This window comes from Salmo salar, unplaced genomic scaffold (assembly GCF_965601325.2).
Source record: "Salmo salar unplaced genomic scaffold, fSalSal1 ptg000257l, whole genome shotgun sequence".
NCBI lineage: Eukaryota > Metazoa > Chordata > Actinopteri > Salmoniformes > Salmonidae > Salmo > Salmo salar.
In genome coordinates, this window is record NW_027675339.1 from 3,455,221 (window position 1) to 3,527,309 (window position 72,089).

General features: G+C 42.1%; 2 protein-coding genes and 1 pseudogene across 2 annotated transcripts; 1 reads left to right on the plus strand and 2 right to left on the minus strand.

The window, feature by feature from the left end:
- Positions 1 to 1,971: 1,971 nt before the first annotated feature.
- Positions 1,972 to 11,408, minus strand: LOC145867236 (uncharacterized). Its single transcript, XM_082971312.1, has 2 exons — positions 11,405 to 11,408; positions 1,972 to 2,913 (listed from the first exon to the last, which is right to left on the minus strand). The coding sequence occupies exons 1-2, from the start codon at positions 11,406 to 11,408 to the stop codon at positions 1,982 to 1,984; spliced, it is 936 nt and encodes a 311-aa protein (XP_082827438.1). The 3' UTR covers positions 1,972 to 1,981.
- A 375-nt stretch (positions 11,409 to 11,783) lies between these two features.
- LOC145867237 (uncharacterized) lies at positions 11,784 to 30,505 on the plus strand (annotated as a pseudogene).
- Positions 30,506 to 39,563: 9,058 nt separating this feature from the next.
- On the minus strand, positions 39,564 to 59,501 carry LOC145867238 (uncharacterized). The gene is made up of 4 exons (XM_082971313.1): positions 59,210 to 59,501; positions 43,805 to 44,054; positions 41,965 to 42,808; positions 39,564 to 41,900 (listed from the first exon to the last, which is right to left on the minus strand). Exons 1-4 carry the CDS (start codon positions 59,499 to 59,501, stop codon positions 41,661 to 41,663), a joined length of 1,626 nt encoding a protein of 541 aa, XP_082827439.1. The 3' UTR covers positions 39,564 to 41,660.
- Positions 59,502 to 72,089: the final 12,588 nt, after the last annotated feature.

The following is a 72,089-nucleotide window of genomic DNA, read 5'->3' on the forward strand; positions in this document are numbered from 1 at the left end:
CCTCTAGCTTGGAGTTGTATTACCTTTCCTTTTTTGTGATGACACAGCCACAGTGTTTCACTTTTTAATGTGTATAGTATTGCTTACTAGGTGTGTCCAATCAATTTTGTAACCACTCCCTCTCCAATTAGGGCTGATTGGAAAAGCTGTTAAAAAGAGGACATTGTATCATTTCTTTGTACTCCCTGACGAAGGCCATGCAGCCGAAACGCGTTGGATTTTTTTTAAAACATTGTTTCTATTGAACCTGCCATACTAATAAAGGCATTTTAATCAATTATATGAAGAGTGCCTTGGTCCTCCTTTCTATTTGATGACCTACTCACCCCTTTTACCAAAGAGCACCTTCTGTCTACCAACATTTACTATTGTGTACCTTAGTAGCGCTTCCCTTCCTCATTTTTCTACTAGTTGAAAATAACTTCTATTTCACATTATAATCAAGTACAATGCTTCACCTTCACCAATATAAACATGGTGTCTACTGGCTGTCAACAACTATAAACAAGAAAAAATATATATATTCTCCCCACTAGCTTCTAGAACTCTCATCTTCCTAAAACTCACTAGCTTCTAGAACTCTCGTCTTCCTAAAACTCACTAGCTTCTAGAACTCTCGTCCCCTTGGAACGAGCCCAAACAAAACACATCTCCAATACGGAAAACCGTGCAGTCAAAATAAATTGTGATCCATGGCAACACACTGGCTAAACACAAAACACTCAACTTTTTAACTGCCCACCCTTGAGACAATCAGCAACCAAGTTGTCCTCACCACTGACATGTCTGATTTCAAGAGGAAACTCCTGCAATATCCATAGTAACTTTCCACCTCACTGCAGAGCTTCTCTCTCTATTCAGGGTTCACTAGATAGGCATGTTGTTGGATCGGGGCCCAGTCCCCAATGTCATGCTCTAGTACATTTGGGTTGGCACATCTGAGAATTAACCCTGATATTATAAAAGCAGGGCAACAATGTCAATATAATTGTACCAAAAATTGTCAGTTGGTTACATAAATAATTATGATTACTAAATGTCACATGAAATGTAAATATTAAATATTTGGTTGCATAGTCTTATTTTCAAAGTCTTTTCAATGACATTTTGCTGGGTGGGATATCCCCGATGTCAAAACACAGTTTTAATGTGTCCAAATCAATAACCAATATGCAAAAACTGTTTGTGATAAATTGAAAACCTAAACATAACATGTGCCTATTTACACAAACATCTGCCACAATAATCATATTACTTGGATTTTTTTTTAAACAAGCACCTTTATAAAACTGCGCAAGCAGCAATAAATCACTGATATCGATTAGGGGTGAAATCAGGTTGTACGTGATGTTGAAACTAACACAACTAAAAAAACACATGGAAATGGAGATATATTTTACCTCACTGACTAGAGGACAACATGCAGAAGACAGTCAGCTACATTTTGGAGTGATGAATTTAAACTTAGGGGTCACTAAACAAAGGAACGCAACACTTATTTGTCATCACTCATCGATATCATGTTGAAATCAATTGTGCGAGAGGAGGGAGATGAGGTTGCAAGTCCTGTTAAAACTAACAGCTCAAAAACCACACGGAATCTGGGAATAATGTGTACATCCCTGGTTAGAGGACAATTTGTAGAAAACAGCCAGATACATGTTGAAGTGTTGCATTTTGATTCAAGTGGGTCACCAACATGGTAAGTGTAACAGCTCTTTTTGTGTTAGTCACTTTTTGTTAAATCACATAAATAGTACTCTTCCATTTCAGAGCCTGGATTTTCCCCCTGAGGCTAATATCCATATCATGTTGAAATCAATAGAACAGGGGACAAACGTTTAGGGTTCTACATTGTGACATCATTAAAATACTCCTTCTACAATGTTTAAACATTGTACATTGTGACATTAATTCATTGATATCATGAAACAACTCCTTCATGTATTTTCTGATGTTTGATCAGATGTCTTTAATCAGATTATCTCTGGTCACAGCTATAAGATTTCTCTCCTGTGTGTGTTCTCTTGTGTACTGTCAGACCGCTAGATGAAACAAAACTCTTCCCACATTGATTACAGCTATAAGGTTTCTCTCCTGTGTGTGTTCGTCGGTGTATAGTCAGATAGCTAGATTGACTAAAACTCTTCCCACATTGATCACAGCTATAAGGTTTCTCTCCTGTGTGCATTCTCTGGTGCATTGTCAGATAGCTAGATTGACTAAAACTCTTCCCACATTGACCACAGATATAAGATTTCTCTCCTGTGTGCGTTCTCTGGTGCTTTGTCAGATAGCTAGATTGACTAAAACTCTTCCCACATTGACCACAGATATAAGGTTTCACTCCTTTGTGCGTTCTCTGGTGCATTGTCAGATAGCTAGATTGACTAAAACTCTTCCCACATTGATCACAGATATAAGGTTTCTCTCCTGTGTGTATTCTCTGGTGTGAAGTCAGAGAGCCAGATGTAGTAAAACTCTTCCCACATTGATCACAGCTATATGGTTTCTCTCCTGTGTGTGTTCGTTGGTGTATAGTCAGATAGCAAGATGTAGTAAAACTCTTCCCACATTGATCACAGCTATAAGATTTCTCTCCTGTGTGTGTTCTCTGGTGTACTGTCAGCTCTCCAGATCGACCAAAACTCTTCCCACATTGATCACAGCTATAAGGTTTCTCTCCTGTGTGTATTCTCTTGTGTTGAGTCAGATGGCAAGATTGACCAAAACTCTTCCCACATTGACCACAGCTATAATATTTCTCTCCTGTGTGTATTCTCTGATGAATTTTAATCCCTGATGAGGAAGTAAATCTCTTCCCACAGTCAGAGCAGCAGTGAGTTCTCTTCCCTGTGGATCTCTGCAGGTGTTTCTTGAGGTGTTCTGATGTGGAGAGACTCTTCTCTGCCTCTTCAGCATCATGAGGTTGTTGAGGCTCCCCAGAGGATCCACGATAGTCCTGTCTCTCTCCTGTGTGAACAACAAAGTCAGACAGATGATTAAAGGCCCACAACAGCGGTAATCCACTGTAAAAGGTGATGCCAACAGCGGCGCGCCATGATGTTGGACAACAATTGACGTCTGTAATAAATGTTAAAATTATTTGACATTTGCCTTAAAATGAGCAAGAATAGTCATATTTTGTCTTGTTTTCACATTAGTAGTGACATAGATTATTGTAGGCTAGAAATAAGTTATTCATGTTGTTGAAACTCTAAGCAGTGTGCCAGACGACTTTTGGTCTCCAATATAGGCCCCTTTCTGTATTTGCTAAAATTGCGGCACGAGGGCAATTTGATTGCAGAAACTCCTCCCTGCTAATGAGGAAACCACTAGTTATGGATGTACTATATCTGCCTGGAGCAAAAATGGTGAGCAAAGATTTTAGTTTTTCACAATGTATTCTGAATGTGAATGGGGGAAACTCAGGGGAGTAACCTCCATTTCCAGGTTGCTTATGAGTACATTTCACACTACTTTGGATTAAAATTGTAAGGATATTTGAATGTCCTGTTTAATATAATGCTTGCTAAAGCATTAAGAATTATGTGTAATTATTGAAGAACCGCGTTAATGACAGTATCCATTTGGGTGTTGTCAATAAAGTTAAGATTTTATTTATTTATTTAACCAGGTAGGCCAGTTGAGAACAAGTTCTCATTTACAACTGTGACCTGGCCAAGATAAAGCAAAGCAGTGCGACAAAAAAACAACAGAGTTACACGTTGGATAAACAAACGTACAGTCAATAACACAATAGAAAAATCTACATACAATGTGTGCAAATGGAGTACGGAGGCAAGGCAATAAATAGACCATAGTAGTGAAGTAATTACAATTTAGCAATTTAACACTGGAGAGATAGATGTGCAGATGATGATGTGCAAGTAGAAATACTGGTGTGCAAAAGAGCAAAAAAGTAAATAAAAACATGGGGATGAGGTAGGCAGTTGGATGGACTATTTACAGATGGGCTGTGTACAGCTGCAGCGATCGGTAAGCTGCTCAGATAGCTGATGCTTAAAGTTAGTGAGGGAGATATATGTCTCCAACTTCAGACATTTTTGCAATTCGTTCCAGTCATTGGCAGCAGAGAACTGGAAGGAAATGCGGCCAAAGTAGGTGTTGGCTTTGGGGATGACCAGTGAGATATACCTCCTGGAGCGTGTGCTATGGGTGGGTGTTGCTATGGTGACCAGTGAGCTGAGTTAAGGCGGAGCTTTACATAGCAAAGACTTATAGATGACCTGGAGCCAGTGGGTTTGGCGACGAATATGTAGCGAGGGCCAGCCGACGAGAGCGTACAGGTCGCAGTGGTGGGTGGTATATGGGGCATTGGTGACAAAACGGATGGCACTGTGATAGACTGCATCCAGTTTGCTGAGTAGAGTGTTGGAGGCTATTTTGAAAATGACATCGCCGAAGTTAAGCTCTATGGGCTTTTTACATGCTAATGTAAAAAGCTGGTTTTTGATATAAATATGAACTTGATTGAACAAAACATGCATGTATTGTATAACATAATGTCCTAGGAGTGTCATCTGATGAAGATTATCAAAGGTTAGTACTGCATTTAGCTGTGGTTTTGGTTTTTGTGACATATCAAACGCTGTTTAAAATCTATTTTTATGCTACTTTTCTCGTAAAATAGCGATAATATTACAACCGGGCAACGTTGTATTCATTCGAAGGCTGAAAGAAAAAAAATTTGAATTCTCGTGAACGCGCATCTCAGTCTCACTGTCCCCAGGCTGACTGATCACAAACAGAGCTGCTGTACTTTGCCCAGAGACAGCAGACACCCCATTCCACTTTCTGGTGGCTTTAGAGAGCAAATGGAAGCCTTAGAAAGTGTCACGTTACAGCACAGATGCTGTAATGTCGATAGAGATGCAGAAGGACAACAAATTATCAGACAGGGCCTTCCTGTATGGAATCTTCTCAGGTTTTTGCCTGCCATATGAGTTCTGTTATACTCACAGACACCATTCAAACAGTTTTAGAAACTTTAGAGTGTTTTCTATCCAAATCTACTAATTATATGCATATTCTAGTTTCTGGGCAGGAGTAGTAACCAGATTAAATCGGGTACGTTTTTTATCCGGACGTGAAAATACTGCCCCCTATCCCAAACAGGGTAAACTATCATTATAACATCATGGATGAATTCTAGAATATACTATATAGCCTAGAAACCTGGTTAAACTATCATTATGACCTCATGGATGGCCAGTCCTTGTATTCATAGTGTAGTGAATTCAGGGGGAGGCCCTGAGCTGAACTCAAACCTGGGTCCAGTGACTGTCATGCCAACACCTTATAACTGTTATGCCAAGATGTCTGAACTTCTTGACGAGGTCCCTATGAATTTGAGAGTGGTTACATTTCTCCTTCCCCCATCCCTCAGCTGTTCACCAAACCAAGTCTCTGGGCAGCCATTTTGTTTCTGTTTTAAAACTAGGTTGCCCCTTTAAAAAAGCCACACAATCAATCAACCAATCTGCAGTTCATACAATAACAAAGCTGTCATTCCACCACTGTTTTGGTAATAAGATGATTATGGGTCTGGAGAAATGTAACTACTCTCAAATTCATAGACTGACCTATGGATGCAAGGACTGACCATCCATGATGTCAACATTATAGTTTTAACCATGTTGAGGCTATACAGTGTTGGTTTACATTGTTTCTAAACATTGGAGTAAAAAAAGTTTCTTTGGGGGTTCTGATGGGGTACAACAGTTGAACTAAGCTCATGAGGCATGTGTTATATTCTTCAAGAATCAATGGCTATAAATTAATAATTATAAAGTCACAATATGGATGTAGCAATTGCAGATTTCCCCTTTAACACCACACATCAGTTCAACAACTGCAGAGTTTGTGCCTCTGTATTTAAGACAGTACTTACTAGTGTTAATCAGGGCCCGTTCATTGTTAAAACCATTGGATGCCTTAACATGCCTTTGGGAAACCGGGCCCAGATATACAGTTTCCTCCTCTTCTTCCTTTTTCGATGTGACAGTCATCTCCCCCTCCTCTTCCACTCCATAAACTGCATCTTCCTCCTCTTCTTTTACAGTAACATCCTCCTCCTCTTTCACTCTGAACGCATCTTCCTCTTCTTTTACTGAAACGTCTTTCTCTTCTTCTTTCAGAGTAACGGCCTCACCCTCCACTTCTTGTTTTACTGTGATGTCCTCATCTTCTTTAGCAGGAGAGTAGCTCAGTGACCGCATGGTCGGAGATGTTAGCTAGCTAGGCTAATGCTAACTTAACCAGCCCGCTAGCTGAATAATAACAACAACACCGTAAATATGAAATTAAATCGGATAACTAACTAGACGACAGAAGTGGGTTTAAAACACAGTGGCTAATATACACGAAAGCATCTAAAGAGCTTTATTGGTTTGGCTATTTTGTCTAGCAAGCTACCGAGGTGGCTGACTAACTGTTGTTGCTGTTGAACGAAGCGTTCCGTCCACTAGATTTTACGTCACACCAACAACATTACCTTAAATTCCCAGACCGCCATCTGCTGACTGGAGTGGGTAACGCAGTTGAGTAAAATGTATATTATAATGTTCAGACAAAAAGTTAAACGGTAGGAACTTCCTGAATTGGAATTACCCCTCTACACATGTACTGCACTGGAATTATCCCATTGGCTGGCAGAAACGTGCAGTTTCGTTTTTATTGGGCCATCAAAGCTGTGTCAGGGATTTTTGTGATTGGTTCCATTTCAGTCACATGTGCATAAGGGAGAGGTGGTGTCTGATGTCTGCAGGTCAATGCAGCTGAGAAATATGATCCTTGTAACTATTCTCTGTGAATATCAGCAGTGGTAATGATTGTGAAATATGATCCTTGTAATTATTCTCTGTGAATATCAGCAGTGGGAATGATTGTGAAATATGATCCTTGTAACTATTCTCTGTGAATATCAGCAGTGGGAATGATTGTGAAATATGATCCTTGTAATTATTCTCTGTGAATATCAGCAGTGGGAATGATTGTGAAATATGATCCTTGTAATTATTCTCTGTGAATATCAGCAGTGGTAATGATTGTGAAATATTTAGTTCATTTCATCAGAGCAACATGATAATTAATGATTTCTGAACAACCATTTTTTATTTAATGTCTATTAAGAATATCTGATCAACTTTATTTCACTTGGTGATGTTTCATTATAGAGAACATGACAATACATGACATCTACAGTGGTGATGTTTCATTATAGAGAACATGACATAACAATACATGACATCTACAGTGGTGATGTTTCATTATAGAGAACATAACATAACAATACATGACATCTACAGTGGTTATGTTTCATTATAGAGAACATAACATGACAATACATGACATCTACAGTGGTGATGTTTCATTATAGAGAACATAACATAACAATACATGACATCTACAGTGGTGATGTTTCATTATAGAGAACATGACATGACAATACATGACATCTACAGTGGTGATGTTTCATTATAGAGAACATAACAATACATGACATCTACAGTGGTGATGTTTCATTATAGAGAACATAACATAACAATACATGACATCTACAGTGGTGATGTTTCATTATAGAGAACATAACAATACATGACATCTACAGTGGTGATGTTTCATTATAGAGAACATAACAATACATGACATCTACAGTGGTGATGTTTCATTATAGAGAACATGACATAACAATACATGACATCTACAGTGGTGATGTGTCATTATAGAGAACATAACATGACAATACATGACATCTACAGTGGTGATGTTTCATTATAGAGAACATAACATAACAATACATGACATCTACAGTGGTGATGTTTCATTATAGAGAACATGACAATACATGACATCTACAGTGGTGATGTTTCATTATAGAGAACATAACATAACAATACATGACATCTACAGTGGTGATGTTTCATTATAGAGAACATAACATAACAATACATGACATCTACAGTGGTGATGTTTCATTATAGAGAACATGACATAACAATACATGACATCTACAGTGGTGATGTTTCATTATAGAGAACATGACATGACAATACATGACATCTACAGTGGTGATGTTTCATTATAGAGAACATGACATAACAATACATGACATCTACAGTGGTGATGTTTCATTATAGAGAACATGACATGACAATACATGACATCTACAGTGGTGATGTTTCATTATAGAGAACATGACATGACAATACATGACATCTACAGTGGTGATGTTTCATTATAGAGAACATGACAATACATGACATCTACAGTGGTGATGTTTCATTATAGAGAACATGACAATACATGACATCTACAGTGGTGATGTTTCATTATAGAGAACATGACATAACAATACATGACATCTACAGTGGTGATGTTTCATTATAGAGAACATAACATAACAATACATGACATCTACAGTGGTGATGTTTCATTATAGAGAACATAACATGACAATACATGACATCTACAGTGGTGATGTTTCATTATAGAGAACATAACATGACAATACATGACATCTACAGTGGTGATGTTTCATTATAGAGAACATAACATAACAATACATGACATCTACAGTGGTGATGTTTCATTATAGAGAACATAACATGACAATACATGACATCTACAGTGGTGATGTTTCATTATAGAGAACATAACAATACATGACATCTACAGTGGTGATGTTTCATTATAGAGAACATGACAATACATGACATCTACAGTGGTGATGTTTCATTATAGAGAACATAACATAACAATACATGACATCTACAGTGGTGATGTTTCATTATAGAGAACATGACATGACAATACATGACATCTACAGTGGTGATGTTTCATTATAGAGAACATGACATAACAATACATGACATCTACAGTGGTGATGTTTCATTATAGAGAACATAACAATACATGACATCTACAGTGGTGATGTTTCATTATAGAGAACATAACATAACAATACATGACATCTACAGTGGTGATGTTTCATTATAGAGAACATGACAATACATGACATCTACAGTGGTGATGTTTCATTATAGAGAACATGACAATACATGACATCTACAGTGGTGATGTTTCATTATAGAGAACATGACAATACATGACATCTACAGTGGTGATGTTTCATTATAGAGAACATGACATGACAATACATGACATCTACAGTGGTGATGTTTCATTATAGAGAACATAACATAACAATACATGACATCTACAGTGGTGATGTTTCATTATAGAGAACATGACATGACAATACATGACATCTACAGTGGTGATGTTTCATTATAGAGAACATGACATAACAATACATGACATCTACAGTGGTGATGTTTCATTATAGAGAACATAACATGACAATACATGACATCTACAGTGGTGATGTTTCATTATAGAGAACATAACATGACAATACATGACATCTACAGTGGTGATGTTTCATTATAGAGAACATGACAATACATGACATCTACAGTGGTGATGTTTCATTATAGAGAACATAACATAACAATACATGACATCTACAGTGGTGATGTTTCATTATAGAGAACATGACAATACATGACATCTACAGTGGTGATGTTTCATTATAGAGAACATAACATGACAATACATGACATCTACAGTGGTGATGTTTCATTATAGAGAACATAACATGACAATACATGACATCTACAGTGGTGATGTTTCATTATAGAGAACATGACAATACATGACATCTACAGTGGTGATGTTTCATTATAGAGAACATAACAATACATGACATCTACAGTGGTGATGTTTCATTATAGAGAACATAACAATACATGACATCTACAGTGGTGATGTTTCATTATAGAGAACATGACATAACAATACATGACATCTACAGTGGTGATGTTTCATTATAGAGAACATGACAATACATGACATCTACAGTGGTGATGTTTCATTATAGAGAACATAACAATACATGACATCTACAGTGGTGATGTTTCATTATAGAGAACATGACATAACAATACATGACATCTACAGTGGTGATGTTTCATTATAGAGAACATAACATGACAATACATGACATCTACAGTGGTGATGTTTCATTATAGAGAACATGACAATACATGACATCTACAGTGGTGATGTTTCATTATAGAGAACATAACATAACAATACATGACATCTACAGTGGTGATGTTTCATTATAGAGAACATGACATAACAATACATGACATCTACAGTGGTGATGTTTCATTATAGAGAACATGACATAACAATACATGACATCTACAGTGGTGATGTTTCATTATAGAGAACATAACAATACATGACATCTACAGTGGTGATGTTTCATTATAGAGAACATGACAATACATGACATCTACAGTGGTGATGTTTCATTATAGAGAACATAACAATACATGACATCTACAGTGGTGATGTTTCATTATAGAGAACATGACATAACAATACATGACATCTACAGTGGTGATGTTTCATTATAGAGAACATGACAATACATGACATCTACAGTGGTGATGTTTCATTATAGAGAACATAACAATACATGACATCTACAGTGGTGATGTTTCATTATAGAGAACATGACAATACATGACATCTACAGTGGTGATGTTTCATTATAGAGAACATAACAATACATGACATCTACAGTGGTGATGTTTCATTATAGAGAACATAACATGACAATACATGACATCTACAGTGGTGATGTTTCATTATAGAGAACATAACATGACAATACATGACATCTACAGTGGTGATGTTTCATTATAGAGAACATAACATAACAATACATGACATCTACAGTGGTGATGTTTCATTATAGAGAACATAACAATACATGACATCTACAGTGGTGATGTTTCATTATAGAGAACATGACAATACATGACATCTACAGTGGTGATGTTTCATTATAGAGAACATGACATAACAATACATGACATCTACAGTGGTGATGTTTCATTATAGAGAACATGACAATACATGACATCTACAGTGGTGATGTTTCATTATAGAGAACATAACAATACATGACATCTACAGTGGTGATGTTTCATTATAGAGAACATAACATGACAATACATGACATCTACAGTGGTGATGTTTCATTATAGAGAACATGACAATACATGACATCTAAGTAGCTGAATATGATTATGGACTAACAGTCTAAAGGACACAACTCATGTTATTCTGGTTAAACAGTGAGAGACTAGTTGATTATAGACTAACAGTCTAAAGGACACAATTTATGTTATTCTGGTTAAACAGTGGGAGACTAGTTTATTATGGACTAACAGTCTGAAGGACACAACTCATGTTATTCTGGTTAAACAGTGGGAGACTAGTTGGACTAACATTTTGGACACACTCATTCCATTTTTTACATATTTTTTTAAACTATTTTCTACATTGTACAATAATAATGACAACAATAACACTATTGGCATTCTCTCAACCTGCTTCATGAGGAATTCATCAGGAATGCTTTTCCAACAGTCTTGAAGGAGTTCCAACATATGCTGAGCACTTGTTGGCTGCTTTTCCTTCTTTTCCTTCTCTGCGGTCCAACTCATCCCAAACCATCTCAATTGGGTTGAGGTCGGGTGATTGTGGAGGCCAGGTCATCTGATGCAGCACTCCATCACTCTCCTTCTTGGTCAAATAGCCCTTACACAGCCTGGAGGTGTGTTGGGTCATTGTCCTGTTGAAAAACAAATGATAGTCACACTAAGTGCAAACCAGATGTGATGGAGTATCACTGCAGAAAGATTACAGGTAACTTATTAGATATTTTGTAGTCATGTTGTGCGAGTTGGAACCAATGTTTTTCTGGATCAAACGCGCCAAATAAATGGACATTTTGGAGATATAACGATGGAATTAATCGAACAAAATGACCATTTGTTATGTTTATGTGACATATTGGAGTGCCAACAGAAGAAGATCTTCAAAGGTAAGGCATGAATTATATCGTTGTTTCTGAGTTTTGTGTCGCGCCGGGCGGTCTGAAATATGATTGTCTGTGTTTGTTTGATGGGGTGCTGTCCTCAGATAATCGCATGGTTTGCTTTCACCGTAAAGCCTTTTTTGAAATATGACACCGTGGCTGGATTAACAAGAAGTCAAGCTTAAATTTGACATATTGCATGTGTATTTTCAAGAATGTTAAATATACTGCTCAAAAAAATAAAGGGAACACTTAACAATGTAACTCCAAGTCAATCACACTTCTGTGAAATCAAACTGTCCACTTAGGAAGCAACACTGATTGACAATAAATTTCACATGCTGTTGTGCAAATGGAATAGACAACAGGTGGAAATTATAGGCAATTAGCAAGACACCCCCAATAAAGGAGTGGTTCTGCAGGTGGTAACCACAGACTACTTCTCAGTTCCTATGCTTCCTGGCTGATGTTTTGGTCACTTTTGAATGCTGGCGGTGCTTTCACTCTAGTGGTAGCATGAGACGGAGTCTACAACCCACACAAGTGGCTCAGGTAGTGCAGCTCATCCAGGATGGCACATCAATGCGAGCTGTGGCAAGAAGGTTTGCTGTGTCTGTCAGCGTAGTGTCCAGAGCATGGAGGCGCTACCAGGAGACAGGCCAGTACATCAGGAGACGTGGAGGAGGCCGTAGGAGGGCAACAACCCAGCAGCAGGACCGCTACCTCCACCTTTGTGCAAGGAGGAGCAGGAGGAGCACTGCCAGAGCCCTGCAAAATGACCTCCAGCAGGCCACAAATGTGCATGTGTCTGCTCAAACGGTCAGAAACAGACTCCATGAGGGTGGTATGAGGGCTCGATGTCCACAGGTGGGGGTTGTGCTTACAGCCCAACACCGTGCAGGACGTTTGGCATTTGCCAGAGAACACCAAGATTGGCAAATTCGCCACTGGCGCCCTGTGCTCTTCACAGATGAAAGCAGGTTCACACTGAGCACATGTGACAGACGTGACAGTCTGGAGACGCCGTGGAGAACGTTCTGCTGCCTGCAACATCCTCCAGCATGACCGGTTTGGCGGTGGGTCAGTCATGGTGTGGGGTGGCATTTCTTTGGGGGGCCGCACAGCCCTCCATGTGCTCGCCAGAGGTAGCCTGACTGCCATTAGGTACCGAGATGAGATCCTCAGACCCCTTGTGAGACCATATGCTGGTGCGGTTGTCCCTGGGTTCCTCCTAATGCAAGACAATGCTAGACCTCATGTGGCTGGAGTGTGTCAGCAGTTCCTGCAAGAGGAAGGCATTGATGCTATGGACTGGCCCGCCCGTTCCCCAGACCTGAATCCAATTGAGCACATCTGGGACATCATGTCTCGCTTCATCCACCAACGCCACGTTGCACCACAGACTGTCCAGGAGTTGGCGGATGCTTTAGTCCAGGTCTGGGAGGAGATCCCTCAGGAGACCATCCGCCACCTCATCAGGAGCATGCCCAGGCGTTGTAGGGAGGTCATACAGGCACGTGGAGGCCACACACACTACTGAGCCTCATTTTGACTTGTTTTAAGGACATTACATCAAAGTTGGATCAGCCTGTAGTGTGGTTTTCCACTTTAATTTTGAGTGTGACTCCAAATCCAGACCTCCATGGGTTGATAAATTGGATTTCCATTGATTATTTTTGTGTGATTTTGTTGTCAGCACATTCAACTATGTAAAGAAGAAAGTATTTAATAAGATTATTTATTTCATTCAGATCTAGGATGTGTTGTTTAAGTGTTCCCTTTATTTTTTTGAGCAGTGTATTTACAATTCTGTAGTTTGAATTTGGTGCCCTGCACTTCACTGGATGTTGGCCAGGTGGGAGGCTACCGTCCTACGTACCCTAGAGAGGTTTAAATAGCCATCAAGTCAGCAAAAGGGAATATGTTCCATCATCCATGTTTATTAACATTAGTTCAAATTGTCCACTGATATTGGTGTAATTTCTCACCCCTTTTGGCTGTATGAAAGTTAATTTCCCCTCAGACACACACATTTGTTCTTTGTTATTACCCGAGCCACTGCCTGTTCAGCCTGCTATCATCCAGAAGGCGAGGTCAGTACAGGTGCATCAAAGCAGGGACCGAGAGACAGAAGCTGTTTTTCAATCTCAAGGCCATCAGACTGTTAAATAGCATCACTAACACAGAGGCTGCTGCCTACAAACACAGACTTGAAATCATTAGTCACTTTAATAATGTTTACATATCTGGCATTACTCATCTCATATGTATATACTGTATTCTACACTATTCTACTGTATCTTAGTCTATGTATTACTCATCTCATATGTATATACTGTATTCTATACTATTCTACTGTATCTGTCTATGTATTACTCATCTCATATGTATATACTGTATTCTATTCTACTGTATCTGTCTATGCAGCTCTGACATTGCTCGTCCATATATTTATATATTCTTATTCCATTACTTAGATTTGTGTGTATTAGGTATTTGTTGTGAAATTGTTAGATATTGCAGCACTGTGGGAACTAGGACAAGCATTTCGCTACACCCACAATAACATCTGCTGAACCCCTGTATGTGACCAATAAGATTTGATTTATTATGAAGGTAATTTGTGTAGAATGTATTTTCCCCACTCATTCACCCCATCTCTTTACATTGCTTATGCATATTTAGTGGTCTGACTGTGTCCAGACTATGTCAAAGGCCCTTCCTGGTAGATCTGAACCTAATGCAGCTTGGAGTGATCGGATGACAGAAGTCACATGTAGGTGCCAGGTGTAACTGAGGCTGTAGATGCTCCATATCCATTACTTTGAGTGTTTTATATAATATGACTAAATGTGTTTCTGTGTTGCAGGGACAGTAAATAAATGGAACAGCAAGGCCACAGAACATGACATAAGCAGAGCTGTGGGAGACCACTTCAAGCCCCTGGTAGAGCCGGGGGTGGTGTTTACCACTCCACCACGCCTTCAGCAGGCTGGAAAAGTGGGATTGATCTGGTTGATCCATTTGTTTGTTTCGGTTTGCAGTAGTTGAATCCTTTGACGTATTGTTGAATTAAACATTTATCTTCAACAAATGCACTAGGTTGGTTGAAAAGTGATACTAAATGTACAGACCAGCACTATTTTAACATAGTGGGAGATTTACTGAATTTATACTTTTTTCATAATAAGATGGACCAAGATACGTATTGGTTTAGCAAGAGTCTGTTGATTGTCAGTCATTGGGTTAATTTCTTTTGCAATATGTTCAAATCAAGCTTTATTTATACAGCACATTTCAGACATGGATGCTTCACAGGAAAAAAAATAAAACAATGAAAATAAACAGAAATATTTACCACAACAAACATAAGATTAACAACTGAAAGACGAATTAGCATTCTAAGGAAAATCCATTGATTAAAATATTAATTGGATGCAACATCCAACACAAAATATAAGCATGTTTTTAGGAGGGGCTCTGAAAGACACTATGGGGGTGTCCACTGAAAGTTGACTAGTAACAACAACTGGGACATAAAAGACACCCACCATGAGACCCACTAAATCTGCCCAAGAAGAGACAAACAAAAGAAAAACCCACACCAAACTTAAAGACAGGAAGCAAACCAAAAAGGTGGAGCAACTAAAGGTGTTGACTCTCCACATGTATCAAGACAACTGGAGCACTGGGCCAGACACTCTTAAATAGAACCTGGACCAGCTCAGGTAAAACACCTTCCTACCAACGAGATGGACAAGCCAGCTCAGGTGAAACACCTTCCCATATATTCCTTCCCTATATACACAATATACACAAACATCTCCCACAATAATCATATTACTTGTAATTTTTTAAACAAGCTCCTTAAACTGCACAAGCAGCAATAAATCACTGATATCGATTAGGGGGGAAATCAGGTTGTACGTGATGTTGAAACTAACACAACTAAAAAACACATGGAAATGGGAGATATATTTTACCTCACTGGTTAGAGGACAACCTGCAGAAGACAGTCAGCTACATTTTGGAGTGATACATTTAAATTTAGGGGTCGCTAAACAAAGGAACACAACATTTATGTCATCACTCATCGATATCATGCTAAAATCAATTGTGTGAGAGGAGGGAGATGAGGTTGCACGTCCTGTTAAACTAACAGCTCAAAATCCACATGGAATATGGGAGTAATGTGTACATCCCTGGTTAGAGGACAATTTGTAGAAAACAGCTAGCTACATTTTGAAGTGTTGCATTTTGATTCCAGTGGGTCACCAACATGGTAATTGTAACAGCTCTTTTTGTGTTAGTCACTTTTTATTAAATCACATAAATAGTAACTCTTCCATTTCAGAGCCTGGATTTTCCCCCTGAGGCTAATATCCATATCATGTTGAAATCAATAGAACAGGGGACAAACGTTTAGGGTTCTACATTGTGACATCATTAAAATACTCCTACTAAAATGTTAAAACATTCTACATTGTGACATTAATTCATTGATATCATGAAACAACTCATTCATGAATTTTCTGATGTTTGATCAGATGTCTTTTATCAGAGTATCTCTTGTTACATTGATCACAGCTATAAGGTTTCTCTCCTGTGTGTGTTCTCTGGTGTAGAGTCAGAGTGCTAGATGTAGTAAAACTCTTCCCACATTGATCACAGCTATAAGGTTTCTCTCCTGTGTGTGTTCTCTGGTGTTGAGTCAGAGTGCTAGATGCAGCAAACCTCTTCCCACATTGACCACAGCTATAAGGTTTTTCTCCCGTGTGTGTTCTTTGGTGTATCTTCAGTTTGCCAGATTGAACAAAACTCTTGCCACATCGAGTACAGCTATAGGGTTTCTCTCCTGTGTGTCTTCTCTGGTGCATCTTCAGTTCTCCAGATTGAACAAAACTCTTGCCACATCGAGTACAGCTATAAGATTTCTCTCCTGTGTGTGTTCTTTGGTGTACAATAAGATGGCTAGATGTATCAAAACTCTTCCCACATTGAGTACAGCAATAAGCTTTCTCTACTGTGTGGCTTCTCCGATGAATTTTAATGCCTGATGAGGTGAATCTCTTCCCACAGTCAGAGAGGTTAATTATCTTCCCTGTGGGTCTCTGCTGGTGTTTCTTGAGGAGTTCTGATCTAGAGAGACTCTTCTCTGCCTCATCAGCATCATGAGGTTGTTGAGGCTCCCCAGAGGATCCACGATAGTCACGTCTCTCTCCTGTGTGAATGACAAAGTCATACAGATGGTTAAAGGCCCACAACAGCAGAAATCCACTGTAAAAGGTCATGCCAACAGCGTAGCCATGATGTTGAACAACAATTGACATCTGTAATGAATGTAATGATTACTTGACATTTGTCTTAAAATGAGCAACAATAGTCATATTTTGTCTTGTTTTCACATTAGTAGTAACATCTAAGATTGGAGGCCCTTTTCTATGTTTGCTGGTGAGAAAAGATGTTTGCTCAGGGGAGTAACCTCCATTACCAGGTTGCTTATGAGTTCATTTCACACTACTTTGGATTATAATTGTCAGGCTCGCTTGAATCTCCTGCTTAATATAATGTTTGTGTCGTCATCGCAAATCAACCGCTTTGTACTTAAACACTTCAACCAGTAAAATGCTCTTTGGCTTTTCCATCAGCCTGACAATGAGGGTTTGTACACTGTTTGCCAAATTGGCCCATAACTTCACCTAACAACAAATATAGACCTACTGTTGGACCCATAACTTCACCTAACAATAACATAGACCTACTGTAGGACCCATAACTTCACCTAACAATAACATAGACCTACTGTAGGACCCATAACTACACCTAACAACAAATATAGGAAAATAGCTCTGTGTGTTGAACAATAGCCTATCCATCAAGGAACAGTTCTCTACACATTATGAGCTAAGTATCTCCGTTTCCAAACGGACTAACGAGACCCTACAGTAAATCAAGCAGACAATAATACATTATAAACATCAATTTGTTAGGGATGTTGGATCCAACGTGGAGCACGGCATAACTGTCTTTACCAGAGTAATGAATGAAGAAGCACTTTGGTTGTTGTTGCATGTCGTGATGTTTGTAATTTGACTGGCATTCAGAAAAGTATTTCCTGGATCTTCTGATAGTTGATCATGTGACTGTAACTAAACATCTACAGTATTAAGTATTATGTGTAATTATTGAAGAACTGCGTTAATGACAGTATCCATTTGAGTGTTGTCAATAAAGCTAAGATTAAAAAAAAAAAAAAATTTATTTCACCTTTATTTAACCAGGTAGGCTAGTTGAGAACAAGTTCTCATTTACAACTGCAACCTGGCCAAGATAAAGCAAAGCAGTGCGACAAAAAAAAACAGAGTTACACGTTGGATAAACAAACGAACAGTCAATAACACAATACAAAAATCTATATACAGTGTGTGCAAATGAAGTACGGAGGCAAGGCAATAAATAGACCATAGTAGTTAAGTAATTACAATTTAACACTGGAGTGATAGATGTTCAAGTAGAAATACTGGTGTGCAAAAGAGCAAAAAAACGTAAATAAAAACATGGGGATGAGGTAGGCAGTTGGATGGGCTATTTACAGATGGGCTGTGTACAGCTGCAGCGATCGGTAAGCTGCTCAGATAGCTGATGCTTGAAGTTAGTGAGGGAGATATAAGTCTCCAACTCCAGCGATTTTTGCAATTCGTTCCAGTCATTGGCAGCAGAGAACTGGAAGGAAATGCGGCCAAAGTAGGTGTTGGCTTTGGGGATGACCAGTGAGATATACCTCCTGGAGCGCGTGCTATGGGTGGGTGTTGCTATGGTGACCAGTGAGCTGAGTGAAGTCGGCCTAGCAAAGACTTATAGATGACCTGGAGCCAGTGGGTTTGGCGACGAATATGTATACCAGGTCGATTAGAAAGGCCTGCTCGCAGAAGTGTTCTAGGGAGCATTTGACAGTGATGAGGGGTGGCCGTTTGACCGCAAACCCATAACGGATGCAGGCGATGAGGCAGTAATCTCTGAGATCCTGATTGAAAACAGCAGAGGTGTATTTGGAGGGCAAGTTGGTCAGGATAATATCTATGAGGGTGCCCATGTTTACAGATTTAGGGGTTGTACCTGGTGGGTTCCTTGATAATTTGTGTGAGATTGAGGGCATCTAGCTTGAATTGTAGGACGGCCGGGGTGTTAACCTCACTAGGGTAGGGGGCACTGTTTTCACCTCTGGATGAAAAGCGTGCCAAAGTAAACTTAGTAGATTTGGATAGAAAACACTCTAAAGTTTCCAAAACTGTTAAAATAATGTCTGTGAGTATAACAGAACTGATATGACAGGCGAAAACCTGAGAAAAATACAACCAGGAAGTGGGATTTGTTGTTGTTGTAGTTTTCCAATGACTGCCTATACAGATTCCATTGACTTAGGTCTCAAATATCATTTCCTATGGCTTCCACTAGATGTCAACAGTCTTTACAAATAGTTTCAGGCTTGCATCCTGAAAAATGAGAGAGTAAGACCACTCTGAATGAGCGCACCTTTCTTGTTTACCTTTTATATTGACGACGTTATTGTCCGGTTGAAATGTTATATATTATTTAGGCTAAAAACAACCTGAGGATTGATTATAAACATCGTTTGACATGTTTCTACCAACTTTACTGATACTTTTAGGATTTTTCGTCTGGCTGTTGTGATTGCCTTTGAGCCTGTGGATTACTGAACAAAACGCATGAACAAAACGGAGGTTTTTGGATATAAAGAGAGACTTTATCGAACAAAACAAACATTTATTGAGTAAATGGGAGTCTTGTGAGTTGCAACGATATGAAGATCATCAAAAGTAAGTGATTCATTTTATCGCTATTTCTGACTTGTGTAACTCCTCTACTTGGCTGGTAACTGTTACTAATGATTTGTCTGCTGGGCGCTGTTCTCAGATAATCGCATGGTATGCTTTCACGGTAAAGCCTTTATGAAATCTGACACCGTGGTTTGATTAACAAGAAGTTAATCTTTAAACCGATGTATAACACTTGTATGTTTTATGAATTCTTATGAGTATTTCTGTTTTTGAATTTGGTGCTCTGCAATTTCACTGGATGTTGGCCATGTGGGACGGTAGCGTCCCACACCCCCTAGAGAGGTTAACCTCTTATGGCTAGGGGGCAGTATTTTCACGGCTGGATAAAAAACGTACCCGATTTAATCTGATTATTAGTCCTTTTAAGTCCTATTAGTTCTTATTAGTCTTAAAATAATTGTTATGCTTTTTGTGAACGTTTATCGTGAGTAATTTAGTAAATTGTTAGTAAATTCCCCGGAAGTTTGCGGGGGGTATGCTAGTTCTGAACGTCACATGCTAATGTAAAATGCTGTTTTTGGATATAAATATGAACTTGATTGAACAAAACATGCATGTATTGTATAACATAATGTCCTAGGTGTGTCATCTGATGAAGATCATCAAAGGTTAGTGCTGCATTTAGCTGTCTTTTGGGTTTTTGTGACATTATATGCTAGCTTGAAAAATGGGTAGTCTGATTATTTCTGGCTGGGTAGTCTGCTGACATAATCTAATGTTTTGCTTTCGCTGTAAAGCCTTTTTGAAATCGGACAGTGTGGTTAGATTAACGAGAGTCTTGTCTTTAAATAGCTGTAAAATAGTCATATGTTTGAGAAATTGAAGTAATAGCATTTCAAACGTTTTGAAAACCCCCTAGAGAGGTTAAGCATATCCCAGTTTAGGTCACCTAACAGAACAAACTCTGAAGATAGATGGGGGCCAATCGATTCACATATGGTGTCCAGGGCACAGCTGGGAGCTGAGGGGGGTCTGTAACAGGCAGCAACAGTGAGAGACTTATTTCTGGAGAGATTCATTTTTTTAATTAAAAGCTCGAACTGTTTGGGCTTAGACCTGGAAAGTATGATAGAACATTGCAGGCCATCTCTGCAGTAGATTGCAACTCCTCTCATTTTGATGGAAAATGTTGTAGTTGGGGATGGAAATTTCAGAATTTTTGGTGACCTTCCAAAGCCAGGATTCAGACACGGCAAGGACATCAAGGTTGGCGGAGTGTGCTAAAGCAGTGAGTAAAACAAACTTAGGGAGGAGGCTTCTGATGTTAACATGCATGAAACCAAGGCTTTTACGGTTACAGAAGTCAACAAATGAGAGCGCCTGGGGACACACAGGGCCTGGGATAACCTCTACATCACCAGAGGAGTAGGGTGAGGGTACGGCAAAAGGCTTTCAGAACTGGTCGGCTCCCTCTAGTCAGGTTATAGTGATGACTGGCTCCCTCCCTCTAGTCAGGTTATAGCGATGACTGGCTCCCTCCAGTCAGGTTATAGTGATGACTGGCTCCCTCCAGTCAGGTTATAGTGATGACTGGCTCCCTCCAGTCAGGTTATAGTGATGACTGGCTCCCTCCAGTCAGGTTATAGTGATGACTGGCTCCCTCCCTCTAGTCAGGTTATAGTGATGACTGGCTCCCTCCCTCTAGTCAGGTTATAGTGATGACTGGCTCCCTCCCTCTAGTCAGGTTATAGTGATGACTGGCTCCCTCCCTCTAGTCAGGTTATAGTGATGACTGGCTCCCTCCCTCTAGTCAGGTTATAGTGATGACTGGCTCCCTCCCTCTAGTCAGGTTATAGTGATGACTGGCTCCCTCCAGTCAGGTTATAGTGATGACTGGCTCCCTCCAGTCAGGTTATAGTGATGACTGGCTCCCTCCAGTCAGGTTATAGTGATGACTGGCTCCCTCCAGTCAGGTTATAGTGATGACTGGCTCCCTCCAGTCAGGTTATAGTGATGACTGGCTCCCTCCAGTCAGGTTATGTTGACGACTGGCTCCCTCTAGTCAGGTTATAGTGATTTTGGGGCTCCCGAGTGGCGCAGCGGACACTGCATCTCAGTGCTTGAGGCTTCACTACAGACACCCTGGTTCAAATCCAGGCTGTATCACAACCGGCCGTGATTGGGAGTTCCATAGGGCGGCGCACAATTGGCCCAGCGTTGTCCGGGGTAGGCAGTCATTGTAAATAAGAATTTGTTCTTAACTGACTTGTCTAGTTAAATAAAGGTTACATTTAAATACATTTAAAAAATAGAGTTTCATGACAAACCATTTTTTACAAATCCGGCAAGGCACCAATTTTGAGAAGGGTTTAAAACAAAGGTTTCAAACCAATTCATGAATGTAATTGAATCTAGGTATGTCTTGCCTTTAATGTAATGGCATGAAAAACAATTGGCTGAATATTATACAATGACTTAACAGCTCTAATAATTTGCCTCCACAGGAAATCTACACTGGCAATTCTAGAATATACTATATAGCCCAGAAACCTGGTTAAACTATCATTATGACATCATGGATGAATTCTAGAATATACTATATAGCCTAGAAACCTGGTTAAACTATCATTATGACATAATGGATGAATTCTAGAATATACTATATATCCTAGAAACCTGGTTAAACTATCATTATGACATCCTGGATGAATAAATTTGAGTGGTTACACTCCTCCTTCCCCCATCCCTCAGCTGTTTACCAAACCAAGCCTCTGGGCAGCCATTTTGTTACTGTTGAAAAAACCCACACAACCCAGCAATCTGCCGTTCATACAAGAACAAAACTGTAATTCCACCACTGTTTTGGTTATAAGATGATTATGGGGTTGGAGAAATGTAACTACTTTCAAATTCATAGACAGACCTATGGATGCAAGGACTGACCATCCATGATATCAACATTATAGTTTTAACTATGTTGAGGCTATACAGTGTTGGTTTACATTTCTAAACATTGGAGTAAAAAAAAGCTTATTTGGGGTTCTGATGGGGTACAACAGTTGAACTAAGCTCATGAGGCATGTGTTATATTCTTCAAGAATCAATGGTTATACATAAATAATTTTAAAAGTCTAAATATGGATGTAGCTGTTGAATATTTCCGCTTTAACACCACACATCAGTTCAACAACTGCAGAGTTTGTGCCTCTGTATTTAAGACAGTACTTACTAGTGTTAATCAGGGAACGGTTTCTCAAAACCATCTTATGGCTAAGTTCACCGTTAGAACCATTGGACGTCTTAAGATGCGTTTGGGAAACCGGGCCCAGATGTCCAGTTTCCTCCTCGATCGATGTAACAGTCATCTCCCCCTCTTCCTCTTTCACTCCATAAACTGCATCCTCCTCTTCTTTTACTGTAACATCCTCCTCCTCTTTCACTCTGAACGAGTCTTTTTCTTCTTTCACAGTAACGGCCTCACCCTCTACTTCTTGTTTTACTGTGATGTCCTCATCTTCTTTAGCAGGAGGAGAGTAGCTCAGTGACCGCATGGTTGGACAAGTTAGCTAGCTAGGCTAATGCTAACTTAACCAGCCCGCTAGCTGAATAATAACAACAACACCGTAAATATGAAATTAAAACGGATAACTAACTAGACGACAGAAGTGGGTTTAAAACACAGTGGCTAATATACACTAAAGCGTCTAATGAGCTTTATTGGTTCGGCTATTTTGTCTAGCAAGCTACCGAGGAGGCTTAATAACTGTTGCTGCTGTTGAAAGAAGAGTTCCGTCCACTACATTATACGTCACACCAACAGCATCGCCTTAAATTCCCAGACCGCCATCTGCTGACTGGAGTGGGTAACGCAGTTGAGTAAAACGTTTATTTTATTTTCTGACAAAAAGTTAAAGGGGAGGAAGCGTTCGTTTTTACTCACCCGTGTAACAACACAGTGTGCTTAAAGACTTACTAAGCTAGTTGTAGTCACGATCTGGTTCCCTATAAGGACAAACAGTTATGTTTTTGCGTTGTTACACATTTCTTAAACTTATTTCCGGATATCTTCTAAACTACCCACAATGCACTATGTGCTACAGAGTTTGTATGCTAGCTCGGTATCTAGCTCCAGCTTGTAAACGTCAGCCACACCTCATGCTTTCATATACTGTGTGGTTGTGATATCTAGTGGGAACGCATTAGCACGGTAGACTCTGCTGCCTTGTTGTCAGTAGGGATGTTACTTTTGATACCGGAGCTACGAGGCCTGCGTTCAAATCGATAAGCAGTAAACTTCAAAGCAGTGTACCGATGCCTGTATCACTTTATCAGCAGCACGTCATCAATGACGTCTGAAGCTTCATTTCATCAAACAACCACCTGATTGGTTTGGTATTGGGCTTGTTCGACATTGCAGGCGACTGCAGACTGACTGATCTACAAATCCCCTGTTGCTGCTGTTGAAAGAAGCGTTCCGTCCACTACATTATACGTCACACTAACATCACCTTAAAGCCCCACATGATGTATTGTTACACCATGTAAGATCAGTATAGACCTAGTCTGTTCATTATATACATCTACATGATGTATAGTTACACCATGTAGGAGCAGTATAGACCTAGTCTGTTCATTATATACATCTACATGATGTATTGTTACACCATGTAGGAGCAGTATAGACCTAGTCTGTTCATTATATACATCTACATGATGTATTGTTACACCATGTAGGAGCAGCATAGACCTAGTCTGTTCATTATATACATCTACATGATGTATTGTTAGTCCATGTAGGAGCAGTATAGACCTAGTCTGTTCATTATATCCATCTACATGATGTATTGTTACACCATGTAGGAGCAGTATAGACCTAGTCTGTTCATTATATACATCTACATGATGTATTGTTACACCATGTAGGAGCAGTATAGACCTAGTCTGTTCATTATATACATCTACATGATGTATTGTTACACCATGTAGGAGCAGTATAGACCTAGTCTGTTCATTATGTATATCTACATGATGTATTGTTACACCATGTAGGAGCAGTATAGACCTAGTCTGTTCATTATATACATCTACATGATGTATAGTTACACCATGTAGGAGCAGTATAGACCTAGTCTGTTCATTATATACATCTACATGATGTTTTGTTACACCATTTAGGAGCAGTATAGACCTAGTCTGTTCATTATATACATCTACATGATGTATTGTTACACCATGTAGGAGCAGTATAGACCTAGTCTGTTCATTATATACATCTACATGATGTATTGTTACACCATGTAGGAGCAGTATAGACCTAGTCTGTTCATTATATACATCTACATGATGTATTGTTACACCATGTAGGAGCAGTATAGACCTAGTCTGTTCATTATATACATCCACATGATATATTGTTACACCATGTAGGAGCAGTATAGACCTAGTCTGTTCATTATATACATCTACATGATGTATTGTTACACCATGTAGGAGCAGTATAGACCTAGTCTGTTCATTATATACATCTACATGATGTATTGTTACATCATGTAGCAGCAGTATGGAGGTCAGTGGGGGACAAAATTGTTGACACCCTTGATAAAGATGAGATAAACGACTCTATTAAATAAATAATTAAAATACTGAGCTATATTGTATGTAAAAAATAAAGAAATTATATTATTTTATACTAATAGAATTGCTCAGAGAAAGAGATTTAGTTTAACATGTAATTCTCAAAAGGCTGGGGTCTGAATTATTGCCTCCCATGTTTTCAATACTCCAGCACCCTCCCCTTGGGAGGATAACGACACTGAAATGTTTAATGAGATTAGAGAACACATTGGGTGGGATCTTAGACCCTTCCTCCATACAGAATCTCTCCATGTCCTTGATTTATTTAGTCTGCGCTTGTGGACTGCCCTGTTCAATTCAAACCACAGGTTTTCAATGGAGTTCAAGTCCGAAGACTGAGATGGCCATTAAAAATGTTGATTTTTGTGCCCAATTAACCATTTCTTTGTGGATGTTGATGTGTCTTGCTGGAAGATCCTCTTATGGCCAAGTTTCAGCCTCCTAGCAGAGAGGTAACCAGGTTTTGGGCTAAAATATCCTGGTTGTGGGTAAAGTTTATTTATTTATTTTATACAGTAATTTTAGCTCATCTTTATCAAGGGTATCAATAACTAGGTGCTTATTTTGATATCTAGTTATTTGACTGAATCAGAAATACAGATGTGGAGTAGAGGTTAAGTTTGTTTTAAATTCTCATAAAAAACTGAACTAATCAAACAACACTTGTTGCTCTTTGTACGTGTTGATATAATATTCATATTTAATGGAGAGGAAAAAAACGTTTCCCTAAACTGCTTTATAATATTATAATTCAATGAAGAATAAAAATAGTTTTCCCTCCTCAACTGCGTTTCCTCCCTCCAGACAACAGATGGCGATATGTGTCTTTCAGGCGATGTTTCTAGTGTGACGTATAATCTAGTGGACGGAACTCTTCTTCAACAACTGCAGCCACCTCGGTAGCTCGCTAGCCGACAAAGTCGGCACAATCAAGTTCTTTAGACAATTTCGTGGTTTAATTGCCATTTTGCTTTAAACATACTTATGTGGAAACAACTAGCTACCCCATTAAATTTAATATTTACGTTGTAAGTCAACTAGCTGGCTGGTTAAATTAGCACTAGTCTAGTCGCTAATGCTAACTAGCTATTATCTCCGACCATGAGTTCACTAAGCTACTCTCCTGCTAAAGAAGAGGAGGTCTGCTGGACGGAGAAAGAAGCTCTCGTCAAAGAGGAGGAGGAAGAGGAGGCTGTTACAATACAAAAACAAGTAGAGGGTGAAGCTGTTACAGTGAAAGAAGAAGAGAAAGACGTTACAGTGAAAGAAGAGGAAGACGCCTTCAGAGTGAAAGAGGAGGAGGATGTTACTGTGAAAGAAGAGGAGGAAGATGCAGTTTTTGGAGTGGAGGATGAAGTGAAAGAAGATGAAGACGTTTTTGAAATTAAGGCTGAAGAGGGGTCAATTACTGTCAATGATGAAGAGAAGACTGGAGAACTGATTAACATTAGTAAATACAGTGAGTACTATCTAATAAAACAGGGCCATTGATCTGATTAACACCAGTAAATACAGTGAGTACTATCTAATAAAACAGGGACATTGATCTGATTAACACCAGTAAATACAGTGAGTACTATCTAATAAAACAGGGACATTGATCTGATTAACACCAGTAAATACAGTGAGTACTATCTAATAAAACAGGGACATTGATCTGGTTAACACCAGTAAATACAGTGAGTACTATCTAATAAAACAGGGACATTGATCTGATTAACACCAGTAAATACAGTGAGTACTATCTTATAAAACAGGGACATTGATCTGATTAACACCAGTAAATACAGTGAGTACTATCTTATAAAACAGGGACATTGATCTGATTAACACCAGTAAATACAGTGAGTACTATCTAATAAAACAGGGACATTGATCTGATTAACACCAGTAAATACAGTGAGTACTATCTAATAAAACAGGGACATTGATCTGATTAACACCAGTAAATACAGTGAGTACTATCTAATAAAACAGGGACATTGATCTGATTAACACCAGTAAATACAGTGAGTACTATCTAATAAAACAGGGACATTGATCTGATTAACACCAGTAAATACAGTGAGTACTATCTAATAAAACAGGGACATTGATCTGATTAACACCAGTAAATACAGTGAGTACTATCTAATAAAACAGGGACACAAACCATTTTGAGAACTTGTTCTCAACTGGCCTACCTGGTTAAATAAAGGTAATATATATATAGTAACTTTATTGACAACACCCAAATGGATACTGTCATTAATGTGGTTCTTCAATAATTACACATAATTCATAATACTGTAGCTGTTTAGTTACAGTCACATGTTCAACTATCATCAGCTGATCCAGGAAATCATTTTCTGAATGACAGTCACATGACAAACATCAGGACATGCAACAACAACCAAAGTGCTTCTTCATTCATTACTCTGGTAAAGACAGTTATGCCGTTCTCCATGTTGGATCCAACATCCCTAACAAATGTATGTTTATAAAGTGTTATTGTCTACTTGATTTACTGTAGGGTCTCGTTAGTCTGTTTGGAAACAGAGATACTTAGCTCATAATGTGTAGAGACCTGTTCCTTGATGGATAGGCTATTGTACAACACACAGAGATATTTTCCTATATTTGTTGTTAGGTGAAGTTATGGGTCCTACAGTAGGTCTATGTTATTGTTAGGTGAAGTTATGGGTCCTACAGTAGGTCTATGTTATTGTTATGGGTCCTAGAGGACACTATGTATGTCATGCAACAACAACCAAAGTGCTTCGTTCATTACATAGGTATGTTTGTTGTTAGGTGAAGTTATGGGCCAATTTGGCAAACACTGTACAAACCCTCATTGTCAGGCTGATGGAAAAGCCAAAGAGCATTTTACTGGTTGAAGTGTTTTTTACGTACAAAGTGGTTGATTTGCGATGACGACACAAACATTATATTAAGCAGGACATTCAAACGAGCCTTACAATTATAATCCAAAGTAGTGTGAAATGAACTCATAAGCAACCTGGTAATGGAGGTTGCTCACCATTTTTGCTCCAGGCAGATATACTACATCCATAACTAGTGGTTTCCTCATTACCAGATATACTACATCCATAACTAGTGGTTTCCTCATTACCAGATATACTACATCCATAACTAGTGGTTTCCTCATTACCAGATATACTATATCCATAACTAGTGGTTTCCTCATTACCAGATATACTACATCCATAACTAGTGGTTTCCTCATTACCAGATATACTACATCCATAACTAGTGGTTTCCTCATTACCAGATATACTACATCCATAACTAGTGGTTTCCTCATTACCAGATATACTACATCCATAACTAGTGGTTTCCTCATTACCAGATATACTATATCCATAACTAGTAGTTTCCTCATTACCAGATATACTACATCCATAACTAGTGGTTTCCTCATTACCAGATATACTACATCCATAACTAGTGGTTTCCTCATTACCAGATATACTACATCCATAACTAGTGGTTTCCTCATTACCAGATATACTACATCCATAACTAGTGGTTTCCTCATTACCAGATATACTACATCCATAACTAGTGGTTTCCTCATTACCAGATATACTACATCCATAACTAGTGGTTTCCTCATTACCAGATATACTACATCCATAACTAGTGGTTTCCTCATTACCAGATATACTACATCCATAACTAGTGGTTTCCTCATTACCAGATATACTACATCCATAACTAGTGGTTTCCTCATTAGCAGGGAGGAGTTTCTGCAATCAAATTGCCCTCGTGCCGCAATTTTAGCAAACACAGAAAAAGGCCTTTATTGGAGACCAAAAGTCGTCTGGCACACTGCTTAGAGTTTCAACAACATGAATAACTTATTTCTAGCCTACAATCATCGATGTTACTACTAATGTGAAAACAAGACAAAATATGACTATTCTTGCTCATTTTAAGACATTTGTCCAACAATTTTAACATTCATTACAGACGTCAATTGTTGTCCAACATCATGGCTCCGCTGTTGGCATCACCTTTTACGGTGGATTACCGCTGTTGTGGGCCTTTAATCATCTGTCTGACTTTGTTGTTCACACAGGAGAGATACTTAACTATCGTGGATCCTCTGGGGAGCCTCAACAACATCATGATGCTGAAGAGGCAGAGAAGAGTCTCTCCACATTAGAACACCTCAATAAACACCTGCAGAGATCCACAGGGAAGAGAACTCACTGCTGCTCTGACTGTGGGAAGAGATTCACCTCATCAGGCATTAAAATTCATCAGAGAACACACACAGGAGAGAAACCTTATAGCTGTGATCAATGTGGGAAGAGTTTTAGTCAATCTGGCCATCTGATATCACACCAGAGAACACACACAGGAGAGAAACCTTGTAGCTGTGGTCAATGTGGGAAGAGTTTTGGTCGATCTGACTCTCTGACTCAACACCAGAGAACACACACAGGAGAGAAACCTTATAGGTGTGATCAATGTGGGAAGTGTTTTGGTCAATCTGGCCATCTGGTATCACACCAGAGAATACACACAGGAGAGAAATCTTATATCTGTGGTCAATGTGGGAAGAGTTTTGCTGCATCTCGCAGTCTGACTCTACACCAGAGAACACACACAGGAGAGAAATCTTATAGCTGTGATCAATGTGGGAAGAGTTTTAGTCAATCTGGCTCTCTGACTCTACACCAGAGAATACACACAGGAGAGAAATCTTATAGCTGTGATCAATGTGGGAAGAGTTTTAGTCAATCTGGCTCTCTGACTCTACACCAGAGAATACACACAGGAGAGAAACCTTATAGGTGTGATCAATGTGGGAAGAGTTTTGGTCGATCTGGCTCTCTGACTCTACACCAGAGAATACACACAGGAGAGAAACCTTATAGGTGTGATCAATGTGGGAAGAGTTTTGGTCAATCTGGACATCTGACTCAACACAAGAGAACACACACAGGAGAGAAACTTTAACTGTGGTCAATGTGACAAGAGATACTCTGATAAAAGACATCTGATCAAACATCAGAAAATACATGAAGGAGTTGTTTCATGATATCAATGATATGTCACAATGTAGAATGTTTTAACATTGTAGAAGGAGTATTTTAATGATGTCACAATGTAGAACCCTAAACGTTTGCCCCCTGTTCTATTGATTTCAACATGATATGGATATTAGCCTCAGGGGGAAAATCCAGGCTCTGAAATGGAAGAGTTACTATTTATGTGATTTAACAAAAAGTGACTAACAAAAAAAGAGTTGTGTTATACTTACCATGTTGGTGACCCACTGGAATCAAAATGCAACACTTCAAAATGTAGCTATCTGTTTTCTACAAATTGTCCTCTAACCAGGGATGTACACATTACTCCCATATTCCATGTGGATTTTGAGCTGTTAGTTTAACAGGACGTGCAACCTCATCTCCCTCCTCTCACACAATTGATTTCAACATGATATCGATGAGTGATGACATAAATGTTGTGTTCCTTTGTTTAGCGACCCCTACATTTAAATGTTTCACTCCAAAATGTAGCTGACTGTCTTCTGCTGGTTGTCCTCTAATCAGTGAGGTAAAAGACATCTCCCATTTCCATGTGTTTTTTTAGTTGTGCTAGTTTCAACATCACGTACAACCTGATTTCACCCTTAATCGATATCAGTGATTTATTGCTACTTGTCAAAACAACAGTGTTTCTGGTGCTTGTGCAGTTTATAAGGAGCTTGTTTTTAAAAAGTAATATGATTATTGTGGCAGATGTTTGTGTATGTAGCACATGTTATGTTTAGGTTTTCAATTTATCACAAACTGTTTCTGCATATTGGTTATTGATTTGTACATGTTAAAACTGTGTTTTGACATCGGGGCTATCCCACCTAGAAAAATGTCATTGAAAATACCTTGAAAAAAGGACTATGCAACCAAATATTTATTTATGCAACCAACTGACAATTTTTGGTACAATTATATTGACATTGTTGCCCTGCTATTAGAATATCAGGGTTCATTCTCAGATGTGCCAACCCAAATGTACTAGAGCATGACATTGGGGACTGGGCCCCGATCCAACAACATGCCTATTTAGTGAACCCTGAGAAGAGAGAGAAGCTCGAAATGAGACATGTCCCTGGTAAGGACAACTTGGTTGCTGATTGTGGGCAGTTAATAAGTTTTGCGTTAGCCAGTGCCATTGATTACAATTTATTTTGACTGGTTTTTTGGCGATGAGTTTTATCTCTTATTCTTTTCCGTATTTTTCGTTCCAAGGGGACCAGAGTTCTAGAAGCTAGTGGGGGAAAAAAATATAAAAAATGTGTTCCAGAAGCGTTTTAGGAAGACAAGGTTTTTTTCTTGTTTTTAATTGATGACAGCCAGTAGACACCATGTTTATATTGTAGAAGGTGAAGCATTGTAGTTGATTATAATGTGAAATGGAAGTTGTTTTCTGTTGGTGGTAAGCATTCTATTAAGGTGTTAGTCTTTGGTTTTTCCATTTTGTTTTGAGGTTGGACTTTAGCACGTCTAGCTCGTTAGCACGTCTAGCTCGTTAGCACGTCTAGCTCGTTAGCACGTCTAGCTCGTTAGCACGTCTAGCTCGTTAGCCCGTCTAGCTCGTTAGCACGTCTAGCTCGTTAGCACGTCTAGCTCGTTAGCACGTCTAGCTCGTTAGCACGTAGGACGCACTGATTGGTGTCACCTCGTTAGTCAGTATGTGTTACACCTGTGCTGGCTTGTCCATCTCGTTAGTGGGAAGGTGTTTCACCTGAGCTGGTCCAGGTTCTATTTAAGAGTGTCTGGCCCAGTGCTCCAGTTGTCTTGATACATGTGGAGAGTCAACATCTTTAGTTGCTCCACCTTTTTGGTTTGCTTCCTGTCTTTAAGTTTGGTGTGGGTTTTTCTTTTGTTTTCCTCTTCTTGGGCAGATTTAGTGGGTCTCATGGTGGGTGTCTTTTAGCTCCCAGTTGTTGTTACTAGTCAACTTTCAGTGGACACTGAGAGAGCAAAACTGCAACTTTGTTATAATACTTTTATTGCATCAAATGGTTGTTTGATGCAACAGAATAGAGGGTTCTTAGAACTATTGTGTCTGTGTGTTCTACTGAGGATGGGCCTCTGGGAGAAAACACTGACAGGAGATTTACAATGTCTTTTGGGTGATAAAACCTAAAGAGACCACATTCCAGAACATGAGTTAATGTTTCTGTTCTATATGGTACCAGGGAGAGATGACCCCAGGGCCAGACCCTGGTCTCTACACAAAGAGTACTGTTTTTACAGCAGATACTGTCTGCTGAGAATTATCAGTATCTTTCATACAAATCTTAACCTTGTGACCCGTTCTATACATCTGTTGTTGGTCATGTAGGTTGAAAGGGGTGCATCTTGGCTGCAAAAGACCTTTGTACTTTTGTCTCGGGGCTCTCAACGAATCATCTGGGGGTGATTCATCTCTCAACGGATCATCTGGGGGTGATTCATCTCTCAACGAATCATCTGGGGGTGATTCATCTCTCAATGAATCATCTGGGGGTGATTCATCTCTCAATGAATCATCTGGGGGTGATTCATCTCTCAATGAATCATCTGGGGGTGATTCATCTCTCAATGAATCATCTGGGGGTGATTCATCTCTCAATGAATCATCTGGGGGTGATTCATCTCTCAATGAATCATTTGGGGGTGATTCGTCGACCAGCCATCATTATCGTAGGGCACTCAATTGATTGACTTTATTTGTGTGTTGTATTGACCTGCTCCCTTATAAGTGAATAAAGATTTAGTTTAAGAATAACTCTGACTTGTGTGATAAGTTTCTCATTTGATATTAAAGAAATTAACCACCACATTTGGCGACGGGGATGTGAATCTTCACTTGGTGACCGCTCCTGATGACCTGGATAAATGACCTGACTCCTGACGACCTGGGTAAATGACCTGGCTCCTGATGACCTGGGTAAATGACCTGGCTCCTGCCGACCTGGGTAAATGACCTGACTCCTGACGACCTGGGTAAATGACCTGGCTCCTGATGACCTGGGTAAATGACCTGGCTCCTGACGACCTGGGTAAATGACCTGACTCCTGACGACCTGGGTAAATGACCTGACTCCTGACGACCTGGGTAAATGACCTGACTCCTGCCGACCTGGGTAAATGACCTGACTCCTGACGACCTGGGTAAATGACCTGGCTCCTGCCGACCTGGGTAAATGGTGCACAAGGGATCCCTCTAACTTGGGATCTCAGGGAGACCACACTTCAGGAACGGAGCAGATGAACCCACCTTTGATCTGAGAGGCAGCGAGCCGAGTGGATACCATCAGTATAGTATATATAGTGGATACCATCAGTATAGTATATATAGTGGATGCCACATCTCCAACGTAGTTTAAAAAGGAAGAGGTGAGCGAAAGACGCAAAGTGGAGTTTTTAGAAAATCCTTGTAGGCTCTGAGTGTGTATTCCTGTGTGGAGGTGTAAACAGGGCCCAGTCAGTAGAATCTGAGGCTGAGTCAGCTATCTGTGCAAACTGGATGAAAACTAGAATCTGTGTTTACTAGTTAAGACCATTTATGATATAGTATAAGATAGTAAGGTGCACCTGTAATTGTTTTAAACCTGGACCCCATTTTAGAAGTATTGAAAGATGTAAATGTATTTGATTCATTATCCTAGGAACTAACCATGAGATAGAAATGTGAAAATATTCCTGCAGGTTAAAATATTGTTGAAAAACAACTAATTGATTAGGTATGTTTGAGAATAGCATTGTGTGACTGTGATATGAGAGTTGTGTGACTGTGATATGAGAGTTGTGTGACTGAGTCTTAATCTGATGTTTGGATAATAACATAGAGATCTATAGTTCCTCCTAGAGATCTGTAGTTCCTCACAGAGATCTATAGTTCCTCCTAGAGGTCTGTAGTTCCTCACAGAGATCTATAGTTCCTCCTAGAGGTCTATAGTTCCTCCTAGAGATCTATAGTTCCTCCTAGAGATCTATAGTTCCTCCTAGAGATCTATAGTTCCTCACAGTGATCTATAGTTCCTCCTAGAGATCTATAGTTCCTCCTAGAGATCTATAGTTCCTCACAGAGATCTATAGTTCCTCCTAGAGATCTATAGTTCCTCTCAGAGATCTGGACTGCCAAAATAGCAGGATGATGTCCTCACCCCTGCCTCGCCTCTCCACCTCTGCTAGTCCTTATTCTCTTGTTGTCTATATCCATTCCATGGACTTGATTCATTTCTGAGAAGATAATTTGCACACATTTGTATGCTAATAGATTTCAGTTTGTATTGACTGCTATGTAGGTTAAATGTACACTTCAAATGCAGCTGTCCTACAACATATCTGTACCTTCTTGATCCCAATTGCATTGTGTCCATCTTCTGTCCTATAAGAATTTCAAAGGAAGAGAAAATGTGTCAAAGAATAGTCTTACAAGCATTAATGTATATATATATATCTATATATATATACTTTGTAATTTGTAAGTCGCTCTGGATAAGATCGTCTGCTAAATTACGTAATTGTAAATGTACTACATCAATATTTAAAGATAAATGGCATCGACATACAATTGAATGTAAAATAGAAGAACATATTGGAGAAAGCACTAGCCAATACAGTACTGCCATACAGTAACAGTACTGTCATACAGGCATAATATCACATTTCAAGATATCTTTGTACACAAATTGTTCAATATTTTATCAGGCTGACTTGAAAGATTATACGCAACATTTTGCTGCGTGGCAATACTGTGTTTGGATTCTGAAGGGCATTCATACAAAAGAGGTAGTCTAGACACTGTATTAATACCATTATGCATTTGAATCCCATCTACAGCTACCATCTAAGATATTAATTTCCCTCCACAAGGGGGCGGACATGTAACGTTTCCAAAATGGGATAGTATTGTACATGTAACGTTTCCAAAATGGGATAGTATTGTCCATGTAACGTTTCCAAAATGGTATAGTATTGTACATGTAACGTTTCCAAAATGGGATAGTATTGTACATGTAACGTTTCCAAAATGGGATAGTATTGTACATGTAACGTTTCCAAAATGGGATAGTATTGTACATGTAACGTTTCCAAAATGGGATAGTGTTGTACATGTAACGTTTCCAAAATGGGATAGTATTGTACATGTAATGTTTCCAAAATGGGATAGTATTGTACATGTAACGTTTCCAAAATGGGATAGTATTGTACATGTAATGTTTCCAAAATGGGATAGTATTGTACATGTAACGTTTCCAAAATGGGATAGTATTGTCCATGTAACGTTTCCAAAATGGGATAGTATTGTACATGTAATGTTTCCAAAATGGGATAGTATTGTACATGTAACGTTTCCAAAATGGGATAGTATTATCCATGTAACGTTTCCAAAATGGGATAGTATTGTACATGTAACGTTATGCCCCCTTGTGAGTTAATAGTATTGCATGCTGTAGCAGGCTATATAAAGAGGAAGACCTCCATTGACGATTCAGTTCGTTGTAACATCTCGTCTGGACAGGTCACCGTCCTTAGTTAGTTAGTTAGTTAGTTAATGAACTAGCTAACGTTAGTAGAAGCTGCTGCAGCTCCAATACAGTATGAGTTGAGACGGTGAACTGATGTTGAATTACACCTCTGTTGCTAGGCAGAACTTTAGTCACATGAGTTCTTCCTCACTTGACCTGACCTGACCTCAGCCTAAATTCCTCACTCCTCCCCACCTCACGGCTGTCCTGTTGACTTGTTCCAGACTGTGGTCCTTCTCCTCCCCACCTCACGGCTGTCCTGTTGACTTGTTCCAGACTGTGGCCCTTCTCCTCCCCACCTCACGGCTGTCCTGTTGACTTGTTCCAGACTGTGGTCCTTCTCCTCCCCACCTCACGGCTGTCCTGTTGACTTGTTCCAGACTGTGGTCCTTCTCCTCCCCACCTCACGGCTGTCCTGTTGACTTGTTCCAGACTGTGGCCCTTCTCCTCCCCACCTCACGGCTGTCCTGTTGACTTGTTCCAGACTGTGGCCCTTCTCCTCCCCACCTCACGGCTGTCCTGTTGACTTGTTCCAGACTGTGGTCCTTCTCCTCCCCACCTCACGGCTGTCCTGTTGACTTGTTCCAGACTGTGGCCCTTCTCCTCCCCACCTCACGGCTGTCCTGTTGACTTGTTCCAGACTGTGGTCCTTCTCCTCCCCACCTCACGGCTGTCCTGTTGACTTGTTCCAGACTGTGGCCCTTCTCCTCCCCACCTCACGGCTGTCCTGTTGACTTGTTCCAGACTGTGGTCCTTCTCCTCCCCACCTCACGGCTGTCCTGTTGACTTGTTCCAGACTGTGGTCCTTCTCCTCCCCACCTCACGGCTGTCCTGTTGACTTGTTCCAGACTGTGGTCCTTCTCCTCCCCACCTCACGGCTGTCCTGTTGACTTGTTCCAGACTGTGGTCCTTCTCCTCCCCACCTCACGGCTGTCCTGTTGACTTGTTCCAGACTGTGGTCCTTCTCCTCCCCACCTCACGGCTGTCCTGTTGACTTGTTCCAGACTGTGGTCCTTCTCCTTCCATAGGATCCCTGACGTCTAACAATAACACATTCTGACAGAATGTAAACGTTCTACATCCCCTTCTCTCAAACAGTGACATGAATAAGGATATTTCATATTTTCAAGTTCAGAACCCATCACCTGCTATGTATAAGAGAGAAGAATGCACAATGGTCAATGCTATCTGGGATCCTTGGGACATCCCTACCCTAAACCCTAACCTTAACCCCTACCTTAACCATTTTAAATGTCAACTTCAACGGGCTAGGGACGTCCCAAGGATGCATCTCTACCTGAAAATACATGATCTAAGTGATTGATAGTTGGTATTCAGCAGTCATAAAGCCTTATTTACTTTAATGAACTACTAAAAATTGTGATTTTGTCAGACAGCAGCTCTACACTTTATTGACTGACTGATCCTTCCATCCCTCCTCAGCCTTCCTCTCCTCTGAAGACCCAGTGAGGGTGAAGCTCAGTCAGAGAGCTGTTGAGGGACTGGTTAGGAAGAACACTTCTACAGCCAGAGAGGTGAGAGGTCACACATGGTTTAGATGGTAAATATTTATGTCCCCTTAGTGGTTCATCATGTCAGCTAAAGGGAATATGTTCCATCATCTATGTTTATTAACATTAGTGCAAATTGTCCACTGATATTGGTGTAATTTCTCAACCTTTTGGCTGTATGAAAGTTAATTTCCCCTCAGACACACACATTTGTTCTTTGTTATTATGAAGGTCATTTGTGTCAAATATACTTTTCCCCTCATTCACCCCATCTTTTTACATTGCTTATGCATATTCAGTGGCCTGACTATGTCCAGACTTTGTCAAAGGCCCATCCTGATAGATCTGAACCTAATGCAGCTTGGAGTGATCGGATGACAGAAGTCACATTTAGGTGCCAGGTGTAACTGAGGCCATAGATGCTCCATATCCATTACATTGAGTGTTTTATATAATATGACTAAATGTGTTTCTGTGTTGCAGGGACAGTCAATAAATGGAACAGCAAGGCCACAGAACATGACATAAGCAGAGCTGTGGGAGACCACCTCAAGCCCCTGGTAGAGCCGGGGGTGGTGTTTACCACTCCACCACACCTTCAGCAGGCTGGAAAAGTGGGATTGATACAGTTTTTCATACTAAGGTGGACCACTAGTTTGTTGATTGGTCAGTCATTGGGTTCATTTGTTTTATTATATGTTCAAATAAAATCAAGCTTTATTTATACAGCACATGTCAGACATGGATGCAACACAATGGCTTCACAGGAAAAAACTATGAAAATAATCAGAAATATTTAGTACACAAATATGAGGATAAAAAACAATAATAACAACTGAAAGACTAATGAGCATTGTAAGGAAATGTCATTGATTAAAATATCAACAATATGATGCAATATCCAACCCACAATATAACTTGTTTTTTAGGAGGGGCTCTGAAAGACACTATGGGGGTGTCCACTGGAAGTTGACTAGTAACAACAACTGGGACCTAAAAGACACCCACCATGAGACCCACTAAATCTGCCCAAGAAGAGACAAACAAAAGAAAACCCACACCAAACTTAAAGACAGGAAGCAAACCAAAAAGGTGGAGCAACTAAAGGTGTTGACTCTCCACATGTATCAAGACAACTGGAGCACTGGGCCAGACACTCTTAAATAGAACCTGGACCAGCTCAGGTGAAACACCTTCCCACTAACGAGATGGACAAGCCAGCACAGGTGTAACACATACTGACTAACGAGGTGACACCAATATGTACCCAAGACACATCTCAGTTGAATGCATTCAGTTGTACAATCAATCAATCAATCAATCAATCAAATGTATTTATGAAGCCCTTCTTACATCAGCTGATATCTCAAAGTGCTGTACAGAAACCCAGCCTAAAACCCCAAACAGCAAGCAATGCAGGTGTAGAAGCACGGTGGCTAGGAAAAACTCCCTAGAAAGGCAGGAACCTAGGAAGAAACCTAGAGAGGAACCAGGTTATGAGGGGTGGCCAGTCCTCTTCTGGCTGTGCCGGGTGGAGATTATAACAGAACATGGCCAAGATGTTCAAATGTTCATAAATGACCAGCATTGTCAAATTATAATAATCACAGTGGTTGTCGAGGGTGCAACAGGTCAGCACCTCAGGAGTAAATGTCAGTTGGCTTTTCATAGCCGATCATTCAGAGTATCTCTACAACTTCCATTTCACTTAATCATCTACAATGCTTCACCTTCACCAATATAAACATGGTGTCTACTGGCTGTCAACAATTAAAAACAAGAAAAAACACGTATTTCTAAATAATAATATACAATCAACAAATAAAAACAAGAAAACAAAATATTTATTATTTATTACACGTATAATTTTTTTAATCCTTTTTCTTTCTATAGAATCCTACAATTCTAGCTTCTAGAACACTCGTCTTCCTAAAACTCACTAGCTTCTAGAACTCTCGTCTTCCTAAAACTCACTAGCTTCTAGAACTCTCGTCTTTCTAAAACTCACTAGCTTCTAGAACTCTCGTCTTCCTAAAACCCACTAGCTTCTAGAACTCTCGTCTTCCTAAAACTCACTAGCTTCTAGAACTCTCGTCTTCCTAAAACTCACTAGCTTCTAGAACTCTCGTCTTCCTAAAACCCACTAGCTTCTAGAACTCTTGTCTTCCTAAAACTCACTAGCTTCTAGAACTCTCGTCTTCCTAAAACCCACTAGCTTCTAGAACACTCGTCTTCCTAAAACTCACTAGCTTCTAGAACTCTCGTCTTCCTAAAACTCACTAGCTTCTAGAACTCTCGTCCCCTTGGAACGAGCCCAAACAATACTCATCTCCAATACGGAAAAACGTGCAGTCAAAATAAATTGGGATCCATGGCAACGCAATGGCTAAACACAAAACATTTTTGACTGCCCAGCCTTGAGACAATCAGCTACCAAGTTGCCCTTAAAACGGACATGTCTGATTTCAAGAGGAAACTCCTGCAATATCCATAGTAACTTTCCACCTCACTGCGGAGCTTCTCTCTCTTTTCAGGGTTCACTAGATAGGCATGTTGTTGGATCGGGGCCCAGTCCCCAATGTCATGCTCTAGTACATTTGGGTTGGCACATCTGAGAATGAACACAGATATTCTAAAATGACATTATAAAATGATCCCTGATATTACGTCAATATAATTGTACCCAAAAATTGTCAGTTGGTTGCATAAATCATTGATTACTAAATGCTACATTAATTGTAAATATGAAATATCAAACCAAATGTACACCCCTTTGTTAATATGTATTGGCAATAATTAACTTAATGGTGAGGCATAAAATAATAAAACATGTATCTTTTGTCAGGCTGAATGTTTGAAATATGAGGTGATTTGAGTCCTGCTTCTTCAGTAGTGGAATAAAGACAATTAGCACTTGGATGTTGTCAATAAATGCTGGAGTGATGTAGGATTGTTAATACAATTGATTATAGACCAATTTATTATACTGCGTCCATGTGTATAGGCTGCAAGTAAGTTGAATTTAAGTTGTTTTCAAGTCAATGAAAAAACGACATCTTCTCAACTTTCACTTTCAACTAAAACTGAATGTGTATTGGATGTTGGGCATAGTCTTATTTTCAATATCTTTTCAATTACATTTTGCTAGGTGGGATATTTTCCATGCATGGAAAGGGGTTGGAGGCAAAGGACAAATAAATAAGTGCTACCAAACATAACAAGCATTTCACAAACACTACAGTGTATAAATAAGACGCATTAAATAAAACCACAATGAGGACAAGTTTTCATTAATCATTGGGTACATCGTACGAAAAGCATCACAATTATCTTAAATAGGAAAACAATTCAAGTTCAGAATCACAACATAAAATACATAGGCATTTCATCATTAAGTCCTTTAGGAAATAATGTCTGGTGGGCTGTCCAAATCAAAAACCAAAATGCAGAAACAGTTTGTGATGTATTGAAAACCTAAACATAACATGTGCTATATACACAAACATCTGCCACAATAATCATATTACTTGTATTTTTATTAAACAAGCTTCTTATAAACTGCACAAGCACCAAAAACACTTGTTTTGACAAGTAGCAATAAATCACTGATATAGTCAGGGGGGAAATCAGGTTGTAGGTGCTGTTGAAACTAACACAACTAAAAAACACATGGAAATGGGAGATATATTTTACCTCACTGATTAGAGGACAACCTGCAGAAGACAGTCAGCTACATTTTGGAGTGACGCATTTAAATTTAGGGGTCGCTAAACAAAGGAACACAACACTTATTCATCGATATCATGCTAAAATCATTTGTGTGACAGGAGGGAGATGAAGTTGCACGTCCTGTTAAAACTAACAGCTCAAAAACCACACGGAATCTGGGAATAATGTGTACATCCCTGGTTAGAGGACAACTGGTAGAAAACAGCCAGATACATTTTGAAGTGTTGCATTTTGATTCAAGTGGGTCACCAACGTGGTAAGTGTAACAACCCTTTCAGAGCCTGGATTTTCCCCAAGGCTAATATCCATATCATGTTGAAATCAATTGATGAAGGGGCAAACGTTTAGGTGTCTACATTGTCCTACTACAATGTGTTAACATTCTACATTGTGAAGTTTATTTATTGATATCATGAAACAACTCCATGTATTTTCTGATATTTGATCAGAGATCTTTTATCAGATTATCTCTGGGCAGGTTTCTCTCCTCTATGTGTTCTCTTGTGTACAGTCAGATTCCCAGAATGAACAAAACTCTTCCCACATTGATCACAGCTATAAGGTTTCTCTCCTGTGTGTATTCTCTGGTGTAGAGTCAGATTGCTAGATGCAGCAAAACTCTTCCCACACTGATCACATGTATAAGGCTTCTCCCCTGTGTGTATTCTCTGGTGTAATGTCAGTTTGCTAGATCTTATAAAACTCTTCCCACATTGATCACAGCAATAGGGTTTCTCTCCTGTGTACAGTCAGACTCCCAGAATGAACAAAACTCTTCCCACATTGATCACAGCTAAAAGGTTTCTCTCCTGTGTGTAGTCTCTGGTGTAATGTCAGTTTGCTAGATCTTATAAAACTCTTCCCACATTGATCACAGCAATAGGGTTTCTCTCCTGTGTGTATTCTCTGGTGTTGAGTCAGATTGCTAGATGCAGAAAAACTCTTCCCACATTGATCACAGCTATAAGGCTTCTCTCCTGTGTGTATTCTCTGGTGTCTTGTCAGACTGCCAGATTCTGTAAAACTCTTCCCACATTGATCACAGCTATAAGGTTTCTCTCCTGTGTGTATTCTCTGGTGTAGAGTCAGATTGCTAGATACAGCAAAACTCTTCCCACATTGATCACAGCTATAAGGCTTCTCTCCTGTGTGTATTCTCTGGTGTACAGTCAGCTGCCCAAATTGACCAAAACTCTTCCCACATTGATCACAGCTATAGGGTTTCTCTCCTGTGTGTATTCTCTGGTGTTGAGTCAGATTGCTAGATGCAGAAAAACTCTTCCCACATTGATCACAGCTATAAGGCTTCTCTCCTGTGTGTATTCTCTGGTGTCTTGTCAGACTGCCAGATTCTGTAAAACTCTTCCCACATTGATCACAGCTATAAGGTTTCTCTCCTGTGTGTATTCTCTGGTGTAGAGTCAGATTGCTAGATGCAGCAAAACTCTTCCCACATTGATCACAGCTATAAGGCTTCTCTCCTGTGTGTATTCTCTGGTGTACAGTCAGCTGCCCAAATTGACCAAAACTCTTCCCACATTGATCACAGCTATAGGGTTTCTCTCCTGTGTGTATTCTCTGGTGTAGAGTCAGATTGCTAGATGCAGCAAAACTCTTCCCACATTGATCACAGATAAAAGGTTTCTCTCCTGTGTGTGTTCTCTGGTGTAATGTCAGCTGGCGAGATTGAACAAATGTCTTCCCACATTGATCACAGCTATAAGATTTCTCTCCTGTGTGTGTTCGCTGGTGTACAGTCAGCTGCCCAAATCGACCAAAACTCTTCCCACATTGATCACAGCTATAAGATTTCTCTCCTGTGTGTATTCTCTGGTGAAGAGTCAGATTGCTAGATGCAGCAAAACTCTTCCCACATTGATCACAGCTAAAAGGTTTCTCTCCTGTGTGTATTCTCTGGTGTAATGTCAGTTTGCTAGATCTTGTAAAACTCTTCCCACATTGATCACAGCAATAGGGTTTCTCTCCTGTGTGTATTCTCTGGTGTAGAGTCAGATTGCTAGATGCAGCAAAACGCTTTCCACATTGATCACAGCTAAAGGGTTTCTCTCCTGTGTGTATTCTCTGGTGTAGAGTCAGATTGCTAGATGAAGCAAAACGTTTCCCACATTGATCACAGCTAAAAGGTTTCTCTCCTGTGTGTGTTCTCTGGTGTAATGTCAGCTGGTGAGATTGAACAAATGTCTTCCCACATTGACCACAGCTATAAGGTTTCTCTCCTGTGTGTGTTCTCTGGTGTACAGTCAGATTGCTAGATGCAGCAAAACTCTTCCCACATTGATCACAGCTATACGATTTCTCTCCTGTGTGTATTCTCTGGTGTAATGTCAGTTCGCAAGATCTTGTAAAACTCTTCCCACATTGATCACAGCAATAGGGATTCTCTCCTGTGTGTATTCTCTGGTGTAATGTCAGCTGGTGAGATTGAACAAATGTCTTCCCACACTGATCACAGGTATAAGGCTTCTCTGTGTGTATTCTCCTGTGTACAGTCAACTTCCCAGAATGAACAAAACTCTTCCCACAATGATCACACCTATAAGGTTTCTCTCCTGTATGTATTCTCTCATGTTTTTTAAGGTCTGTTGACTGGGTGCATCTCTTCCCACATTGAGCACAGCTATAAGGTTTCTCCCCCGTGTGTATTCTCTCGTGTGATTTTAAATGTCCTGGAGAAACAAACCTCTTCCCACAGTCAGAGCAGCAGTGAGTTCTCTTCCCTGTGGATCTCTGTGGGTGTTTCTTGAGGTGTTCTAATGTGGAGAGACTCTTCTCTGCCTTGTCAGCATCATGAGGTTGTTGAGGCTCCCCAGAGGATCCACGGTAGTGAAGTATCTCTCCTGTGTGAACAACAAAGTCATACAGATGATTTAAAGGCCCACAACAGCGGTAATCCACTGTAAAAGGTGATGCCAACAGCGTAGCCATGATGTTATACAACAATTGACGTCTGTAATGAATGTAAAAATTTGACATTTGCCTTAAAATGAGCAAGAATAGTCATATTTTGTCTTGTTTTCACATTAGTAGTAACATCGATGATTGTAGGCTAGAAATAAGATATTAATGTTGTTGAAACTCTAAGCAGTGTGCCAGACAACTTTTGGTCTCCAATATAGGCCCCTTTCTGTATTTGCTAAAATTGCAGCACGAGGGCAATTTGATTGCAGAAACTCCTCCCTGCTAATGAGGAAAGCGATAGTTATGGATGTACTATATCTGCCTGGAGCAAAAATGGTGAGCAAAGATTTTAGTTTTTCACAATGTATTCTGAATGTGAATGGGGGAAAACTCAGGGGAGTAACCTCCATTTCCAGGTTGCTTATGAGTACATTTCACACTACCTTGGATTATAATTGTAAGGATATTTGAATGTCCTGTTTAATATGTTTGCTAAAGCATTAAGAATTATGTGTAATTATTGAAGAACCGCGTTAATGACAGTATCCATTTGGGTGTTGTCAATAAAGTTAAGATTTTAGTTATTTACTTAACCAGGTAGGCCAGTTGAGAACAAGTTCTCATTTACAACTGTGACCTGGCCAAGATAAAGCAAAGCAGTTCGACACAAACACAGAGTTACACGTGGGATAAACAAATGTACAGTCAATAACACAACAGAAAAATCTATATACAGTGTGTGCAAATGGAGTAAGGAGGTAAGGCAATAAATAGGCCATAGTAGCAGAGTAATTACAATGTAGCAAATTAACACTGGAGTGATGGATGTGCAGATGATGATGTGCAAGTAGAGATACTGGGGTGGAAAAGAGCAAAAGAAGTATATAAAAACATGGGGATGAGGTAGGCAGTTGGATGGGCTATTTACAGATGGGCTGTGTACAGCTGCAGCGATCGGTAAGCTGCTCAGATAGCTGATGCTTAAAGTTAGTGAGGGAGATATAAGTCTCCAAAGTCAGCAATTTTTGCAATTCGTTCCAGTGATTGGCAGCAGAGAACTGGAAGGAAAGTCAGCCAAAATAGGTGTTGGCTTTGGGGATGACCAGTGAGATATACCTCCTGGAGTGCGTGCTATGGATGGGTGTTGCTATGGTGACCAGTGAGCTGAGTTAAGGCGACCTTAGCAAAGACTTGTAGATGACCTGGAGCCAGTGGGTTTGGCGACGAATATGTAGCGAGGGCCAGCCGACGAGAGCATACAGGTCGCAGTGGTGGGTGCTATATGGGGCTTTGGTGACAAAACGGTTGGCACTGTGATAGACTGCATCCAGTTTGCTGATTGGAGTGTTGGAGGCTATTTTGAAACTGACATCACCGAAGTCAAGGATGGGTAGTATAGTCAGTTTTACGAGGGTATGTTTGGCAGTGTGAGTGAAGGAGGGTTTGTTGTGAAATAGGAAGCCGATTCTAGATTTAATTTTGGATTGGAGATGCTTAATATGAGTCTGGAAGGAGAGTTTACAGTCTAACCAGACACCTAGGTATTTGTAGTTGTCCACATATTCTAGGTCAGAACCGTCCAGAGTAGTGATGCTAGTCGGGCGGGTTGGTACGGGCAGTGATCGGTTGAAGAGCATGCATTTTGTTTTACTAGCATTTAATAGCAGTTGGAGGCCACCAAAAGAGTGCTGTATTGCATTGAAGCTCGTTTGGAGGTTTGTTAAAACCTCTTAGGGATAGGGGGCAGTATTTTCACGTTCGGATGAAAAACGTACCCAAATTAAACTGCCTCCTACTCAGACTCAGAAGGTAGGATATGCATACTATTAGTAGATTTGGATAGAAAACACTCTGAAGTTTCTAAAACTGTTTGAATGATGTCTGTGAGTATAACAGAACTCGTACTGTATCTACATACTGTATCTACTAAATCCTGAGAAAAATTCAAACAGGAGGTGGGAAATCTGAGAATTGTAGTTTTTCTTTTGAATTCCTATCAAAACTACAGTGTCTAAGGGGTCATGTTGCACTTCCTAAGGCTTCCATTGGCTGTCAACAGTCTTTAGAAACTGGTTTAAATTTACATTTACATTTTAGTCATTTAGCAGACGCTCTTATCCAGAGCGACTTACAGTAGTGAATACATACATTTGTTTTGTACTGGCCCCCCGTGGGAATCGAACCCACAACCCTGGCGTTGCACACACCATGCTGGCATTGCAAACACCATGCTCTACCAACTGAGCCACAGGGGGGCCTGCAGGGGGGTTTCATCCTTCTCCTGTTACTAGACAGAAAACAGGAGCTCAGTCAATGAGTGGCCTGTCTGAGGACATGGGACTTGGTGAGGCGCGCCTTTCCTTCTTTTCCTTCTGGAATGAATACGCTATTGTCCGGTTGGAAAATTATCGCATTTTTACATTAAAAATACCCCAAAGATTGATTGTAAACATCGTTTGACATGTTTCTACAAACTGTAATGGAACTTTTGAGCTTTTCGTCTATTTATGTGCGCCCCCGTCTCGTGCCTTTGGAATAGTGTTCTGGACGCGCCAACAAAACGGAGGTATTTGGACATAAATTATGGACTTTATCGAACAAATGAACATTTCTTGTGGAAGTGGGAATCCTTCGAGTGCATTCTGCCAAAGATCAGCAAAGGTAAGGAAAGATTTAATTTAAAGACCCTTGCTCCCTTCGGTCTCAACATAGACTTTGATCTGAAGCAATTTTTGTGATAATTGTGATTTTGCCATTGTAATTGTTTGTTAGATACATTTTAGACTACAAATGCTATGATCGTATGCTATCCATTTGTTTGTCTTTTTGTATGTTCTTTGTATGCCATTTTTTAAATATTTGAGTTAACCAATGATATTAGGCCATACTTGGCCATGATTACAAACACCTGTGTGTCTCTTGACACTATATAAATGACTCATCTCGCAGTGTTTGATGATACCCTGATGAAGACAGCTTCGCTGTCGAAACGTTGGTTATTACATTTTTGCATCTGAGCTCTTAGAGTGTGCGGCTTTCCTTTATTTTCTAAGGAAAGATTTATAACACTATTTTGGAGTTTTGCAGATGCCATGACTTGGCGGGTAACTGTATAGCTTGCTTTGATGGCTGAGCTCTGTACTCAGAATATTGAACAATGTGCTTTCCCCGTAAAGTTGTTTTGAAATCTGACACAGCGGTTGCATTAAAAGTAGTATATCTATAATTCTTTAAATAATTGTTATGTAATTTGTCAACGTTTATGACGAGTATTTCTGTAATATGTGTGCACATTGTGTGTGAACATTTTCTGAACATCACGGGCCAATGTAAAATGCTGTTTTTGGATATAAATCTGAACTTGATCGAACAAAACATACATGTATTTTGTAACATGATGTCCTATGAGTGTCATCTGATGAAGATCGTCAAAGGTTAGTGCTTAATTTTAGCTGTATTTCGGGTTTTTGTGACGCATCTCCTTGCTAGGAAAATGGCTGTGTGGCTTTTCTTGTTTTGGTGGTGTCCTATCATAATGTAATGTATTGCTTTCGCTGTAAAGCCTTTTTGAAATCGAACAATGTGGTTGCATTAACGAGAAGTGTATCTTTAAAATGGTGTAAAATAGTTGTATGTTTTAAAAAATTGAAATTATTAGAATTTTGTTGTTTTAAAATTTCATGCCATGCTATTTTGTCAAACAATCCCGTTAACGGGATCCTATCTCGAAGCAAGAGGTTAACACAGTCTCCAAAGAAGGGCCAGATGTATACAGAATGGTGTCGTCTGCGGAGAGGTGAATCAAGGAATCACCCGCAGCAAGAGCGACATCGCTGATATATGCAGAGAAAAGAGTCGGCCCGAGATTTGAATCCTGTGGTACCCCCATAGAGACTGCCAGAGGTTCGGACAACAGGCCAGGTCAATGAAGACGGCTGCACAGTACTGTCCTTTAACGATCGCGGTTATGATATCGTTTAGTACCTTGAGCGTGGATGAGGTGCAACAATGATCAGTTCGGAAACCGGATTGCACAGCGGAGAAGGTACGGTGGGATTCGAAATAATCAGTGATCTGTTTATTAACTTGGCTTTCGAAGACTTTAGAAAGGCAGGACAGGATGGATATAGGTCTGTAACAGTTTGGGTCTAGAGTGTCACCCCCTTTGAAGAGGGGGTTGACCACGGAAGCTTTCTGATTTTTAGGAATCTCGAACTATACGAAAGAAAGGTTGAACAGTCTAGTAATAGGGGTTGCAACAATGGCGGCAGATAATTTTAGAAAGAGGGTCCAGCTTGTCTAGCCCAGCTGATTTGTACGGGTCCAGGTTTTACAGCTCTTTCAGAACATCACCTATCTGGATTTTGATGAAGGAGAAGCTGGGGAGGCTTGGGCAAGTAGCTTCGGGGGGTGCGGAGCTGTTGACCGGGGTTGGGGTAGCCAGGAGGAAAGCATCTCCAGCCGTAGAGAAAAGCTTATTGAAATTCTCCATTATTGTGGATTTATCGGTGGTGACAGTGTTTCCTAGCCTCACTGCAGATTGGCAGCTGGGAGGAGGTGCTCTTAGTCTCCATGGACTTTACAGTGTCCCAAATTTTTTTGGAGTTAGAGCTACGGGATGCACATTTCTATTTGAAAAAGCCTTTGCTTTCCTAACTGACTGTGTGTATTGGTTCCGGACTTCTCTGAAAAGTTGCATATCGCGGAGACTATTCGATGCTAGTGCAGTACGCCAGAGGATGTTTTTGTAATGGTCGAGGGCAGTCAGGTCTGGAGTGAACCAAGGGCTATATCTGTTCTTAGTTATACATTTTTTAAAGGGGCATGCTAATTTAAGAAAATCCTTATTTAGGAAATTTCTTTTAAAGAACAACCAGGCATCCTATACTGATGGGATGAGGTCAATGTCCTTCCAGGATACCCGGGCAAGGTCGATTAGAAAGGCCTGCTCGCAGGAGTGTTTAACAGTGATGAGGGGTGGTCGTTTGACCACGAACACATAACAGATGCAGGCAATGAGGCAGTGATCGCTGAGATCCTGATTGAAAACAGCAGAGGTGTATTTGGAGGGCAAGTTGGTCAGGATAATATCTATGAGGGTGCCCATCTAGCTTGGATTGTAGGACGGCCGGGGTGTTAAGCATATCCCAGTTTAGGTCACCTAACAGAACAAACTCTGAAGATAGATGGGGGGCAATCGATTCACATATGGTGTCCAGGGCACAGCTGGGAGCTGAGGTGGGTCTATAACAGCTGGCAACAGTGAGAGACTTGTTTCTGGAGAGATTCATTTTTAAAATTAGAAGCTCGAACTGTTTGGGCATAGACCTGGAAAGTATGACAGAACTTTGCAAGCCATCTCTGCAGTAGATTGCAACTCCTCCCCCTTTGGCAGTTCTATCTTGACGGAAAATGTTGTAGTTGGGGATGGAAATTTCAGAATTTTGGTGGCCTTCCAAAGGCAGGATTCAGACACGGCAAGGACATCAAGGTTGGCGGAGTGTGCTAAAGCAGTGAGTCAAACAAACAAGGCTTCTGATGTTAACATGCATGAAACCAAGGCTTTTACGGTTACAGAAGTCAACAAATGAGAGCGCCTGGGGACACACAGGGCCTGGGTTAACCTCTACATCACCCGAGGAACAGAGGAGTAGGATGAGGGTACGGCTAAAGGCTATCAGAACTGCTCATCTAGTGCGTTGTGAACAGAAAATAAAAGGAGCAGAATGCTGGGTAGTATAGATTCAAGGCCTAATGTACAGACAGGGGTATGGTAGGGTGCGGGTACAGTGGAGGTAAACCTAGGCGTTGAGTGACGATAAGAGAGGTTGCATCTCTGGAGGCACCAGTTATGCTAGGTGAGGTCACCGCATGTGTGGGAGGTGGGACAAAAGAGTTCTCTGAGGCATGTTCAGTGGGACTAGGGGCTCCGCAGTAAAATAAAACAATGATAACTACCCTAAACAACAGTATACAAGGCATATTGACATTAGAGAGACATAAAGCGAGGCAAAAAGCAATCACAGGTGTTGATTGGGAGAGCTAGCTAAGACAACAACGGGTAAGACAACAACAACAGGTAAAGTGGTGATGAATGGGCAGAGGGTCAGTTAACTACACACAGGGCCTGAGTTCGAGGCTGGGGCCAACAGATAAACAAAACAGAGTACCGTGATTAATGAACAGTCCAGCAGGCATCAGCTATGTAGCCAAGTGATCATAGGGTCCAGTGAACAGGAATATATGAACCAGGGAAGCCGTTAGGTAGTCATTACTACGCTAGCCGGGAGATGCGCCTGGCTCGAGGCTAACTGGTGCTAGCTTCGGGACAAGGGCATCACCGACATCTGGCAAAGGCCAGTTGAAGGCACATCAGACGGAATTGCGTCGACAGACCAGTCGTGATGGATCGGCGGGGCTCTGTGTCGACAAAGGGTCCAGGCCAATTGGCAAAAGAGGTATTGTAGCTGGAGTAATTTTGTTTGCTAGCCGGGAGATACACCCGGCTCGAGGCTAACTGGTGCTAGCTTCGGGACAAGGGCGTTAGCCACTATAGCCACTCTGGTGCAAAGGTCCAGAGCTTACAGCAGGAATCCGGTGATGTAGTGGCTTCTAGTCGTCTTAGTGAAGAGTCCGGGAGGCGTCAGCTGTGTAGCTGAGTGATCCTAGGGTCCACTGAGCAGGCCGGGAGATGGGCCTGGCTCAAGGCTAGCTTGAGGCTAGGTCACTCGGTAGCAGCTAGCTAGCTGCGATTATCCGGTGTAATGGTCCAGAGCTTACGGCAGGAATACGGTGATGTAGTGGAGAAAAACAGTTCGATATGCTCAGGGTTGATATCGCGCTGTGCAGACTGGCAGGTATTATCCAGGCTAAAAGCGGCTGGTATCTGAGCTAAAAAGGTAAAGACATCTAGCAGTGGTTAACAATGACTAAATAGCTGCCAGCTAATTAGCTGGTTAGCTGCTGATGGAGGTTCTAGCTATAAGGCCTAAAAAATAGCAGATCCGTATTATAATGGGTGAGGCGGGTTGCCGGAAGGTGTATTTAATTTAAAAATGGAAAAAAAAGATTGAAATATATTGCAATATATTTTAAAAAAGACGAAAAAAACATAACATTTACAACACGCCATTGGATTACAAGATGAATCTCAGTTAAAAACCATTGGATTTAGCAAACTCTGAAATTATTCAGTATTTCTGTGCCCACGAAAACTGTTTTCCCAGCATAACATAAGGAGCCACTAAATGATACGTAATTCGAGTGCATTTCAGAATTTAAAAAAAACTGTCCGACAGCAAGATCCAGTATTTAAGTTGAAGTTCATCATATGACAAGCGTAACGTTATGACTATAACTACTGTTCCCTTTCATTCGGTCAACTTCGGTACAACATACTATAGACAATCAATTCCCATGCCGACCCAAACGGACACTAAATGAAACGGCCCCTGGCAGACCACCCAGATCCGACCTCGCAATTTATTAATTGTCTTTGCTTGAAACACTCCTGTCAATGTTGAGTAAGGACGCACACCTAATTACGCATATAGAAGTAGGACTAGTCTACCTGGCCTGCACGCAAATGTAGGCCTATAAATGTGCCCATTTGGGGATGTCTGATAGTATTTCTGATTGTCTTAATGCACCACCACTAATGAGTTGTGGAGCTTCTCAAAGTAATTTTTCCTTCACCTCAAACAGCAAGTAAACAAAGTCTAATCAAAATCAATTGCGTACGACAATAGTTCCTCTAAGTATTTTCGTAAAATATTTCCACTCGGCATGAAAGGGAAAAATGTTATGCTCTGATCCAGTGGAAATGTCATAAAATACCTGATTACTTCTTTTCCTTTGCACAAATAGCCGACAGCTGTGTCTGTCCTGAACTCACTGGCGCCGGGAAACTGAGGGCCGAGAATATTTTATACAATGTTGCAAGCTTGCTATCACAAGTTTCGGAGGACCCAATTGATAGTTGATACAATGTTTCAAGTTTATTTTTACATAGTTGGCAATGGCAATAAAAGTTACTTTTAGATTTGTATAATTTTCATTTAGATTTAGATAGAATGTAGATTAATCACAGACAATGATTTTGAGATACTATTATGAATTAAATTAAACTGTTCCAGTAAAATATGCATATGAAAATCCTAACTGGCACGCAAATCGGTAGAAATGGTAAGATACATTGTCACTCTAAATGGAAAAGTTTTACGACCTCTGGTGTAGTCAATTACTGAAAAAAACTTCAGGAGCAAAACGGCAGAATTTACGAAGTCCAGCAGCAGCGGGGGGAGGAGGAGGGAAGAGTTTTTCTTGGTTAAATTGGTGACTGGCTCCCTCGAGTAACTTGTGTATCTGTAATTATTTAATCAAACAGCATGCTTACAGCATCAGACAAGTTACGTACATATAGTTGATTTTATAAAAACACATGGGGCGATTTGTAGAAAGAACAGATGACTCTTGGTTGACCAAGATGTATTTTAGTTGGGGACAGCACTAGAACATGATTTTGGGGCTCCCGAGTGGCACAGCGGTCTAAGACACTGCATCTCAGTGCTTGAGGTGTCACTACAGGCTGTATCACAACCGGCCGTGATTGGGAGTCCCATAGGGTGGTGCACAATTGGCCCAGCGTTGTCCGGGGTAGGCCATCATTGGAAATAAGAATTTGTTCTTAACTGACTTGCCCAGTTAACTTGTTGGGGATAGGGGGCAGTATTTTCACGGCCGGATAAAAAACGTACCCGATTTAAACTGGTTACTACTCTTACCCACAAACAAGAATATGCAGATAATTAGTAGATTTGGATAGAAAACACTGAAGTTTCTAAAACTGTTTGAATGGTGTCTGTGAGTATAACAGAACTCATATGGCAGTCAAAACCCTGAGACAAACCCTAACAGGAAGTGGAAATCTGATTTGTGGAATCACTTTCAACCCTTTGCCTATGAAACACACCGTGAGTTAGGATTCATTTAGCACTTCCTAAGGCTTCCACTAGATGTCAACAGTCTTTACAAAGTGGTTTGAGTCTTCTCCGGTAAAAACTGACCGAACGAGAGGCCTGGAAAGTTTGTCATAGAGGGAGGGCCATTACTACTATGATGCGCGTGCCCGTGGGTACTCTCTCGCTCTGAAACGTTTAGTAAGACAATGCAATCGTCCGCCTTGAATATTTTTGAAGTTCTGATTGAAAAAGGCCCTAAAGATTTATGTTATACAACGTTTGACATGTTTGAACGAACGTAAATACATTTTTTTTTGCACATTCGTGAGGACAAGTCCGCGCGCGCTTCGTAAATTATGAGTAGCCTTCGGAACGCGCTAACAAGAAGGAGCTATTGGGACATAAATTAACAACTTTTTCTAACAAAACTACATTTGTTGTGGACCTGGGATTCCTGGAAGTGCCTTCTGATGAAGATAATCAAAGGTAAGTGAATATTTACAATAGTATATTTGATTTTAGATGGTTCCAAGATGGCGCTAACCTGTATCGCCTAGCCTATTTTTCTGAGCATAGCACCTCGTTTATTGCAAAGTGTGATTTCCCAGTAAAGTTACTTTTAAATCTGGCAATGCGGTTGCATTCACGAGATGTTAATCTATAATTCTTTGAATGACAATATTATATTTGATTCACCGGAAGCATTTGAGGGAAAATATTTTCTGAACGTCACGCGCCGATGTAAAATGCTGTTTTTATATATAAATATGAACTTTATCGAACAAAAAATGCATATATTGTGTAACATGATGTCCTAGGAGTGTCATCTGATGAAGATTGTCAAAGGTTAGCGCTGCATTTAGCTGTGTTTTGGGGTATTTGTGATGCATGCTAGTTGCTTTGAAAATGGCAGTGTGATTATTTTTGGCAGGGTACTCTCCTAACATAATCTGTTTTGCTTTTGCTGTAAAGCCTTTTTGAAATTGGACAACGTGGTTCGATTCAGGAGAGGTGTATCTATAAAATGGTGTAAAATAGTAATATATTTGAGAAATTGAAGTGATAGCATTTATGAGGTATTTGTATTTTGCGCGACATGATTCCACTGGCTGTTGACTAGGGTGGGACGCAAATGTCCCACGTTGCCCAGACAGGTTAAATAAAGGTAACATTTAAATAAGTGTTTTTTGACAAACCGTCTTTCACAAATCCGTCAAGGCACCAACTTTGAGAAGGGTTTAAAACAAAGGTTTCAAACCAATTCATGAATGTTATTGAATCTAGGAATGTTTCGCCTTTTATGTAATGGCATGAAAAAATTGTCTGAATATTATACAATGACTTATCAACAGCTGTAATAATTTGACCCCCACAGGAAATCTACACTGGTAATTCTAGAATATACTATATAGTCTAGAAACCTGGTTAAACTATCATTATGACATCATGGATGAATTCTAGAATATACTATAAAGCCTAGAAACCTGGTTAAACTATCATTATGACATCATGGATGAATTCTAGAATATACTATTTAGCCTAGAAACCTGGTTAAACTATCATTATGACATCATGAACAGCCAGTCTTTGTATTCATAGTGTAGTGAATTCAGGGGATAGCCTGAAGGTTGCTACAATAGCTTTCTCTTTCAATTTGAGAGTGATTACATTTCTCCTTCCCCCATCCCTCAGCTGTTTACCAAACCAAGTCTCTAGGCAGCCATTTTGTTGCTGTTTAAAAAAACTCACACAGCAATCACTCAACCAATCTGCGGTTCAAACACTGTTTTGGTAATAAGATGATGGGTTTGGAGAAATGTAACTACTTTCAAATGCATAGACAGACCTATGGATGCAATGACTGACCATCCATGATATCAACATTACAGTTTTAACCATGTTGAGGCTGTACAGTGTTGATTTACATTGTTTCTAGATGTTGGAGTAAAAAAAAGCTTATTTGGGGATCTGATGGGGTAAACTAAGCTCATGAGGCATGTGTTATATTCTTCAAGAATCAATGGCTATATATAAATCATTTAAAAGTCCAAATATGGATGTAGAAATTTTATATTTCCCCTTTAACACCAAACATCAGTTCAACAACTGCAGAGTTTGTGCCTCTGTTAAGACAGTACTTACTAGTGTTAATCGGGGAACGGTTTCTCAAAACCATCTTATGGCTAAGTTCACCGTTAGAACCATTGGATGCCTTAAGTTGCGTTTGGGAAACCGGGCCCAGATGTCCAGTTTCCTCCTCTATCGATGTAACAGTCATCTCCCCCTCTTCCTCTTTCACTCCATAAACTGCATCCTCCTCTTCTTTTACTGTGACATCCTCCTCCTCTTTCACTCTGAACGCGTCTTTTTCTTCTTTCACAGTAACGGCCTCACCCTCTACTTCTTGTTTTACTGTGATGTCCTCTTCTTTAGCAGGAGAGTAGCTCAGTGAACGCATGGTCGGAGATGTTAGCTAGGCTAATGCTAACTTAACCAGCCTGCTAGTGTGGTGGAAAATTGTCTTAAGAATAACACTTCTTACAAGAACTTGTAAATTTAATATAGTCTTTAATACAGAGTAGTAAAGCCGAGCCGGTCCGCGGAACAACGACTCCCTTCCTTAGGCCCCGGCTCTGCTTTTATGCACATACAATACATAGGTCCACCCTTTATGTAAATGAAGTAAAACCATGCGTTCTGCCACCATTTTCTTTCAACCCAATGGATAACGCCCTCATCTGCTTTTAGCTCTAACATAGTAGTGGCTGGATAACGCCCTCATCTGCTTTTAGCTCTAACATTTTGGTGGCTAGATTCTCCTCATATGGATATGAAAATAAGGCATGCTTTGCATGCTTACGCTTGGCATATATTTAGTCATGGCCATACATTCAGCTTGCCTGGCCGTTGCGTGGTTCCTACTTGGGGATGTATGGCCACCTGTTATCTCCACTCAGGGCCAGCTGCCAGTCTCCTCTTTCGCTAGCTAATGTATTTATATTTCTTTCCCTCAGCAGTCTCCCACATAAATCCCTCCTCTGGGACTAATTAGTCCCACATCAAACCTGATTAAACTAGAGACAATAAGGATGGAAGCAAAATAATAGATACATAGAATAGTAAGTGTGTTGAACGAAATGTGAACAGATAAAACATAATCATATACTGGACCAAACATCTCAAACATGGGTAGGAGTAAAAGATCCAGTCAGGCTTAAAATAGTAAATGAGGATACACATAACAAATTAGTATACTATGAAGAAGCATGAGCACGTAGTACATAGCCTTGTCTGAGGTTATCTCAGTTATGTAGAGTATAGAATATAACAAGAATTTAAAAGAATAATAAACATAATAGACCTAATTAAAGTTAATATTCTTACTATGAATCTGAACAAGGCCTGAGTGAGCAAAAATAAAAGTTACAGACAACATTCCAAATTGACACGATTCTTCCTCGCGGACCCCTTTCTAACAGAAATTAAGCATACATCACTCATTACTGCTAGAAGATTAAGGGCATGGTCCGTAGACACTTGTAACCGGAATACCTTCTGTTACCTAGCGTGTAATAAATGATCCTCATTTTAGGAAGGCAAAACTGGCTTAAATTTAAAAGAAAATGCATACATTTATATATGTATGAAAACCATAAAACAAACATAAAATACGACATACACTTAAGGTTTGTTCAAAGTCATACCAGAATTTACATCATAGGGGCACATTCCTTATTTCCACATATAGGGCAATCCTCTCTTTGACACATTGCACATAATAAGGGTTCAGGATGATGGTAATGTCCATCATTGTCCTCTTGGGAGCACCACTTGCAACGCCTGGGTTGCAGACATTTTTTGTGTACATGGACAAGCACTATCTCATCTGAATCAGGGTCTTTGGCATACACAGGAAACCCACCAGGACGCCAATCATGGCACTCATAACCTCCCCCAAGAATTACCCCATGACGACAGTTAGGATTACCAAAAGGTCAATCAAGGGGTCCTCCAACAGCATTGCAAGGTTTTCCATACTTGTCCGTATAATGTCCAGGGTTACCAGGGACAGGATTGATTATGAGAGGTGGATCCAGTATATGTTCCTTAAACTTCTTTCTTGACCCCCCTCTTATGTCTAGGGTCTGCTCCATGTACTGCCATCTGTTTTTAACAGTGGTTTTGACCACAAGTGATTTAACCAAAGGCACCACACAGCAAAATACAATGCCCAATGCTACTAGACCTCCACCCATCATAATGGCCAGCCTAGTAAACATAGCACCCCATTTTCCCAAAGCCAGGTCCAACCAATCCCAGACATGAGAATCAAACCCCGCATTCACCTTTACTTCTGCTCTTAAGCCTTTAAGTTTATTCATAGCTAGGGAAAATGTTCCATTAGGTGCAGTGTTGTTGGGAATAAAAGTACAACAAGCATCTCCATACATTACACAAACTCCCCCTTTCTCTGCCAAAAGCCAGTTGAGAGCTTCCCTATTCTGCCATGTCATCTGGCTTGTGGCCTTTACCTGTTCTCCTAAGGCTGTCAAGGCAGAGTCAGTATAATTAATACATCTTTGTTGGTTATAGTATATATAATTAATCCACTCTAAGTTCTTATTGGGTGTTACCCACAAAAATATAGATTCAAATCCAGATTTAATCTCATCTCTGGCCTTAAACTCGTTGGGCACACCTCTGGGTTGTCCAATTGAATCAAGGTACACTCTAGGATCTGGTTCGTACTCCCTCCTAGTTCTAGTTTTAACATGTTCCTCCTGTGGTGTTTTGATGACGGTAACCTGTTGGACTGCTCTGACTAAAGCACATAATCCAGTCCATTCTTCAGGAAGAACATTCAGAAGTTTGTTTTTCCCACACATCCAAAAGCTATCAGCAATACCTCTATCTTGGTTCTTTAACATAGTAAGAGATGGTGCAACCTGAGTGATGTGGCCACATGAACCCCTCCTATTGGTAATTAATCCTTTCTCATCAAATTTGCTAATCCCCGCAATCTCTAACACCCAGATAGTGTCACATTTAACAGTTGTGTTTCCTACGTTAATCCCACCAATACCATAGTTATAGAAACATTAATATTTTCCCTTAACCACAGTACTTTTTTCTATGTGAGGTCTAGTTAAATCAGTTTTAATGTTGTATGCAGCACATTCCTTATTAGCCAGTACAGTCTAATTTAACATAGTTTTACCCCTAGTACTACCCAAGGCCATTCTGCATTCAATGTCACAAAGGAATATGGTACTTTCCCGGTTTACAATTAGCATTTTTCCAATTAGCACAACTGTCAAATGATGCAGGTTCAGGTACTATTAACACTTCAGACAAGGGTGATTTGCTGCACAAGATACAATCGTCCATTCAATGTCTGTCCGCCGTATACCTAGCCCATTTATACTAATCATTCTTTACCGCTTCTTCCAATGTTTTGTCCTTGAGCGGTTCTGGTTCTAACATATTTGCTGTTTCATCCGCGTCGTTCTCTTGAGGTGGACTGTTGGGTTTTGTCAACAAGTTCCAAATGTCAGTAAAGAACCCTGCTGTTTCTGATGCTTTTGGTTTTGTTGTAGGTATAGTGGATTTTTCACCCAGAGTAGTAGTTGGTACTCTGGTGGTGACCACTGTGGTGTGTACAGCAGCTGCCACAGTCGTCGTGGTTCTAGTCGTTGTAAGCACCTCTAGATTGGGTGCCGGTGTGAATTCGATTTTCATGGTGGTTGAACTGCTCCCTTCAGTCAGTCCTGTACGTGCCAGTTCAACTATAAATTCTTCTCCTTCAACGGGTTCAATGTTATTTATGCTGAGCACCCATTCATTTTCTTCTTTGGTTATTGTTAAGTCACATCCTTTCGGATCCCAAATCACTTCTCCCTTCGTCTGATGATGAGTCCATCCACAGTACGCGACATCAGGTAGGGGTTTTACCCTGTATATCGTGACCGATCTTTGTTCTCCTGTTTCCGTTATGATCTGAGGTGGGACTGGAATGCTAACCTTGTTTGTCCTACCCGGTTGTTCGGCAGGTTCCTCTCTTTTTTTCCTATTCAATTGTTCATCAAGGGGACCGGGTGAGTGTCGAGAAGTCAATTGTGGGAAAAGTCCCTTGCCCTTTGGCCCGTGGAACGTCTCCCTCTTTTCTCCATTGGGAAGTTTCTCCTCCTGCTGTTTGAGTAGTTTCTCCTTCGGCAGCTCCTGTTGGGCTCGTCTCTCCTTCAGTAGCTTCTGTTGGGATATTTCCTTCTTCAGTGGCTCCTGTAGGGGTATTTCCTTCTTTAGCTTGTGGATCTCCCTCCTCTGACCCACCTGGCTCCCCATCTGGGTAGTCATTAATTCCAGGGAAGAATTGTTCCCATTCTCTGGGGTGTACTTCTGGGTCCCATTGTATTGGGCTTTCGCCATAGATATCTGCCACAGCAGGCATATCACCAGGAGTATCAGGCATATCGTTCCCCCCCTCCCCTTGGAGTCTCTGGTCCCACAGGTTTGAATATTGTTGGTTGGCAGGTTTCTTCTCCCGCCCTGTTTCTTCGTTTACTTCTTCTGAGAGCAGTTGGTGGTGTATCAGTTGTTTCTTGGCTTCCACTTGGCCTGTTAGCTTCCTGGCTTCCTTTTGGAGCCACAATTTCTTCCGCTGCTTCTTCTCCTGTCGCGTCCCCGTTTGGTGTATCAGCATCCTCTTTTCTATCCGGTTGTTTCTTCCTTTCTGTTGGGACTCTGGTGCAGTGGTTGAGATGATACCACGTCTTGCTTCCTTTCACCTGGACGGCTGTTGATGTTGCTTCGGCCACCTCGTAGGGTCCTTCTCTCCTTGGTTGATCCCACTTTCTCCGGAACACCCGAATGTAGACCAGGTCCCCTGGTATTACCTGGCGTGGCCCCTCTGGTCTCTACTCCGGTTCCTTCTTTTTCTCCTGTGAATATATAACTTCATGTATCTTGGTTAGGTGCTTTACATATGATTTTAGTTCTGTTTCTAGTATGTCTAAAGAGGGACCTTTGTACAGTCCCCCTAGTGATGGCACAGGCATGGGTCGACCCGTAAGCATTTCATGCGGTGACAAGTGCGTGTTTCTGTTAGTTTCCATGCGACTGCTCATTAGTGCAAGCGGCAAAGCATCTACCCAGTTAAGCCCTGTGGATAGGCAAATCTTTAATGCAAGGCTGCCAATCCCTGATAACAGGGTGGGTAGCCTTGGGCTACTGGATCTAATTTAGTACTGTAGCACGCAATAGGCTGTTTCTTCCTACCACTACATGTTTCCTGCATGAGAATAGCAGCCGCACAGTTGTCACACCTATTTGCTACGTATAACAAAAATGGTTTAGTGTAGTCGGGGGCCGCTAGGGCCGGTGCTGTCTGCATCTCTTTTTTAAGTGTTTCAAACGCAACTACAGCATCCGCGTTCCACTCCAGCGGTGCTCTTAGATTAAGCTGTCCTGCTTCCTTCATTATTTCTCTCAGAGGAGCTGTCTTGACTACATACTCCTTTGTCCAGTCAGGTTAAGTCCTGTCATTCCTAAAAAGGTCATCATTTGCGCTACCGTTTGTGGTAATGGTGCTTTGCTAATTCCCTCTAGCTGTCCTGGAGCTATGGCTTTGGTTCCATGGGCTATTGTTCTGCCTAAGTACTCAACCTGGGGTTGACAGTACTGTCATTTTGTTTTAGAGACCTTGTGTCCTCCGTCTGCTAACCGCTGCAGTACTTTTAGTGAGTCTGAGTGGCACTGTTCTACTGTGGAGGCACAGATTAACAGGTCATCTACATATTGGATCAGAGTGCCGTCAAGCATTAATTCTTCTAGATCTGCTCTCAATATTTGATTGAACAAGTGCGGGCTATTTTTAAATCCTTGGGGGAGACGAGAGTAAGACAGAGTTTTTCCTCTGTACCTAAATGCAAACAAGTACCTACATTCCTCCGCCAGGGGGACACTAAAAAATGCTCCACATAGATCAATCACGGTGAAGTATTTGGCATCTGGGGGAACGTTAGTCAACAGCGTGTGAGGATTGGGAACTTCCGCTGGACAATCTTGTGCTATATCATTAATAGCCCTTAAGTCATGTACCAATCTCCATTTTTTACCATCGGCTTTAAGCACAGGTAGCAAAGGTGTATTGCAAACACTTGGCATCTCAATCAATACTCCTGTCTTGATCAATCCTTCAATTGTTGAATTTATTCCTTCTTCAGCTTCAGGCTTCATAGGATACTGGGCTTTCCAGGGGAGTTTGGCGTCTGGTTTTACTTTTATGTTGATCGGACTTGCTGATTTGACAAGCCCCACGTCGGTGTCATGTTGTGACCATACTTCTGATGGTATGGTTTTTTTCCATTTCTTCTCTAAGCTCCCTAAGTAGCCCTATCCCTTCACCTAACACTACTTGTTGGCCTGCACTGACCTCTATCTCCCTAGAATCGCCAATCATCATTGTAGTGGTTACTATCTTGATAAATGCTTTATCTTCGGAATGGAAGATCAATGGATTGTCTGTTTTGTCCCATATTGTCTTTTTAGCTTTCCTCATCATGGGTCCTAGATCTTTTGATGTGAAACCTTGATTCACCAGCAATGTGATGTGAGGGATAGAGTCAGAAACATTGAACCATTTTTGTACAAATTCAGATCCATCTTCGTCCATCACATCCATGGCTGCTCCCTGTTCTCCAATGATTATATATTGGGACATAATTGGTGCTTTCCTACCATTTGCCCCCATAACCCAGAGCTGTTCTAATAATGGGTCCTGATGAGGGTCAAATTGCATTGTGCAGTGATATTCAGCTTTTGCTCTAACGGCTTTAGGTATTTGGGCCTGAATAAATTTACCCCATCTCCTCGCTGTTCTGTCTACATCTGTCTCAATTCCTCCTAACCAATATACGTTGGCCATGACTCCTGTGCTTACCACTGGTAATTGTAGTCCTATTTTTTCTATTATCACCCCGTCGGGGGAACATTTAATTTGTATACCCATTTTGCATAGGGCATCTCTTCCTAAAAGATTAACTGGTGTTTGATCTGATACCAGTATTGGGATTGTGGCTGATTTACCATTGGCAGTAAGATGAACTGGAGCGGTCATTGGAATTAGCTGCGTATTTCCCGAGAATCCTATTGTTTTGGCATATTTACCAGACATGGGGAGATGAGAGGCATAATTTGAACTCACACATGTGTAAGTGGCTCCAGTATATATCATCATGGGTATGTCTTTATTCTCTATTTGAACCTGCAACACAGGTTCTTGGTCAGCTCTTGTGGTTAGAATTGGGAACTGACCCTCCCCTTTAGGATTCTCTGGGCACCCCTAGTACGTCTGATTGGGTCCTGACCATGGGTTCACAGGGCCCGGGGGTGGGTTTTGGCTGCCCTGCCATCCCCCAGTAGGGCCCCAGCCATTATGGTTTCCACCAGCAGGTGGCCGCCAGCCACCGGAGCTGTTGTTTGTTGGTGGACGCCTATTGTAGGTGTTATCCCCAGTCCGATCCTGCCATGGGTTTGTGGGACATTCACGTCTGGTGTGTCCTGGTTGGTAGCAACCCCAACACACACCAGGCGACCCCCGCGGGTTCCTGGGCCCTCTCCCTTGATCCACCATGTTTTTCTGTTGTCTATTCCCACCATTCCAATTCTGGGGCTGTGCATACACATTTGCTACTGGCAATGGGGCAGGCACTTGGGCCCGCCCGGGGGTTGACGGTTGCGTCCCTCCTGGGGAAACAGCAGCCATTGTTCCAATCTCGGGCACAGGAGTGGTTACCGAGGCCTGGACTTTCTTCTTTCCCTTGGTCAGTTCTTCCAGCTGCAACTGGGCCAACCTTCTCTGGATTTCCTTTCCTTGTTCAGCTTGTTTCCAGTTACCATGGGGGTTCGTTCACTTCCCACTCTGTGCCGTTGATTCCTCCCTCCTGCATGATTTCTCCCATTCTCTGCACGCTCGTTACCCATGCCAACAATGCCCTTATGTCGCCCACCGCCAGCAATTTCCCCATTGTAAATTATTCAAAGGTCCTGATCCACTTTCCAGCTCCCTCATGGAGGTCCGGCAACCGGGCAACCAACCCTTCCAGGTCCTGCGTAGCCCATGGTATGTAGTGTTCTTGATTTCCTTTAATCAGGATTGGACATTGTTTATTCGGGACTATAGTGTCCTGCTTTCTTCTTTGCCCCTTCTCTGAGTACTCTGCGATCTGTTTCTGTGGGCTCATATCTCAAATAGGGGACAGTCTTGGTGAAGAATCTGAAGAAGAGGAAGAAAGTGGTAGACTTGGTATAAATCAACTAGAAAGAAGAAGTAAACTATTAACACAACAGATACAAGAGGAGTATGAACGAGCACAGGAAGAATATGTACAAGAGCAAGAAAGACAAGATGAGGCGATAGCTCGCAACCTACAGGAGAGCCTGAGATATGAGCCCACAGAAACAGATCACAGGTGGGGGTTCGTTCTCCCTTTTCCTCATGGGAATCTGTCCATGGGAGTAAGGTGGGGGTTCGTTCTCCCTCTTCCTCATGGGAATCTGTCCATGGGAGTAAGGTGGGGGTTCGTTCTCCCTTTTCCTCATGGGAATCTGTCCATGGGAGTAAGGTGGGGGTTCGTTCTCCCTTTTCCTCATGGGAATCTGTCCATGGGAGTAAGGTGGGGGTTCGTTCTCCCTTTTCCTCATGGGAATCTGTCCATGGGAGTAAGGTGGGGGTTCGTTCTCCCTCTTCCTCATGGGAATCTGTCCATGGGAGTAAGGTGGGGGTTCGTTCTCCCTTTTCCTCATGGGAATCTGTCCATGGGAGTAAGGTGGGGGTTCGTTCTCCCTTTTCCTCATGGGAATCTGTCCATGGGAGTAAGGTGGGGGTTCGTTCTCCCTCTTCCTCATGGGAATCTGTCCATGGGAGTAAGGTGGGGGTTCGTTCTCCCTTTTCCTCATGGGAATCTGTCCATGGGAGTAAGGTGGGGGTTCGTTCTCCCTTTTCCTCATGGGAATCTGTCCATGGGAGTAAGGTGGGGGTTCGTTCTCCCTTTTCCTCATGGGAATCTGTCCATGGGAGTAAGGTGGGGGTTCGTTCTCCCTTTTCCTCATGGGAATCTGTCCATGGGAGTAAGGTGGGGGTTCGTTCTCCCTCTTCATCATGGGAATCTGTCCATGGGAGTAAGGTGGGGGTTCGTTCTCCCTCTTCCTCATGGGAATCAGTCCATGGGAGTAAGGTGGGGGTTCGTTCTCCCTCTTCCTCATGGGAATCTGTCCATGGGAGTAAGGTGGGGGTTCGTTCTCCCTCTTCCTCATGGGAATCTGTCCATGGGAGTAAGGTGGGGGTTTGTTCTCCCTCTTCCTCATGGGAATCTGTCCATGGGAGTAAGGTGGGGGTTTGTTCTCCCTCTTCCTCATGGGAATCTGTCCATGGGAGTAAGGTGGGGGTTCGTTCTCCCTTTTCCTCATGGGAATCTGTCCATGGGAGTAAGGTGGGGGTTCGTTCTCCCTTTTCCTCATGGGAATCTGTCCATGGGAGTAAGGTGGGGGTTCGTTCTCCCTTTTCCTCATGGGAATCTGTCCATGGGAGTAAGGTGGGGGTTCGTTCTCCCTCTTCCTCATGGGAATCTGTCCATGGGAGTAAGGTGGGGGTTCGTTCTCCCTCTTCCTCATGGGAATCTGTCCATGGGAGAAAGGTGGGGGTTCGTTCTCCCTCTTCCTCATGGGAATCTGTCCATGGGAGTAAGGTGGGGGTTCGTTCTCCCTCTTCCTCATGGGAATCTGTCCATGGGAGTAAGGTGGGGGTTCGTTCTCCCTCTTCCTCATGGGAATCTGTCCATGGGAGTAAGGTGGGGGTTCGTTCTCCCTCTTCCTCATGGGAATCTGTCCATGGGAGTAAGGTGGAGGTTCGTTCTCCCTCTTCCTCATGGGAATCTGTCCATGGGAGTAAGGTGGGGGTTCGTTCTCCCTTTTCCTCATGGGAATCTGTCCATGGGAGTAAGGTGGGGGTTCGTTCTCCCTTTTCCTCATGGGAATCTGTCCATGGGAGTAAGGTGGGGGTTCGTTCTCCCTTTTCCTCATGGGAATCTGTCCATGGGAGTAAGGTGGGGGTTCGTTCTCCCTTTTCCTCATGGGAATCTGTCCATGGGAGTAAGGTGGGGGTTCGTTCTCCCTCTTCCTCATGGGAATCTGTCCATGGGAGTAAGGTGGGGGTTCGTTCTCCCTTTTCCTCATGGGAATCTGTCCATGGGAGTAAGGTGGGGGTTCGTTCTCCCTTTTCCTCATGGGAATCTGTCCATGGGAGTAAGGTGGGGGTTCGTTCTCCCTCTTCCTCATGGGAATCTGTCCATGGGAGTAAGGTGGGGGTTCGTTCTCCCTCTTCCTCATGGGAATCTGTCCATGGGAGTAAGGTGGGGGTTCGTTCTCCCTCTTCCACATGGGAATCTGTCCATGGGAGTAAGGTGGGGGTTCGTTCTCCCTTTTCCTCATGGGAATCTGTCCATGGGAGTAAGGTGGGGGTTCGTTCTCCCTCTTCCTTTTGGGAATCTGTCCATGGGAGTAAGGTGGGGGTTTGTTCTCCCTCTTCCTCATGGGAATCTGTCCATGGGAGTAAGGTGGGGATTCGTTCTCCCTTTTCCTCATGGGAATCTGTCCATGGGAGTAAGGTGGGGGTTCGTTCTCCCTCTTCCTCATGGGAATCTGTCCATGGGAGTAAGGTGGGGGTTCGTTCTCCCTCTTCCTCATGGGAATCTGTCCATGGGAGTAAGGTGGGGGTTCGTTCTCCCTTTTCCTCATGGGAATCTGTCCATGGGAGTAAGGTGGGGGTTCGTTCTCCCTTTTCCTCATGGGAATCTGTCCATGGGAGTAAGGTGGGGGTTCGTTCTCCCTTTTCCTCATGGGAATCTGTCCATGGGAGTAAGGTGGGGGTTCGTTCTCCCTCTTCCTCATGGGAATCTGTCCATGGGAGTAAGGTGGGGGTTCGTTCTCCCTCTTCCTCATGGGAATCTGTCCATGGGAGTAAGGTGGGGGTTCGTTCTCCCTCTTCCTCATGGGAATCTGTCCATGGGAGTAATGTGGGGGTTCGTTCTCCCTTTTCCTCATGGGAATCTGTCCATGGGAGTAAGGTGGGGGTTCGTTCTCCCTTTTCCTCATGGGAATCTGTCCATGGGAGTAAGGTGGGGGTTCGTTCTCCCTCTTCCTCATGGGAATCTGTCCATGGGAGTAAGGTGGGGGTTCGTTCTCCCTCTTCCTCATGGGAATCTGTCCATGGGAGTAAGGTGGGGGTTCGTTCTCCCTTTTCCTCATGGGAATCTGTCCATGGGAGTAAGGTGGGGGTTCGTTCTCCCTTTTCCTCATGGGAATCTGTCCATGGGAGTAAGGTGGGGGTTCGTTCTCCCTCTTCCTCATGGGAATCTGTCCATGGGAGTAAGGTGGGGGTTCGTTCTCCCTTTTCCTCATGGGAATCTGTCCATGGGAGTAAGGTGGGGGTTCGTTCTCCCTTGGGGTTCGTTCTCCCTTTTCCTCATGGGAATCTGTCCATGGGAGTAAGGTGGGGGTTCGTTCTCCCTCTTCCTCATGGGAATCTGTCCATGGGAGTAAGGTGGGGGTTCGTTCTCCCTTTTCCTCATGGGAATCTGTCCATGGGAGTAAGGTGGGGGTTCGTTCTCCCTTTTCCTCATGGGAATCTGTCCATGGGAGTAAGGTGGGGGTTCGTTCTCCCTCTTCCTCATGGGAATCTGTCCATGGAAGTAAGGTGGGGGTTCGTTCTCCCTTTTCCTCATGGGAATCTGTCCATGGGAGTAAGGTGGGGGTTCGTTCTCCCTCTTCCTCATGGGAATCTGTCCATGGGAGTAAGGTGGGGGTTCGTTCTCCCTTTTCCTCATGGGAATCTGTCCATGGGAGTAAGGTGGGGGTTCGTTCTCCCTCTTCCTCATGGGAATCTGTCCATGGGAGTAAGGTGGGGGTTCGTTCTCCCTCTTCCTCATGGTAATCTGTCCATGGGAGTAAGGTGGGGGTTCGTTCTCCCTTTTCCTCATGGGAATCTGTCCATGGGAGTAAGGTGGGGGTTCGTTCTCCCTTTTCCTCATGGGAATCTGTCCATGGGAGTAAGGTGGGGGTTCGTTCTCCCTTTTCCTCATGGGAATCTGTCCATGGGAGTAAGGTGGGGGTTCGTTCTCCCTTTTCCTCATGGGAATCTGTCCATGGGAGTAAGGTGGGGGTTCGTTCTCCCTTTTCCTCATGGGAATCTGTCCATGGGAGTAAGGTGGGGGTTCGTTCTCCCTCTTCCTCATGGGAATCTGTCCATGGGAGTAAGGTGGGGGTTTGTTCTCCCTCTTCCTCATGGGAATCTGTCCATGGGAGTAAGGTGGGGGAATCTGTCCATGGGAGTAAGGTGGGGGTTCGTTCTCCCTCTTCCTCATGGGAATCTGTCCATGGGAGTAAGGTGGGGGAATCTGTCCATGAGAGTAAGGTGGGGGTTCGTTCTCCCTCTTCCTCATGGGAATCTGTCCATGGGAGTAAGGTGGGGGTTCGTTCTCCCTCTTCCTCATGGGAATCTGTCCATGGGAGTAAGGTGGGGGTTCGTTCTCCCTTTTCCTCATGGGAATCTGTCCATGGGAGTAAGGTGGGGGTTCGTTCTCCCTCTTCCTCATGGGAATCTGTCCATGGGAGTAAGGTGGGGGTTCGTTCTCCCTCTTCCTCATGGGAATCTGTCCATGGGAGTAAGGTGGGGGTTCGTTCTCCCTCTTCCTCATGGGAATCTGTCCATGGGAGTAAGGTGGGGGAATCTGTCCATGGGAGTAAGGTGGGGGTTCGTTCTCCCTCTTCCTCATGGGAATCTGTCCATGGGAGTAAGGTGGGGGTTCGTTCTCCCTCTTCCTCATGGGAATCTGTCCATGGGAGTAAGGTGGGGGAATCTGTCCATGGGAGTAAGGTGGGGGAATCTCTCCATGGGAGTAAGGTGGGGGAATCTGTCCATGGGAGTAAGGTGGGGGAATCTGTCCATGGGAGTAAGGTGGGGGTTCGTTCTCCCTTTTCCTCATGGGAATCTGTCCATGGGAGTAAGGTAGGGGTTCGTTCTCCCTCTTCCTCATGGGAATCTGTCCATGGGCGTAAGGTGGGGGTTCGTTCTCCCTCTTCCTCATGGGAATCTGTCCATGGGAGTAAGGTGGGGGAATCTGTCCATGGGAGTAAGGTGGGGGTTCGTTCTCCCTTTTCCTCATGGGAATCTGTCCATGGGAGTAAGGTGGGGGTTCATTCTCCCTTTTCCTCATGGGAATCTGTCCATGGGAGTAAGGTGGGGGTTCGTTCTCCCTTTTCCTCATGGGAATCTGTCCATGGGAGTAAGGTGGGGGTTCGTTCTCCCTCTTCCTCATGGGAATCTGTCCATGGGAGTAAGGTGGGGGTTCGTTCTCCCTTTTCCTCATGGGAATCTGTCCATGGGAGTAAGGTGGGGGTTCGTTCTCCCTTTTCCTCATGGGAATCTGTCCATGGGAGTAAGGTGGGGGTTCGTTCTCCCTCTTCCTCATGGGAATCTGTCCATGGGAGTAAGGTGGGGGTTCGTTCTCCCTATTCCACATGGGAATCTGTCCATGGGAGTAAGGTGGGGGTTCGTTCTCCCTTTTCCTCATGGGAATCTGTCCATGGGAGTAAGGTGGGGGTTCGTTCTCTCTCTTCGTCATGGGAATCTGTCCATTTGAGTAAGGTGGGGGTTCGTTCTCCCTCTTCCTCATGGGAATCTGTCCATGGGAGTAAGGTGGGGGTTCGTTCTCCCTTTTCCTCATGGGAATCTGTCCATGGGAGTAAGGTGGGGGTTCGTTCTCCCTTTTCCTCATGGGAATCTGTCCATGGGAGTAAGGTAGGGGTTCGTTCTCCCTCTTCCTCATGGGAATCTGTCCATGGGCGTAAGGTGGGGGTTCGTTCTCCCTCTTCCTCATGGGAATCTGTCCATGGGAGTAAGGTGGGGGAATCTGTCCATGGGAGTAAGGTGGGGGTTCGTTCTCCCTTTTCCTCATGGGAATCTGTCCATGGGAGTAAGGTGGGGGTTCGTTCTCCCTTTTCCTCATGGGAATCTGTCCATGGGAGTAAGGTGGGGGAATCTGTCCATGGGAGTAAGGTGGGGGTTCGTTCTCCCTTTTCCTCATGGGAATCTGTCCATGGGAGTAAGGTGGGGGAATCTGTCCATGGGAGTAAGGTAGGGGTTCGTTCTCCCTCTTCCTCATGGGAATCTGTCCATGGGCGTAAGGTGGGGGTTCGTTCTCCCTCTTCCTCATGGGAATCTGTCCATGGGAGTAAGGTGGGGGAATCTGTCCATGGGAGTAAGGTGGGGGTTCGTTCTCCCTTTTCCTCATGGGAATCTGTCCATGGGAGTAAGGTGGGGGTTCGTTCTCCCTCTTCCTCATGGGAATCTGTCCATGGGAGTAAGGTGGGGGTTCGTTCTCCCTCTTCCTCATGGGAATCTGTCCATGGGAGTAAGGTGGGGGTTCGTTCTCCCTCTTCCTCATGGGAATCTGTCCATGGGAGTAAGGTGGGGGTTCGTTCTCCCTCTTCCTCATGGGAATCTGTCCATGGGAGTAAGGTGGGGGTTCGTTCTCCTTTTTCCTCATGGGAATCTGTCCATGGGAGTAAGGTGGGGGTTCGTTCTCCCTTTTCCTCATGGGAATCTGTCCATGGGAGTAAGGTGGGGGTTCGTTCTCCCTCTTCCTCATGGGAATCTGTCCATGGGAGTAAGGTGGGGGTTCGTTCTCCCTATTCCACATGGGAATCTGTCCATGGGAGTAAGGTGGGGGTTCGTTCTCCCTTTTCCTCATGGGAATCTGTCCATGGGAGTAAGGTGGGGGTTCGTTCTCTCTCTTCGTCATGGGAATCTGTCCATTTGAGTAAGGTGGGGGTTCGTTCTCCCTCTTCCTCATGGGAATCTGTCCATGGGAGTAAGGTGGGGGTTCGTTCTCCCTTTTCCTCATGGGAATCTGTCCATGGGAGTAAGGTGGGGGTTCGTTCTCCCTCTTCCTCATGGGAATCTGTCCATGGGAGTAAGGTGGGGGTTCGTTCTCCCTTTTCCTCATGGGAATCTGTCCATGGGAGTAAGGTGGGGGTTCGTTCTCCCTTTTCCTCATGGGAATCTGTCCATGGGAGTAAGGTCGGGGGTTCGTTCTCCCTCTTCCTCATGGGAATCTGTCCATGGGAGTAAGGTGGGGGTTCGTTCTCCCTTTTCCTCATGGGAATCTGTCCATGGGAGTAAGGTGGGGGTTCGTTCTCCATTTTCCTCATGGGAATCTGTCCATGGGAGTAAGGTGGGGGTTCGTTCTCCCTTTTCCTCATGGGAATCTGTCCATGGGAGTAAGGTGGGGGTTCGTTCTCCCTTTTCCTCATGGGAATCTGTCCATGGGAGTAAGGTGGGGGTTCGTTCTCCCTCTTCCTCATGGGAATCTGTCCATGGGAGTAAGGTAGGGGTTTGTTCTCCCTCTTCCTCATGGGAATCTGTCCATGGGAGTAAGGTGGGGGTTCGTTCTCCCTCTTCGTCATGGGAATCTGTCCATTTGAGTAAGGTGGGGGTTCGTTCTCCCTCTTCCTCATGGGAATCTGTCCATGGGAGTAAGGTGGGGGTTCGTTCTCCCTTTTCCTCATGGGAATCTGTCCATGGGAGTAAGGTGGGGGTTCGTTCTCCCTCTTCCTCATGGGAATCTGTCCATGGGAGAAAGGTGGGGGTTCGTTCTCCCTCTTCCTCATGGGAATCTGTCCATGGGAGTAAGGTGGGGGTTCGTTCTCCCTCTTCCTCATGGGAATCTGTCCATGGGAGTAAGTTGGGGGTTCGTTCTCCCTCTTCCTCATGGGAATCTGTCCATGGGAGTAAGGTGGGGGTTCGTTCTCCCTCTTCCTCATGGGAATCTGTCCATGGGAGTAAGGTGGGGGTTCGTTCTCCCTCTTCCTCATGGGAATCTGTCCATGGGAGTAAGGTGGGGGTTCGTTCTCCCTTTTCCTCATGGGAATCTGTCCATGGGAGTAAGGTGGGGGTTCGTTCTCCCTTTTCGTCATGGGAATCTGTCCATGGGAGTAAGGTGGGGGTTCGTTCTCCCTCTTCCTCATGGGAATCTGTCCATGGGAGTAAGGTGGGGGTTCGTTCTCCCTTTTCCTCATGGGAATCTGTCCATGGGAGTAAGGTGGGGGTTTGTTCTCCCTCTTCCTCATGGGAATCTGTCCATGGGAGTAAGGTGGGGGTTCGTTCTCCCTTTTCCTCATGGGAATCTGTCCATGGGAGTAAGGTGGGGGTTCGTTCTCCCTTTTCCTCATGGGAATCTGTCCATGGGAGTAAGGTGGGGGTTCGTTCTCCCTCTTCCTCATGGGAATCTGTCCATGGGAGTAAGGTGGGGGTTCGTTCTCCCTCTTCCTCATGGGAATCTGTCCATGGGAGTAAGGTGGGGGTTCGTTCTCCCTCTTCCTCATGGGAATCTGTCCATGGGAGTAAGGTGGGGGAATCTGTCCATGGGAGTAAGGTGGGGGTTCGTTCTCCCTCTTCCTCATGGGAATCTGTCCATGGGAGTAAGGTGGGGGTTCGTTCTCCCTCTTCCTCATGGGAATCTGTCCATGGGAGTAAGGTGGGGGAATCTGTCCATGGGAGTAAGGTGGGGGAATCTGTCCATGGGAGTAAGGTGGGGGAATCTGTCCATGGGAGTAAGGTGGGGGTTCGTTCTCCCTTTTCCTCATGGGAATCTGTCCATGGGAGTAAGGTAGGGGTTCGTTCTCCCTCTTCCTCATGGGAATCTGTCCATGGGCGTAAGGTGGGGGTTCGTTCTCCCTCTTCCTCATGGGAATCTGTCCATGGGAGTAAGGTGGGGGAATCTGTCCATGGGAGTAAGGTGGGGGTTCGTTCTCCCTTTTCCTCATGGGAATCTGTCCATGGGAGTAAGGTGGGGGTTCGTTCTCCCTTTTCCTCATGGGAATCTGTCCATGGGAGTAAGGTGGGGGTTCGTTCTCCCTTTTCCTCATGGGAATCTGTCCATGGGAGTAAGGTGGGGGTTC

Bases quoted from the DNA above. Each gene is read 5' to 3' on its own strand.
- LOC145867238 (XM_082971313.1), bottom strand. From the start codon at position 59,501: ATGGCGAAAGCCCAATACAATGGGACCCAGAAGTACACCCCAGAGAAT. The intron at 42,809-43,804 runs GTCAACAGACCT...ATGTGGGAAGAG, and splicing joins TGTGGGAAGAGATGCACCCA to TTTTGCTGCATCTAGCAATC. The intron at 41,901-41,964 runs GTTCATTCTGGG...CAATGTGGGAAG, and splicing joins ATCAATGTGGGAAGAGTTTT to AGTTTTATAAGATCTAGCAA.